A 72089-nucleotide genomic window follows, 5' to 3' on the forward strand; every position below is an offset into this window, starting at 1 on the left:
ATGAGGCTGACTCCACCAGGAACCACCACGTCGGCCCGCAATGAAACTCTCAATCCGGGGAATCAAGTCGTACTCCCTGGCTGCTCCACCATCAAGAGTGGTGAGGGCGGAGGCGCATGCAGTTCGGGCAGAGAAATGTGCCTTCCCACTTCTGGGAATAAAGGGATGGGAGGCTAGAAAGTCTTGCCTATCCAGTCTGTCCAGCCACGGGGCTGGGGGATAAATCAACTCCAGGCCCACAACCAAAGCAGCCAGGGAAAGCACAGTTACCTTGTCTGTTTTAGATCTGACAACATGATCTCAACAGCACAACAAACATGCCACCGCAGTGATGTCATGCACTGCCCGCGAGCACCGCATCAACATGCTGGGGGTCCACCGCATCAACATGCTGGACCCCCAGACATGAAATGCAGTGCTTGTGCCATCATCCGGGGACAGGAAACCACCGCATCCAGAAACGCCTTGAAATAGACACGACCTAGTTGCTCTTTTAGGAAATTGGCAACAATAAATACTGGTCTTAAGGACTGGACACAAAAAACACCATGCAAGGGAGAAAGCCAGCTCGATCGTCTACCACCGTGTATTACTTATAATCCAAAATAATTGTAAGTAGTGACAGCTGTGCATGCTGATGCTGCCAACTCATTGGCATTTCATTGGCCTGTTTATATACTCTTTCAGATTGGATTCTGAGGAAATTCCCATGATGGAAGTTTTCCACATAGCATTGAAGTTCCTCTCCCCAAAAGGGAACCTGTCTGACTGGATGGCAGACAACAACAAACAGATGCTAAAAAAATCCACACAGACAAGGAAATACTCCCAGAAAAACATTTAAAGATTCTTAAATTTAACTTTTAATTACTGTAATTTAATTATTTTAACTTAATTACTTTTAAATTAATTCATGATTAGAATGATCATTACAGGGTCCAAAAACTATTTTGTGCAAATTATTACCATAATGAGAAAGGCTGAAAGTTAAAAGTTTGACTTTGGTTTCAACCTGCATATTTGTTAATCAACACAGATAACCTGTCTGACTGGATGAAATGGAAAACACATGCTCAAAAAATCCACACAGACAAGGAAATACTTACTCTAGAAACACATTTAAATATTCTTAAAATTAACTTTTAATTATTCTGTTAATTCATATCGCATATTGTACATATCGCTGTCAATTTTACATTGTCGTTTTATTTGCACTGTCTGTATTTTGTACTGTCTGGAGCCAGCACCTAAGCTTTTTACTCATCATAGCACACATGCTGCTGATCATGTGACAATAAAAGTCCTTTGAATTCATGATTAGAATGATCATTACAGGGTCCAAAAACTATTTTGTGCAAATTATTACCATTATGAGAAAGGCTGAAAGTTAAAAGTTTGACTTTGGTTTCAACCTGCATATTTGTTAATCAACACAGATAACCTGTCTGACTGGATGAAATGGAAAAAACATGCTCAAAACATCCACACAGACAAGGAAATACTCTAGAAACACATTTAAAAATTCTTAAAATTAACTTTTAATCACTCTGTTAATTCATGATTAGAATGATCATTACAGGGTCCAACAACTATTTTATGCAAATTATTACCAAAATGAGAAAGGCTAAAAGTTCAAAAGCTCACTCAATTCATAAATAACACAGTAGAACACTTTCACTTTCTTATTGCAATGTCAGGTGATTTCAAGAATGTAAAACCTTTCAGATCACACAATATAAATAGACCTTTCATGGACACCATCATTCATTTGAGACTCACGACCGAACTTCCTACAGAGAAGGAAGACTTCAGAACTCAGGTATGATAACCTTATGTACATTATGTGGTGTATACAGACATACATGTAATTATTATTGTAATGGTATTCCAATTCAAAATACATTTTAATCAACATTCAAATTAGTGTTTATCTGTAATATAACATAATAAATAAACTATATATTCTCTAAAATCTAAATAATGGTTGCAATATTAGATAAAGCTTGTCACTTGATCTCTTAAAAAATGGCATATGAAATAAATCAACATGGGTTGTGGTTTTAGATTACACCCATAAAAACTGTACTGTTCAGTTGACAACCAAACATTCACACTCATGACTGCAATATGCTGGAGTTTTGCATATTTTAGAAAAAGAAAAAAAAAAATCTCTTCAAGGTGGCCATAGGCCAAAACCTCAAACAAACGGAAATGAAATATAGGTAACAAAATTACCTATATTATCAAAAAAAAAAAAAAAAAAAAAAAAAAAAATTATATATATATATATATATATATATATATATATATATATATATATATATATATATATATATATATATATATATGTAGGAAGCTTACCAGACTCCCTTAATAATTAAAAAGTCAAATCGATGTTGAAAATAAATACAGGCCACATGTGATAAAATTATGTAAATCACTGTAATTCGTACAAAAAATGTGCTGTCAGCTTTAGTGGATTTCAGTATTTGCAGTCTATGGTTAAAGTTATCGCGTAAAACACAAAACCACATACTCTTGGACCTTAGTGGATACCGTAGCTGCTTACAAGGAGCCGGAACAACAGAACAGAATGGTAGCAGACAAAAGCAGGAAACTTCAACAACAAGAAAGATGGTTCAATCAGGTATGGTGAATATTTTATTATAATTATTTACCATCCTAATATATACTTTCTAGAAAAAAGTGAGTGTTCACAGAGTTTTGTTGTTTTCAGTTTACATTTATTTTGACGTCTTTGTCATTTTGTAGTACTATTTAGGATATCATGCTAACAACAGTTTCCGGTTGGAGCTTCTTCTCAGGGGCCGTGCTTCGTACCTTGCTTAAATGATCTAAGATGATTTGGCAGATCCTGGATCTTTTAATCTTGATATCTGATCTCTGGCTAATTTGGTTCTTCAAACAAGTTTGTGAATCAGATTAAAATGTCTTGATGAGCTGATCTGAGATCGCTGCGTGTGTTGTTAAGGACTGATCTATCGATCCTTGAAATCATGATCAGCACTGCAACAACTGGCTGACGGCACAGCAGCGTAATGACATCATCTGATTAATATTCAATTATCCATGTGAGCAAAATTACATCAAATTAGCAGTAAACTGTTTGTTAAATAGGACACGCTATAACTTTGTACATATGTTGTGAGCTGCAGGCTTTACACTTTCACATGTCAAGTGTATTCATCATGTATTTCAATGCATATCAGTGTATTTAGTTCTACATTCAGAGAAGACTTTCTTTATTATAATATAGGCCTACTCAAGTTTTTTTTTCTTTTTTTTCAGTGAAGGGAACTGTATAAATTAATTTTGCATCAAAAAAACATTTTGATATTAGTAAAGGTGTCTGCAACTTTTGTGAAGCATCAAATCACTGTCATATTAACTGTCAAAACATGTTTATGACTGCATAAATTTATTATTTCTTTTAAACAAAGATTTTGTTTGTACTTTCATTTCGGGGGTGCAGATTACATAAGTTTTATTAATATATATATATATTATTAACTTTATATATGTATAGTTAAAAAATATTTACTATTTTCGACAGTAATATGATGGGGATTTGATGCTTCAACTTCTGTGCAGACACCTTTAAAAATATCAAAATGTTTTTATAATCTTCCAGTAATTCTTCACAGCGATTAAAAAAACGACTACAATAATACTACTATGGCTATTATAACAAGGAAAATCCGCTCTAACTGTAAAACTAAATTAATTGACACATGAGAGGGCCAAGCATGCAGACCACAACAAGGTGGAACGTTATTGCGTGTCATATTTAACAAACTGTTACTGCTAATTTGATGTAATTTTGCTCACATGGATAATTGAATATTAATCAGATGATGTCATTACGCAGCTGTGCCGTCAGCCAATCGCTGCATTGCTGATCATGATTTTAAGGATCGATAGGTCTGTCCTTCACAACACATGTAAAGATCTCAAATACTTCCATCCAGACATTTTAATCTGATTCACGAACTTGTTTGAAGAACCAAATTAACCAGAGTCAAGTCTGTCATCAAGAGTCAGTCATCAAGATGAACAGATCCAGGATCTGCCAAATCATCTTAGATCATTTAAGCGAGGTATGAAGAACAGACCTCCGGACTCCACACTTGTAAACACCCCCACTCCATTGGGTTCTTGCGACTCTCGGCTCCGCCCACACGCATCAGCTCTACTAAGCCGACCAATCACAGTGCTTGCAATATGCGTCGTTCCAATGTGTAGTTATTATTTTTGATGGGAATGTGACTGCGCAAAGGCTGCGCCAGACCATATGGGTGTGTTTGATACAGGAGTATATATAAGCCTTTAATCTGTAGATTGCTGCAAACTTTTTTAAAATTAATGTTACAATACTTGGTATTTGTCATGCTATTTCCAGATGAATGTCTACTGTCAGATTTGCTAAATCTGCATTTGTTGATGCACATAAAATGACTGGGCACTGTTACTCTTTTTGTGTTTTGTAGGACACCGACTTGTTGAGGATGTCAAGACATACATGACTGACATAGTCACAGGAGTTTACATCATCAGACATGTAGAAGTCAATGACCGACCCTCCATAATTTTCCTTTAAGATTTAATTTTCAAATAAGATTGTTTATTATAATATTTGAATGCAATATTTGAATGTTTTAACACCTTATGAGGAATGTTTTTAACTAGAATTTTTATTTATTTATGATTTACTGTAACATTTAAGATGTTTGTGCTTGTTTAAAACAGGCCAGTTATATTAATTAACCCTCTGGGGTCGAAGACAGCGTATACGCGTTGTGACCTGTGGTGTCATTAAACTGCTGAAATAAACTTAAATTACACTTTCAGTTTTGATCGTACAGATAAGATCAATACATCAATTGAATCTGTTATGTGTCTACTTTTTGTTGTGTACACTCACAACAACAACAAACGTGTGTGCTTTTGCAAAATAAGGAAAACAAACAGTGTAGGCATTCTGTCTTTTCTCTCTCCGTGAACTGCTTTTAGAAACGCGTCGGTAAAATGAGCTGAAACTCCACGAATACAAAACACACACATATAAGACATGTATTTCTAGAAAGCTTAAAGTGTCTACTTTTAAACGCAGCTCTGCATGTTGAAAACAAACATTGCTTGATAAAGTAATCGGTATGAAACCAACGCTATGTCTAGTTTCTCAGTTTGATCTCATTAGTTTTAATGCGACCACGCCCACGGGGCATTGTTATTACAAGCGTCTGAGGCGCGAGCAGACTGTGGTCAGAAAAACACGTCAATAAAATGAAAGGAAACTCGGCAAATAGTCAACAAAGATGATGATTTATGATATTTATATAAAGCTTGATATGTCTACTTTTGCATTAACCAATTTAAGTCGAAAACAAATGATTTCTTTTTATGTAATCAGTATAAAAGTAAGGACTGGTACGGATTCTTCTATATCGGCTCATTACAGCAGCATGGTCCCGCCTCTCAGTAAGCGCGCTTCATATGTAAATCCAGATGTGAATACAAAGGAGGTAAAGGACCAGTGGCAAAGAGAGCTAAAGTAGACAAGAAGTACTCCGAGTTTGCTCAGTAATGAGAGTTATGTTGGTCTGTGTCATGCCGACAAACTATTAGATGAAGATGTAGCCTTCAACGTCACAAAATGTTTAAAAACGCTACAAAAGTGGACCAAGTAATCTTGCGTCTGTGAGTCTCCGCTGATGTCAAGAAGAAGGCCAGCGATTACAATGAAATACTGCCTTTTTCCTGCGCTGCTCCCCATCACAAGATACCTGTCTGCAAGGTTACATTTCTAAGTGTCTCTTTTAAGTTCATTCTTTAAATAATTACTGTGAATACCGAATGAGAGGATGAGCACACATGGTGTTTTTCATCCGCTTTCTTTTGCTCACAGTAATTTTTGTTAACATGGATTAATTATCATTCTTTAAAATTACATTGCTCTAATATGAAATTACCAAAACTAACACAGAATCTTGTTATTATAACTCAAACTTTGTATATCCTATTCCATATATTATAATGTATTGTTTTTTAACCAATGTAAGATGTTTGACGATGTTAAAATAATATGTTGCATTTCGGCATGTTTTTTTTTACTTATTTATAAACTATTTATAGACATAAAGTCAAATAAAAATATCCTGGGTTTGAAGAATATTGTGTTCCTGGACTTCACCGAGCTTAATAGTGTAATATATAAGATTGTGAATGAACTTGACTGGTAATGTCTTAAATAGTAATGTCAAATAACCAACATTTGTCAAAATGGATAAATCTAATTTTGCAACAAAACTCTTCATTTACAAAAAAAAAAAAAAAAAATCATCAGTAGATCTGCTATGTGTAAGTTTAAAAGTTTGCCGAGTTTTAGAGAGTGCACTGACTCTCACAAGTGTATCTCCAGTTATTTTGTGTGATTAATATATTTTAAATAAACTGCAAACAAAAAAGTAAATAAACTTTCCTCTGATTCCTTCTTAAAACTCTTCCCTTCTCACTAGGGGTGTAACGATATTATAACCGAACCGAAATATCGCGATACACCAGCCACGATACGTATAGCGAAACTCTCGTGGCGTATCGCGGTACTCTCACTCCCCCTGCTGCCCATTGTTGAGGTTTACGTCACTTGTCTCTAACTAATTGAACCAATTTAAACACATCTTTATTATCACATTTAATTAAATTGTTTTAGTAATGATGAGGATTTGTTCTAAATATTATATTCTAAAGTTAGTATTTTAGTGCATGTCATGTCATGTGACTTGAGTGAGCATCACACTCGTTACTACTGGACGCAGGATGGCTGCTTCACATAGTACTGAGATTGCAAATCCCCCAGACACATTTAAGTCATCTGTGTGGAAACATTTTGGTTTTCCAGTGGAGTACAGGAATAGAATTTGTGTCGTAGACAAAGCGCACGCCTGTCTGTCTCAACTGTTTCACGAAACTTACTTGTAAGGAAAAACATTTAAAAAGTGTGGTAATTTCACAATGTGAGGGTGTAAGCAACAGAACTGCCAACAAAAGTGATTTAATGTACAATAGTAAAACCAGAATAATGCCCAAATATACAAAAAAAAGAAATATTTACACTAATAAAAATAATATAATAAAGTAGCAAATTCAAACAAAAGTATCAAACAAAAATTAGTTAAACTCGAGCAAGGGGGTGATAGTGAAGACAAACAAAATAAATAAATATAATAAAACAATTCTAACTCATGAATAACCCCTTATCTCGCTAAAACTGATGAAAAGAAAAAAAAGGTCTTCAGCGCCATGAGCCGCATTCTTCCCTATACTGAATAAAATAAACAAAGATGACCTTCACCTCTTACCTGATGTCTTTAACAATACATTTTCTACGTGTTTGCAAAATGGAAATCGTATGACATTTTCCCTATCCACCTTACACTAACGCCTGTTTCACACCGCAAGCGTCAGCGGCGCGTGAGCAGAGCGTGAGCAGCGCGTATGTCGAGCAGTAGCAGCACGCAGGCGTTTGCCTTTCACACCAGCTGCGTCTGCAGCGCGCAGCTCTTCGGCAGCTGCTGCTGAGATCAACCTATCTCTGTCTATTCTATCTAGGTACCCCTCTATATACAAATACACTTTTTAAACTTTTCATCTGTACCAAGGCCCCTCCTATGCTGTTTCATTAACCTGCAAATGTTTATTTTACAAATTTTATAGATCAAATAGTACTGTATGCTTCTAAAGCTAACTTATATGAGAAGTGTCTACAGTCAGAGGACAATCGCCTGTGATATCATGCCATTTGTTTTTTGATTATCAGGTTGCTGTAGACCTAGTTATAATCATATTTATACAATATAGTTATAATGATATTTATACATGATCAAACTAGTGTTAATTTCTCCGCTTCAGTGCTGTCCAGCGGCAGAATAACAGCTCGTTAATTCATGCTCGTGCAGATGATGAGACGGACAAAAGTAATTAATGCATGCCATTCTTTTACTTATTTTCGTGTTGTCAGATTCACAGTGCAAACAGCTCCCGGTAGGAATAATTCGAGTGAACATAAAACAAAGCAGATTAAAACTTTCTTGCTCTGCTAGCTGCACAGAACACAGCGAGCTCACATAATCCAGCATGCGTGTCGCACTACACTACCCACAATACACTTCGCTATGGACTACAAATCCCGTAAATATTCCATTTCCCCTCTCCTACAACACTAGTGTGTAACTTAAGCAAAACTGATAGTAAAATAGTTTTACATTTGGTTTTGTAGTTCGGGCCTAAATAAATGTTTGTTGCCGTTTTTAATCGTTTTAAGTTCATTTGAATGACTATATATAATCCATTTGACATTATTAACGCATTTATTGGGTAAAATTGTTAGTTTTTACTGTCATTCAATGTGTTTTGGTCATTATCAATGCACTGTCACTTTAATTGAGCGTGAGCAGCGCGTCAAAAATAGACCCAGCGCCGAAACTATCGCTGCACTGCTGCTTCGGCGACGCTCACGCCTCGCTCTGACGCGCTGCTGCTGCGTGCGGTATGAAAGCTCTAATCTGTTAACATGGACGCCGAAAACACACGCGCTGCTCACGCGCCGCTGACGCTTGCGGTGTGAAACAGGCGTAAGACTGAACTTGAGGAGATACAGCTATATTGTCGGGAAGGAGCGGAGCTAAAAAATAATATACAAATCAATTGAAATAAAAATTTACAAACCTCACAAAATTTCTTAAAGTGGGCAAAAGTAATGCAAAATAATTTTACCCAAACAAAAGTTATAAAAAAACAACGAAAATCATAATCATGTCAGAAAAATACACGAAAAACGAGATCAAAGGAAAAAGCGCTCTCTCTCCCGCTCTTCCTGAATTGCTTTTTACATTCCCGCGCTGTGTCGCCAAATGATGATAGATCGGTCTCCTGACCAATCAGCTGTCATGAAGGCGGACCTACAGAAATGACCGGCATAGAGTTAGCGGGAGAGAGAGAGAGAGATCGGGAGGCAAACATACAGCCGGCTACAACCCTAACATTAGTTTCAGACACAACTGCAATGTATTTTACTGGTGAATATGTCATGTAAAAACACTTTACAAACACAGTATATGTATATTTTTTCATTAATTTAAACGGAAACCTATCTATCTAAATGAAACCATATAATCAAAAATGAGCGTCTGTGTCTGCACAGAGATCAAGCCTCTCATCGGAGAATGTGGATATTATGGTGTTTTTGAAGAAGATCTTTCACTAGTCTACACTGCAGTTATTTATTTAATTTTAGTTTACTTAGTTAAGATGGCTGCACTAAAGAGAATAGTTTTTTTCTGACTAGTCTATATTGGAGGTATTTATTTAATTCTGGTTGTTTACTCTGGTATCCTGACTGTACTAAAAATGCGATGACAAAGTTAATAAAGAAAAAGTTAAGATGTTCTTTTTATTAAGTGAATTGTCTCTTAGCATTGCTGTTAACATGACATCAACCCTAACCCCACAGCAAACAGATACCGAACCGTACCGTACCGAACCGTGGCTCCAAAACCGTGAACCGAACCGAACCGTGCCTTTGGTGTATCGTTACACCCCTACTTCTCACATACCTGTCTGATGGCTCATTATGCAGGTCTTTGTCTTCTCAGGTGTGACTCACTGCATAGTAATGATAGTTCACGCCTTCTCGCATAAACCAATTTCACTCAAAAGGTAACTTAGAAATTTTAATTCATTATATTGTTTTCTGTGAGCAAGTGAACAAGATGATTCTCACATCATTTTGAAGCAAAAACACTAGACTACCAGATCCAGTTCTCAAAAGTCTTGTGCACTAATGTTCTCTGTGTGTTTCATGGCCTTGTTTCAGTGACTTCAAAATTGTAGTTTTTCACTAACCATGCATAAACGTTTCTTTCTCAAAAACACAAACACATACAAACATGCTGCTTAGGTATTATTGTAGCCCAGCTTGTGCTGTTTACAGTGTTATAATACTTTAGCCATTTATATGTTTTTAAGATACTGAAAACAACACAAATGTCAGTGCATGTCCACACTTCTCCAGAGCCCCAAAACACCCTCAGACCCCAGAGGGTTAAAATAATTGTTTCTAAAACTATGTTTGATTGTTTTCAACTTATTTACCAAATAAAGTAAAATATTAAATACAAAGTTTGTAAAAATGTGTTTATCCTAGACATTGCACATTTGTACAACATGTAACAAAGTGTAACAATTTCCTCAAGTAAAATATAAACTAAAGGAAAAATAAAGGCAATACTTAAACAACACAATGTAACTCCAAGTCAATCTCACTTCTGTGAAATGAAGCTGCCCATTAGGAATCAAATTGACAATAAATTTCACATGCTGTTGGAAATTAATGGCAATTAGCAAAACCTCCCAATTAAAGAGTGGTTCTGCAGGTAGTAACCACAGACCACTTCTCAGTTCCCCTTTATAAGTAACTTCGACTTTGACTGTGTTTTGGTCGCTTTTCCGCACAAGTGGCTCAAGTGGTGCAGCTCATCCAGGTTGGCACAGGAAAGTTTGCAGTGTCTGTCAGTGTAGTGTCCAGAGCATGGAGGTGCTACCAGGAGACAAACCAGTATATCAGGTGACTTGGAGGAGGCCGCAGGAGGGCTGCAAGCCAGCAGCAGGACCACTACCTCTGCCTTTCTGCCTGTTCAATTTTGAACCCTGCAAAATGACCTCCACCAGGCCACAACTGTGCATGTGTCTGCTCAAAGTCAGAAACAGACTGCATGAGAGTGGTATGAGGGCCCACTGTCCACAGGTGAGAGTTGTGCTTATAGCCCAATACTGTGCAGGACATTTGGCATTTGCCAGAGAACACCAACACTGGCAGATTCGCCACTGGTGCCCTGTGCTCTACACAGATGCCTGGAGTGTGTCAGTACATCCTGCAAGATGAAGGCATTGATGCTATGGACTAGCCCGCCTTTTTAATTTTGGATATGACTCCAAATCCAGACCTCCATAGGTTAATAAAGTGGATTTCCATTGGTAATTTTTGTGTGGTTTTGTTGTTAGCATATTAATTGGTGTAAAGTAGAAAGTTTTTAATTCGAATATTTTGTTCATTTATATGTTATTTTAGTGTTCCCTTTATTTTTTTTGAAAGTGTATATGGAACTGATATGCAAAAACAGACTTGAGTGGTTTGTATTTGCTCAAGAAATTTGGTTGTGTGTGTATATGCTCTTTTCATGTCATTTTATCCAAAAAATAGTGTAATTAAATCAAGCGTTAGACTCAATCACTGCAGTTATTATTTTGCACATTGTTCTTACAAGGTGAAATATGGTTAAGGAAATAACCTGTGGCGAGGCAGTGGCGCAGTAGGTAGTGCTGTCGCCTCACAGCAAGAAGGTCGCTGAGTCGAACCTTGGCTCAGTTGGCGTTTCTGTGTGGAGTTTGCATGTTCTCCCTGCCTTCGCGTGGGTGTGCTCCGGTTTCCCCCACAGTCCAAAGACGTGGTACAGGTGAATTGAGTAGGCTAAATTTTCCGTAGTATATGAGTGTGTGTGTGTGAATGTGTGTATGGATGTTTCCAAGAGATGGCTGGAAAGGCAATCGCTGCGTAAAAACTTGCTGGATAAGTTGGCGGTTCATTCTGCTGTGGCGACCCTGGATTAATAAAGGGATTAAGCCGACAAGAAAATGAATGAACGAGTGAAATAACCTGTTTTTCACTTTTTCAAAATAATAGGCCAAATCACAAGTACTCTCTGCGAACAGACAAGGTAACACATGGGTAATTAGTAAGGGGATAACATGAATTTTACAAGTAGTTTATTGTAAACTTTCAACATTTTTTCACCTGCTTTCACCTGGCCCTACTTTGATTCTACAAGATCTAGTCTGGAGGTGGACTTGTGATGTCATTATTGAAATCAATAAGTGCAGGCAATGTTTGTATTAAAGGGGCGGTCTAGAATGTAATTTTATGGCTTGTTTGTGTTTATAATATGCAAAGCAATGCAGACCCGTAGCCAGCCTGGTGAAAGGGGTGTTTTTTTCTCAAAAAGTGGACCCTTTTGCAGTTTTATGCCTCAGTTTCTATTTAACTGAGATTTAAATACTGCATTTTAGTGTTATTTCAAGCAGTACTTTTTTTGCAGGATTAGCTAGTCAGATGTCATCATAACAGCCGACAAAGGATTCTGTTTGAGCATATTGTATGTTAGACACCCCAGTGAGACAATGTGTGTAAGATAAAGTAGGAACTAGATTTTTCTTTAAAATATACATTAAAGTTAATTATTAAGCCATTTGGAGTCATTTTTAGCCACTGAAATTTATCTCTGCATCTGAAAAATCGCCAGACAGGAAGTGACGACGGTTGAGGGAGTTCGCGCAAATTACAGTATGAAGACAGTTGATCGCAGTGCACGTTTGGATGCCGAGATAAGATATTCTGAGAGACTCACACAAACGACAGACCACAGCCATACAATTATAAGCCTGTGGACAGACCAGCAGACAGAACAGCAGTCAGAGAAGAGTAATTGAACTGTATTGTGAGGAGAAACAGCAGGTTCATGGTGAGACCAGTGTTGGCTTACAGACAGATATGTAAGATCTTATCTGGCAATAGCAAAGCTAGTATTGATCATCTTTAAGTATTAATACTTACCAGTAACAGAAACTAATGAGCATTTAACAGAGTTATACCACATTGACCCTATTTATTAATGGCAGATAAGGGAATACAAAACACAAAAAACACTGAACGTCTGGAATAATGCAGAAACATGAAAACAAGGTACTGGAAAATCTATTTATTATACAAAAGGTTTTCAGAGCTTTTGTATTAAAATGAAAACAACATCAAATATTAAAACATTTAAAATAAGTTTTTAAATGTGTCTTTTTGTCATTTTTTTCATTGGGTATAAGTTAATCTGCATTGGATCCCATTTAGCCAACAATCCATAAAAAATACAAGTGCAGTTGTTACTGTATAAAAAATTTACAAAGATATGATCAACAGATCTGAACTGCATTTAAGGTTAAATAAACTTCAACCCTAATTCAAGTTCAAATTCTAATTCAACTCAAGTTCAGGTTTTATTTATATAGCACAAAATCATAGGCAGTGTTAATACCAGCATTTTTACTCTTTATATATGTGTAAGTATCTGTGTGAGTGTGTGTATACTGAAATGAAAATGTCATCTGACCCATCTAAAAGTAAACATAAAATTATTTTTCAGTAAGTTGGCCAACATTTTGGGTGCCGACAGCCTCATCCTTGTAAACCCGCTGGAAGGATCTTGTGCTGATTCACCTTTATTTAATCACCCTAATTAAACAATGTTAAAATCAGGATCCTCCCTTAGCTGTATTTCTTAGCTAGAGTTTAGTTAAAGGATCATCTTCAAAGAACGTACTTTGCAAAAGAATAAATTAGATTCATACTTTACCACACAGGGTAACTTAGATGGGTTCTGGAAAATGAAATCAATGTCCACTCCAGTGAAGAAAATTTATAAAATACACTTTTATTAATAAAAAAAAAATCCAGTGAAAAAGTAGAACAAACAAAAGACAAACAGAAAACAAAATCCTTACTTTATCCTCCGTTGAGGTTAAAGGGTAACCAACCTCAATGAACAGAAGTCAGGAAGCGCAAAGCTGGTCAGAAAATGCTCAGCTTTTATACTCTCAAAACTAGGTCATGCACATATCTTCAACTCATATATCAATGAGGGTTTGACACATACAACACAAGTATCCGCACACAGAGATGCATTTTGCCTAATACATCAATAGACTAGCTATAAATCACTACGGACCAACTGTATAGTGTGGTCTGACCACTCAGTTACGAATTTCAGTAATTAAGAAAACTTATAGGTCATGTCATATGAGAACAAATTTATAGCTGTTCCACAGACACATCTTAGAACATCAACACACAAACAATCATGGCACCAGTCGTTCCATTAGAACCAGCCATTACAATCTAGAAAGGAGAGCAAATTTAGTGGCCAGTTCTGCATTCTCGTCGAGCTTGTGATGACCTCCAGTATTCCTACATCAGACACTCAGTGAGGGCTGACGCATATATTCTGGGTAAATAATGCAAAAACTTTAAATCATGTTTATTAATAATTTATATTTTAAAATTCACCATATGATTTTTAATATAACATAATACAGAAAACCCAACCACATTTGCAGACCCCTGGATAGTGAACTGCAAACCATCTCACATATACAGTAGACTGTACCCATTATAAGTTGAGCATGTGAATACAATACAAGCTAGCAGCAGTACTATAGGCTACTCCAAAGTAAACACATCGCGTTGCTTCAAATTACCCAAATAATCATCAGGGCTGGCGCGTCCATAGAGGCGACCTAGGCGGCCGCCTAAGGCAGTAGAATAGAGAGGGCGGTGTCCCCGACACTACCCTCATCTCTCGCACCCTCAATTTTATCCTTGTTCAGGGCGGCGTCCGTGACACTACACTCACCACAGGCACCCTTAGTTATATCCGCGTCTAGGGTTGCAGAATAGATAGGGCGGCGTCCGCTACACCCTCATCACCCGCGCTCCCAGTTATATCCACGTCTAGGGCGGTAGAATTGAGAGGGCGGCGTCCGCAACACCCTCATCACCCACACTCTCAGTTATATCCGCGTCTAGGGCGGCAGAATAGAGAGGGCGGCGTCCGCAACACCATCATTACCTGGGCTCTCAGTTATATACGCGTCTAGAGCAGCAGAATAGAGAGGGCAGTGTCCGCGACAGCTCCTTCGCCCCCAATACTAACCCCCCCCCCTTTATTTTAGGTTTGTGAGCGGCGGGACTGTTCTTTGCCTAGAGTGGCAGTTCAGCTTGTTCCGGCCCTGATAATCATGCTTACGGACTTGAAAGTTGACAAACATAAACGTTCGAGGTTACAGAAGTAAACCTTCGTTCCCCGAGGAGGGGAACTTCAGTGCCATAGAGTGAATTGATTGAAATCCATGAAATGGGAGGATTCGGTTCAGAAGCCGCTTGTCTGAAAGAGTATTGAACGGGCCAATGAAAGCAATGAATTGGCATCGTAAGCTTGCACAGGTGTACTTCATTGCCAATTATCCTAGCATATAAGCACACCTGGAGCGAGCAAACGCCATCCTTTTAAGCTGAAGAGACTTTCAAACAGCTAAGGGACAGTCATTATGGCGACGGAGTATGGCACTTCCGTTCCCCTCCTCGGGGAACGAAGGGTTACTTCTGTAACCTCGAACGTTCCCCTTCGGTTGGGGAACTTCAGTGCCATAGAGTGGATTGATTGAAATCCACAAAATGGAGAAGTATGGAAAGCGCCATAATGACTGCACCTTACCAACGCCCCCACTGAGGGGATAGTCAAGAAAGCGTGACGCACCCACATCATGGGAGGCGCGGCCCTCCAACGTGTCCCTGGCCCTAATTTATCCTACTTCAACAGAAGTCTTATGGATTTAGATATATTTTTTGGGAAGTCGTGAGCATCTAGATAAATCTAGGAAAATACGACAGTATGTTGGGAAGCGTGCAATCCCGATAGGGAGGACGCTGCGGAGGCCATTCGTTACCCAAGGGGGGATAGATGGCAGAATTACATATGGACTAGCCCTAAAAAAGGGGGAGTACACATAGCAAAAGAGTGGTTAGCGGAGAGGGAAGACACGGGTCCGCCCAGGGGGGGAACTTAACCGTGGCGGAAAAAGCATATGGGATCGCCTAGTGGGGATCACGCATAGCAGGCACCTTTACCCAAAACGCGGGCTGACCAGCGGGCAGGCCTACAACGTAGTGGGCCAGCAAGTGACTCCTCCGCTGAGTCAGTGCTGGGGGCCACGGAGGAATCTGCAGGGCTCACCTGACGGGGAACTTTACTGACAGATAAAAAGGCGCACGTATCTCCGTGTTAGGTAGAATGGCGCAGCAAGCGTGTTTCAACACCCTACCAAATTGTTTCCTCAATCACCAAGGGTTACCTAATACCCTTGAGGAAACCGGCTCCACTCGCAGATTGTAAAACCTTGCAAATGTGTTGGGTGTCACCCAGCCCGCAGCTCTACAGATGTCTGTTAGAGAGGCGCCGCGTGCACGCGCTCGAGAGGATGCGAAGCTCCAAGTGGAGTGCGCACGCACTCTCGGGGGACGCGGCTCACCTCGGCTCTGATAGCGAAAGAAAGGCATCCACAATCTAGTGGGAACTTATTTGGGTACGGCACTTCCCTGCTGCCGACCGCCATAACAGACGAAGAGCTGCTCAGATGATCTAAACTCTGAGTGCGGTCCAGATAATACGCAAAACGCGAACTGGACAATAAAGAAGGGCTGGGTCTGCCTCCTCCGAGGGCAGCGCTTGCAGGCTCACTACCTCGTATTAAAACGGAGTGGTAGGAACCTTGGGCACATATCGCGGGGTGGGGGGTCTCAGGACGTCAGAGAAAGCCAGCCCAATTACAGGCATGAGTCACTGACCGAAAAATGCCTCAGGGTCCCCGACCCTCTAATCGATATCAACGTGACCAGCAGAGCTGTCTTCAAGGACAGAAAGATACTGAGTCGAGGATCGAAGGGATCTGACGCGGCTTGTGTAGCGAGGGCGAGATCCTAAGAGGGCATGAGAGGGGCGGGGTGGATTAATTCGCTTAGCGCCCCTGAGGAACCGGATGATGAGGTTATGCGTTCCCACGGTGCTGCCAGCCACCGCGTCATGAGAGCAGAGATGGCAGCCACGTAACCTTGAGTGTGGAGGGCGACAGCCTGCTCTCCAGCTTCTCTCTGCGTAAAGAAAGCACAATGCTGATCTGGCAAATTACGGGGGTCTTCTCTGCGAGAGACACACCATTCAGTGAATAGACTCCACTTCAGGGCATAGGCGCGCTCGGGGAGGGGGCTCTAGCCCGAGTGACGGTATTAGCCACCGCAATCGGAGGTTACCTAAGTCTTCCTCGCGTCTAAGGACCTCCAAAGATCGGCGAGGGTGCCAGATGGTGCCCTGTCCCTGAGAGAGTAGGTGCTCTCTCGAAGGGACTGCCAGGGGAGGGCTATCGCGAGGGAGAGCTCTGACATCCAGGTCCGGTTGAGCCAGAGGGGCGCAACCAGCAACCTGTTCCTCGTCCTCCCTGACCTTGCACAGTAACTGCGCGAGCAGGCTCACTGGGGGAAACGCGTATTTGCGCATACCCCGAGGCCAGCTGTAAGCCAGTGCATCCGTGCCGAGAGCACTCGGTCAGGGAAAGAACAACTGGCAATAAGCGATCTCGGGGGAAGCAACAGATCGATCTGGGCTTCCCCGAATCGCGCCCATATCAGCTGAACAGACTCGGGGTGGAGTCTCCATTCTCCAGGACGTAAGGCTGCCGTGAGAGCGCATCGGCTGCACGGTTGAGCTTGCCTGAATATGAATGGCGTGCAGCGATTTTAGCCGCGGATGACTCCAGAGGAGCAGACGGCGGGCGAGCTGAGACATGTGGCGAGAGCGCATACCCCCCATACGGCTGATATACGCCACTGCCGCCGTACTGTCCGTCCTGACCAGCACGTGTTGCCGCTCCAGCACCGGAAAAAAGAGAGAGCCCGAAGGGGAGGGCTTTGTATTGCCAAGCTCGACCTTCAAACGCAACCGCAGAAACTGACGGTGGCGAGGAAGAGTGGAGACATGGAAATGCGTGTCCATCAGGTCTAATGCTGCAGACCAACCCAGAGGACGAACGCACCGGAGGATGCGCTTCTGCGTGAGCGTTCTGAACGGCAGCTTGTGCAGACAGCGGTTCAAAACGCGCAGATCTAGGATTGGCCGTGACCCACCGCTCTTTTTGGGCACGATGAAGTGTGGGCTGTAAAACCCGCTCTCCATCTCGGCTGGAGGGAGCGGCTCGATTGCATCCTTCGCCAAGAGGACAGCAATCTCCTCTCGCAAGACAGGGGCGGACAGGGGGCTGACCCTGGTGAGACACACCCGTGACTTGGGGGGCCGTTTCGCGAACTGAATCGCATAGCCGAGTCTGATTGTGCGTAGGAGCCACCGCGAAGAGCTGACCCTTGCTAACCAGGCAGGCAGAGCTCTCGCTAATGGACTCATCGCTACAATCGCTGACGTACTAGCAGTGGGGCAGCGCGGAGTGAGTGTGCTGATCCGGGAAGCGCGCGGGTCCCACGGAAAAGCTGGAGGTAAGATATTTGCTCTCACTCCGCACCCGAGCTCCGGAGGGGAGGCTCGAGGGGTGGGAGAAAGGAGACCGTCCTCCCAGCGCTTGTGAGCCACTGGCGAAACGCACCGAATCTGCAAGCTAGAAAGCATAGCGTCCCAGACTGGCAGTTTTCGGGCTGTCACATTCGGGGAAGTGGAAAAGTGCCCTTTCATAATGTTTTCATGGCAGTAAAAAAGTGCTGTTGGAAATGGGGCCCCGCCCTCCAGCGGGAAAAGAGCAAGTTCCCTCTTCTCCAGATGGCCTGTCCCAGGGACGATTCGCGGTCCGTTGCCAGACTTAGCGGCGTTCTGGGCAGGGGGGCGGCCTGCTTCCGAGGTGCCCGACATGCTCGCTTCGCCAGAGGCGTGTGCGGGGGCGGAGCAGCTCTCGTAGGCGGGCGCCTTCGGCGAGGAGCAGGTATGAATGGCACGGCAGGTGGAGCGGGCTACGGACCGCCGATAAGACATCACCCATGTGCATGTGTGGATGGGAGACGAGGCGGACCCCGCCAAGAAGAGGCGCCGCGCGGATTGACCGCCATCGCGCACACAACCTGAGGAATTGCCACATACCCCCTGGCTGTTCCACCGTCAAGAGTGGTGAGGGTGGAGGGACACGCAGCACGAGCAGAAAAAAAAAGTGCTTTTCAAGACCGCGTGAGATAAACCATCTCCAACCCACGGCCGAAGCAGCCCGGGAAAGCACGGCTAACATGTCCGTTTCAGGATCCGTAGTGACAGCGCTCACCAGCCCGAAGGGGGCGAGCAGGTCTGGATCATCATCGGACAATGAAAGCCCACCCTCCGATGCCGCGGTGGACATCTGGTCTCCGGTGTCATCGGGCGTAAGGGCTACCATCTGTTAGACGGATCGCTTCCCCCGCCCGAAGCTGGGATGGAGCGCTTAGAGGAGCGGGAGGTCCGCGGGCCCATGGGCGACGGATTATCTCTCGCTGAAACCCTCAGATCTGCCCGAGTGCCCGCTGCAGAGCAGGGGACAACTGGGGTGGTTCGCCCTTTTGCAAAGGCTAGCCGCGATCTTTACTGCGCAACAGCCCCTAGGCATGTAACGCAGTGCCCGTGCCCATCATTCGAGGACAGGAAACCACCGCATCCAGAAACGCACAGTCGGAGCGCAGTCCTGAAAAGGACGTGCTGCACAACTGTGTTGCTCTTTCTGCGAAATTTGCAACTTTATACGCACCGCTCTGGAGGAGCGGACCCAAAGAACGCCAGGCAAGGGAGAAACCCAGCTCGACCGTCTGCCGCTGCGTGTACACACTCTGGACCGGGAGAATGCTCTCGTTCGCTCAGAATCGCTGGTCACAGCAGGAGGAACCCTCATCGACTCGATCAGAAGTCTCTGAAGCGAAAAGGATGGCGTTTGCTCGCTCCAGGTGTGCTTATATGCTAGGATAATTGGCAATGAAGTACACCTGTGCAAGCTTACGCTGCCAATTCATTGCTTTCATTGGCCCGTTCAACACTCTTTCAGACAAGCGGCTTCTGAACCGAATCCTCCCATTTCGTGGATTTCAATCAATCCACTCTATGGCACTGAAGTTCCCCAACCGAAGGGGAACGAAAAACGAGTTGTCTTACTGTGTACAGCTCTCGTTTTCATCTAGCTGCATCTCCGACTGATCCAGGAGTGTTTCTCGTTGTTTGCATCAGCTATAAGTCTTAACGGATTCATCCTATTTCACAAACCAAAATAGTGACAGGAAACTTGTGGACTTGATCTGTTGACAGGCTGGAGTTTGTGCAGTTCCCATAAATGCAATAATATACCACGATGATGATAAATTACACCAAAACTAGCAACCATTTCTGCTATTAGCTTCTCTGTCCCACTGTAAACAGCGCACGCCTGTCAGATAAGTCACTCTTCTGACGTCATCGGGGTGGTTAGAAAAAAAAAAGGACTTTCTGTAAATGGGAAAACAGACACATTTTCTTTAAAATTTCTGCCTTTGCACTTTGTGAAACATTTTAATATGGTATTTTATGGTATTATAGAGTATTTTGACAAACGATTCTAGCTTTTTTTGAAACCGTTTTTTAACCTACAATTTGCTCTTTAAACTTGAAGTCTTTCTCGATGGATTATTGTCATTAAGTTTGATGGCATAGCAGTTAAAGGGCACCTATGGTGAAAAATTTCTTTTATACTTTTCAAGCTGTTTGGACAGACATGTGTGTAAGTATAGTGTATAGACCATCATATTGAGGTGATATAAACACACCCAGTCCTTTTTTTTTTTTAATTTAACAACATATAAACGGTGGACCGATTGGAGCGGTTTTCAGATTGACCGCAACATTACGTAGGAGTGCGGTTCCCCCGCCCATCAATATTGATTGACATCTGCGTGCATTAACATGTCTCCATAGTAATGCATATACTCATATCGACAAGACTGGACGAGCGCAAAGCAACCGGGAATAAAAGGTCTGTACAGTTTGCTAGGGTAATCAATCATCATCAAACGTGATCAAGAATGAGTTTTACAAGTTTAACATGTTTTAAAACGTGTGCATGTGTGTAATGAAGTACAGCATATTCACTTCAGATTCACTTCATCACCACAGCCTGGTGTCTCTCTCACTGTCTCTCTGTGTGCATGTGTCTGCCTGCGACTCTACGCTATGTATGTGCATTTGTGTCTGCGCTACTTGTCTGTGCTGTGCTATGTGTGTGTGTGTGTTTGCCTGCGTCTTTACGCTATGTATGTGCGTTTGTGTCTGCGCTACTTGTCTGTGCTATGCTATGTGTGTGTGTGTTTGCCTGCGTCTCTACGCTATGTATGTGCGTTTGTGTGTGTGCTACTTGTTTGTGCTATGTGTGTGTGTGTGTGTGTGTGTGTGTCTGCCTGCGTCTCTACACTATGTATGTGCGTGTGTGTCTGCGCTAGCCTACTTGTCTGTGCTATGTGTGTGTGTGTGTGCCTGCGTCTCTATACGCTATGTATGTGCGTGTGTGTCTTGCTACGTGTCTGTGCTATGTGTGTGTGTCTGCGTGTGCGCTGTGTGTGCGTGAACTCGTTGCAACTCCACACAAAAAAATGCATCAAAAACTGATGGTAAAGTTCTTACTGTAGTATTTCTCACAAACGTAATGCAAGATCTACTTCCTGAGGCAGCCGAGGGTGTGTTGAGGCATGCTGCTGACAGGCACGTGGGATCGGTGGGCGGGGATGACTGTATGGGACAACTTCTGGTGAGGGGTGGGTCTTCCTAACCTCCCAAACCCCCCTGGCTACAGGCCTGAAAAGTTAGAACATGTTTTATGCTTATAGTAAAGTAGGTGCAGGTCAGATTTTCCCCAGGTCATAAATTATTTTGTTTTTATTATTTTTGTCTAAAAGAAATGATTATACCTATCCAGTTTCATCTGAAATGTAACCCAGATCACCTTCTGAGGTGGTTTGAGCGATTGGATTTATATCCGATCAGAATAAAACAAATTAAGCAACCAAACAGCCTCAAAAACACAAACGTGACAGGATCAGCGCCTTTTGCGGTAGAGTGACACCTGACGGCTGAGGACTCCGCTTGCCATTAAAGCCTGCGTCGGACAGTTCTTTTTCAAAAATAATGGTGAAAATAGGTAAAGGGAGGTCATGTACTAGACAAGTCAATAAATATACAGGATTAGCCCGGCTGGCTAATGCGGCCAGTTAGCCTAGAACCTTATGAATAGGGCAGATTTTCATCTGTTAGGAAGTAGGTAACTTTAACTTTAACCTGTTTGGAAGTCTTTTTGAACATATGTTTAATATTTTGCAATAATGACGCCGCTGCCTGCCTTTTCTGCTTTTCTAGCTCTTTTTGACCCATAGAGTTATTTAGTATGGATGACGCATCAAAGATTTAAATGTTACCACTCATTGGGAAATGTCATGTGACTCATGTCACCTTATTGTAGTTTTGAGGCTCCATGGGATTCAAATTGCTGGCCAGTTATTTAAAATGACACTTTATTACTATATATTAAATATAAATATATTATATTAATTATATAATATTACATTTACATTTAGTCATTTAGCAGACGCTTTTATCCAAAGCGACTTACAAATGAGGACAAGGAAGCAATTTACACAACTGTAAGAGCAACAATGAATAAGTGCTATAGGCAAGTTTCAGGTCTGTAAAGTCTAAGAAGGAAAGTATTAGTAGTATTAGTTTTTTTTTTTTTTGGGTACAGTTAGTGTGATATTCAGAGAGGCAATTGCAGATTAGTAAGTGAAGTGGAGACTAAATAGTTGATTTTTTAGTCTTTTTTTGAAAATAACGAGTGACTCTGCTGTTCTGATGCAGTTAGGGAGTTCATTCCACCAACTGGGCAGATTGAGCGTGAGCGTTCGCGAAAGTGATTTCTTCCCTCTTTGGGATGGAACCACGAGGCGACGTTCATTCACAGAACGCAAGTTTCTGGAGGGCACATAGATCTGCAGAAGTGAGAGCAGATAAGAAGGAGCAAAGCCAGAAGTCACTTTGTAGGCAAACATCAGAGCTTTGAATTTGATGCGAGCAGCAACTGGCAGCCAGTGCAAATGGATGAGTAGCGGAGTGACATGTGCTCTTTTAGGTTCATTGAAGACCACTCGTGCTGCGGCATTCTGGAGCAACTGAAGAGGTTTGATAGAGTTAGCTGGAAGCCCAGCTAGCAGAAAGTTGCAGTAGTCCAGTTTGGAGAGAACAAGAGCTTGAACAAGGAGTTGAGCTGCATGTTCAGATAAGAAGGGTCGGATCTTTCTGATGTTATAGAGTGCGAATCTGCACGATCGAGCAGTTCTAGAAATGTGGTCAGAGAAGTTTAGTTGGTCATCAATCGTTACTTCAAGGCTTTTCACCATTTTGGATGCAGTAATGGTTGCCCCATCCATCTGGATTGAAAAGTTATGATGTAGAGTCGGGTTGGCAGAAACTACAAGCATTTCCGTTTTTGCAAGGTTAAGCTGAAGATGATGATCTTTCATCCAGTGTGAAATATCCAACAGGCAGGCTGAGATGCGAGCTGGAACCGAGGGATCATCAGGATGAAAAGAGAGGTATAGCTGGGTATCATCAGCATAGCAGTGGTAGGAGAATCCATGTCTCTGGATGACTGGTCCTAGAGATGACGGGTAGATGGAGAAGAGAAGTGGCCCAAGAACAGAGCCTTGAGGTACCCCAGTGTTTAGATGCTGTAGGTTGGACACCTCCCCTCTAAGACACCCTGAATGACCTGTCAAAGAGGTAAGATCTGAACCATTGTATAACAGTGCCCGTGACGCCCAGTGACTCGAGCGTAGATAGCAGGATCTGGTGGTTGACAGTGTCAAAAGCAGCTGACAAGTCCAGCAAAATGAGGACTGATGATTTAGAGTCTGCTTTAGCCAGTCTGAGATCCTCCACGACCGAGAGCAGGGCAGTCTCAGTTGAGTGGCCTTTCTTAAAGCCGGATTGCTTGTTGTCCATGAGATTGTTTTGAGTAAGAAAGTCCAAGACTTGATTGAACACGACTTTCTCCAGAATCTTGGCCATGAATGGAAGCAGGGATACTGGTCTGTAGTTTCCAAGTAGCGTATGGTCCAGGTTGGGTTTCTTTAGCAGTGGGGTTACCCTAGCCTGCTTAAATGAAGTGGGGAATAAACCAGAGTCAAGAGATGTGTTGATTATGTGAGTCAGTGTTGGTATGACTGCAGGAGAGATGGCTTGCAAGAGATGAGAGGGAATGGGATCGAGTGGACAGGTGGTTGCATGGCTAGATAGTACGAGTTTGGACACCTCAGACTCAGAGAGCTGAGAAAAAGAGGTGAGTGTGTGTGGTGTTGGTGGTGTATCTTGGGTGTTTGTTGTAGGTGCAGCAAATTGAGCACTGATTTTTGCAGTTTTGGTGCAAAAGAATGTAGCAAAGTCATCAGTAGTAAGTGTGGAGGAGGATGCGGGTGGAGGAGGAGGATAGAGGAGGGAGGAAAATGTTTTAAAAGTAGGCGAGGATTATTGGCATTGTTGATTTTCAGAAGGTAATATGTCTGCTTTGCAGAAGTAACCTCAGCTGAGAAAGAGGACAGAAGAGTTTGGTATGTTAAGAGCTGTGCAGGATTTTTAGTTTTCTGCCAAATTCTCTCTTCAGCCCAAAGTTTTGAGCAATGCTCACGGAGAGCATCCGAGAGCCAGGGTGCAGAAGGACTGGCACGGGCTGGCCTGGATGCAAGAGGACATAATCGGTCTAGACATGATGCTAGTGTGCAGAGTGTATCAGTGGCACTGTTTGTATCAAGTGAGAGTTTGCAAGATGGAGGAAGAGAGTCTGAAACAATGGTGGATAGTCTATTGGGTGAGAGATCGTAGGTTTCTGCGAAAGGTAACCAGTGTTGGAGTGTGTGGCGGCTCAGGAGTAATGTGGATGTTGAGAGACAGAAGGAAATGATCCGATATTTGTAGTGGAGTTACTGTTGTTTGATCAGCGAAGCAGTGTCGTGTGTAAATAAGGTCTAGCTGATTACCTGATTTGTGGGTAGCAGAAGTTTTAGGTCAAAAGAGGCAAGCAGAGTCTGAAAGTCAGCAGCTTGCGGTTTCTCAACGTAAATGTTGAAGTCACCTAGCACCAACAAGGGAGTGTCAAAATTAGAAAAAGATGAGAGAAGAACATCCAGTTCATCTAAGAAGTGACCTAATTTACCTGGTGGGCAGTAGATGACAACCACATTTATGTAGAAGGGGTGGATAATGGTGACTGCATGGAATTCAAAGGAGCTGATTGTTGGCAGGGACGGTATCAGAGTAAATTTCCATTCTTTGGAAATTAGTAGTCCAGTCCCACCCCCTCTCCCTGTCTGACAAGGAGTGTGGGAAAAAGAGAAATTAGCAGAAAGAGTAGCATGTGTAGCAGTGTCCTCCGGCCTCAACCAGGTCTCAGTTAGAGCCATGAGATTATAATCAGAATATGTAGCTATGGAGGTAATAAAATCTGCCTTGTTAACAGCTGATTGACAATTCCAGAGGCCCACGGAGAGAGAGAGTTGTGAAATAGCAGATACATGTATAGAACGAAGGTTGTGAGGATTACGCCTGCAGCGTACCTCCCGTGTTTTGCGAGTGTTAGTAACAACAGGAATTAGAAAACACATAATAAAAGTGCACTGACAACAAAAAATAAGTAAAGATAAAGTAAAACAAGAAAGTAAAGTACTCAAGTGCTTTGTCGGTGTCTTTGCTCGGTGGAGTCGCGCAGGTAGAGTCGATGGCGAAGGTAGAGTCGATGGTCTTTACACTCGTCGGTCTTCACACGAGGCGGTCTTCACACGAGGCTTCACACGAGGGTGCTTATATAACCCCAAAGCACTAGCTGATTGAATTCAGCTGGACACGCCTTGAGAGTCAAAACAAGGGCTTAAACTGTGGCGGACGATGCAAAACCGTCTGCGTTCGCTACACAAGCTCTTATAGTAACCAAGGAAACAGTGGCTAAACACTTCTAGTATTATACACAACTGAAAGCAAGTTTAAATGTCCTACAACTTTACACAAACAGCTGGAAACAAGTCCTCAAACCATACACAACAACTGAAACAAGTCTCAAATGTACGTACAGGCTGCTGGTCTCGATGGTAAAGTGCTTCTCCATTTTTTGTAATTAAATTACATAAAATAATTTAAAGGACAAATTTGGGCGAAGCAGTGGCGCAGTAGGTAGTGCTGTCACCTCACAGCAAGAAGGTCTCTGGGTCGCTAGTTCGAGCCTCGGCTCAGTTGACGTTTCTGTGTGGAGTTTACATGTTCTCCCTGCGTTCGCGTGGGTGTCCTCTGTGTGCTCCGGTTTCGGTGGCCCAGCGGGACGCGGACATTTGAGTGGCGGTGCTCTGCGGATTTTGGAGGCCCAGCGGGACGCGGTCATTCGAGTGGTGGTGCTTAGCAGATTTCGGAGGCCCAGAGGGATGCAGACACTCAAGTGGCGGTGCTTGGCAGATTTTGGAGGCCCAGCGAGATGCTGACACTCGATTGGCGGTTTCAGAGGCTTTCAGAGGATTTCAGAGGCTTAGCGGGAAGCAGACATTGGAGTGGCGGTGCTCGGCGGATTTCGGAGGCCCAGTGGGAGGTGGAAAATTCCAGTGACAGTGCTCGGGAGACTTCAGATGCCCAGCAGGACGTGGAAAATTTGAGTGGCGCTGCTCAGAGGACTTTGGAGGCCCAGCGGGATGCGGACATTCGACTGGCAGTGCTTGACAGATTTTGGTGGCCCAAAGGGACGCTGACACTCAATTGGTAGTGCTCGGCAGATTTCTGAGGCCCAGAGGGACGCAGACTCTTGAGTGGCGGTACTCGATGAACTTCAGAGGCTTAGCTGGAAGAGGACATTGGAGTGGGGGTGCTCGGCAGGACGCTGACACTAAATTCAAGTGACGGTGCTCAGCAGACTCCGGAGGCCCAGCGGGACGTGAAAAATTTGAGAGGCGGTGCTCAGCGGACTTCTGAGGCCCAGTGGGATGCGGACATTCAAGTGGCTGTGCTTACCAGACTTCAGAGGCCCAGTGGGATGCGGACATTCGAGTGGCGGTGCTTGGCAGATTTCGTAGGCCCAACGGTATGCAGTCATTCAAGTGGCCGTGCTAACCGGACTTCAGAGGCCCAGCGGGATGCGGACATTCGAGTGGCGGTGCTCTGCAGATTTAAGAGGCCCAATGGGACGCAAACATTCGAGTGGCGGTGCTCGCCGGACTTCGGAGGCCCATTGGGACACGGACATTCGAGTGGCAGTGTTCAGCGGATTTCGTAGACCAAGCGGGGCACGGACATTCGAGTGTCGGTGCTTGGCGGGTTTTGGAGACCAAGCGGGATGCGGACATTCGAGTGGCAGTGCTCGCAGGATTTCGGAGACCAAGCAAGATGCGGACATTCTAGTGGTGGTGTTCGGCGACTTTGGAGGCCCAGCAGAACACGGACATCCAAGTGGCGGTGCCCAGCAGATTTCGGAGGCCCAGCGGGACACGGACATTCTAGTGGCACAAGCATTATTTATGCTTACCCTATACCTACAGAAAAGTACACTGTTATTTCACTGTACTTACGCGGTACTTTGCGGGTTGTAAAAGAAAGCGTTACCTGGTGTTTTTTATACTGTTGGAGTGAACGAGCTCCAGGTAAGGGTGATCGGCGTAATTGCATCCAGGTGACTTACATGCTCCTTTTCCAAGATGACGCTGATTATTCATTGGGTGGCTTGCCGCACTAAACAACACTTCTGTGCATATAGACAAACATATAGACAAACAACAAAATTTACATCAGCTTTGTATGACTAAAATACTTTTAATGAATCACCTGTCTAAAAGAAATACTTCAGCCATGGCGTGATCCTTCCCCCAGTGTTCAAAATCCAATATTAATTCAGGATTTTTAAAAGTTTTGATTCAGCATTTGCTTTTACCACTGATAAGCAGGGCTGAGACTGGTCAGTACTTGGATGGGAGACCACACGGTAACACTAGGGGCCCTATCATACACCCGGGACACAATGTGGAGCAAGACACGACGCAATAGTTGTTCCCCTTCGGTTGGGGAACTCCAGTACTATAAGTGGATTTGATGTTCTAAATCCACGTATAGGAGATTCGGTTCAGAAGCTACTTGTCTGAAAGAGTATTGAACGGGCCAATGAAAGCAATGAATTGGCAGCATAAGCTTGCACAGGTGTGCTGCATCGCCAATTAACTGAGCATATAAGCACACCTGGCGCCAGCAAACGATATCATTTTCGCTTCAGAGACTTTTCTGATCGAGCTTCATGAGGGTTCCTCTTGCTGATCTACAGCCACATCGAGCGAGCGAGTGTCTCCCGGTCCAGAGCGAGTCCACGCAGCGGCAGACGGTCGAGCTGGGTTTTCTCCCTTGCCTGGCGTCCCTTTGGGTCCGGTCCTCCAGAGCGGTGCGTATTGTTGCAGTTTTCTAAAAGAGCAACACAGTCGTGCAGCACGCCCTTTTCAGGATGGCGCTCCGGGTTTCCTGGCTCCGGATAATGGGCACGATCACTGCATTACATGTTTGGGGGTCCAGCATGTTAATGTGGTGCTCGGGGGCGGTTCATGTCGTCACTGCTATGCCATAATGGTCGCGCAGTTGAGATCGCAGCTAACTTTCGTAAGAGAGCGAGCCACCCCAGTCGCCTCCCCCTCTGGGCAAGCGAGCGCCGTCAAAACGGATCCTGAAGCGGACATGTTGGCCGTGCTTTCTCGGGCTGCTTCGGCCGTCGGGTTGGAGATGGTTCATCGCCCAGCCCCGCGGCCGGTCCGACTAGATGGGTGTTACGTAGAGGACCAAAAGGCGAAGCCTTTGAAGACTCTCGCCCCCTTCTTCTCGGAAGTGCACAGTAGGCTCACGCAGTCCTGGAGGGCACCTTTCTCTGCCCGCACTGCGTCCGCCTCCGCCCTCACCACCCTTGATGATGGGGCTGCCAGGGGGTATGAGGCAATCCCGCAGGTGGAGCGCGCCATTGCGGTCAATCTTTGTCCACGTGGCGCCCCTATTTTTCGCGGTCCGCCCCGTCCCCGTCCAAAGCCTGTAGGTTATCTGCCTCCCTCGGAGCTAGAGCTTACAAGGCTGCGGGCCAGGCAGCTTCAGCCTTGTACGCGATGGCCACCTACCAGCGCTACCAAGCGCAGGCACTGGCCGAGCTGCACGAGGGTGGGTCTAACCCAGGCTTGTTACACGAGCTGCACATCGCTACTGACTATGCTTTCCGGACTACTAAGTCCGCCGCGTGCGCACTGGGGAAGATAATGTCCACACTTGTGGTCCAGGAACGCCACCTCTGGCTAAACCTGGCAGATATGCACGATGTTGACAAAGTTCGCCCATATCCCAGGCTGGCCTGTTTGGCGACACCGTCGGTGAATTCACCCAGGAGTTCAAGGCGGTGAAGGAGCAGTCGGATGTGATGGGCAATGTCATCTATCGGCGGGACCGTAAGCCCGCTCAGGCTTACGGTCCCTTAGCCGGTAGCCCCTCCTGCCCAGGGTGCCGCTAAGTCCGGTAAACGGACCGCGATGCATCCCTGAGACAGGCCATCTGGAGAGGAGGAAACTTGCTCTTTCCCCGCTGGAGGGCGGGGCCCATTTTCTATCGGTACTTTTCAGTGCCACCAAAGTTTCGAACAAAGCATTTTTCCCCTTCCCCGGATGTCACAGCTCATGCCCTGCCAGTCTGGGACGCGCTGCCTCTCAGCTCGCAGGGTCTGCATACTCCGCCAGCGGCTCACAGGCACTGGGGGGACGGTCTCCCTTCTCCCAGCCCCCAAGCCCCCCCTTCAGAGTCAGGGTGCGGAGCCAGAGCGAATCGCTCTCCTCCAGCTCTTCTGTGGGATCCCCGCACTCCCCGGATCAGCACACCCGCTCCGTGCTGCCCCTCCGCGGGTACGTCAACGATTGCTGCGATGACGTCATTAGCGAGAGCTCTGCCTGCCTGGTTAGCGCGGGCCAGCCCCTCGCGGTGGCTCATATGCACGATCAGACTCGGCCACAAATTACAGTTCTCGAAACGGCCTCCCAAGTTCACGGGCGTGTATTTCACCAGGGTCAATCCCCTGTCCGCCCCTGTCTTGTGAGAGGAGATTGCTGCCCTCCTGGCGATCGAACCGGTACCTCCAGCCGAGATGGAGAGCGGGTTTTACAGCCTGTACTTTATCGTACCCAAAAAGAGCGGTGGGTCACGGCCAATCCTAGATCTGCGCATTTTGAACCGCTGCATTTTGAACCGCTGTCGTTCAGAATGCTTACGCAGAAGCGCATCCTCCGATGCGTCCGCCCTCAGGATTGGTTTGCAGCCATAGACCTGGAGGACGCGTATTTTTATGTCTCCATTCTTCCACGCCACCGCCAGTTTCTTCGGTTTGCGTTCGAAGGTTGAGCATGGCAGTACAAGGTCCTCCCCTTCGGGCTCTCTCTGTCTCTGCGGGTCTTCACCAAACTCGCGGAGGGTGCCCTAGCGCCCCTTCGGCTCGCGGGCATCCGTGTACTCAATTATCTCTACGATTGGCTGATTTTAGCCCACTCTCGGGAGCAGTTGACTGCGCACAGAGACGAGGTGCTCCGGCATCTTTGCCTATTAGGGTTGCAGGTCAACTGGGAAAAGAGCAAACTCGCCCCGGTGCAGAGGATCTCTTTTCTTGGGATGGAGCTGAACTCGGTCACCATGGTAGCGCGCCTCTCCGGAGAGCGCGCTCACCTGCTGCTGAACTGTCTAAGGGAGCTCGACAGCAAAATAGTGGTCCCACTGAAATTTTTTCAGAGGCTCCTGAGGCATATGGCTTCCGCTGCGGCTGTCACGCCGCTCGGACTGCTCCATATGAGACCACTTAAGCACTGGCTTCAAGATCGAGTTCCAAGACGTGCATGGCATGCGGGTGCACACCGAGTCTCTGTTACTGCGCTGTGTCGCCGCACCCTCAGCCCCTGGAACAACCCCTCATTCCTGCAGGCCGGTGTGCCTCTGGGACAGACGTCCAGTCATGTTGTTGTCTCAACAGATGCTTCCAGCACAGGCTGGGGAGCCGTGTGTTGCGGGCATGCAGTTGCGGGCCTGTGGGTAGGTGCCCAGCTGCATTGGCATATCAATCGCCTAGAGCTGTTGGCAGTGTTCCTTGCTCTCCGCCGTTTTTCTTCGGTGCTGGAGCAGCAACACGTGCTGGTCAGGATGGACTGTACGGCGGCGGCAGCGTTTATCAACCGCATGGGGGGTATGCGCTCTCGCCGCATGTCTCAGCTCACCCGCCGTCTGCTCCTCTGGAGTCGCAAGTATACGTTTCCCCCAGTGAGCCTGATCGCGCAGTTACTGTGCAAGGTCAGGGAGGACGAGGAGCAGGTTCTGTTAGTTGTGCCTCTCTGGCCCAACCGGACCTGGATATCAGAGCTCTCCCTCCTCGCGACGGCCCTCCCCTGACAGATCCCTTTGAGAGAGAACTTACTTTCTCAGGGACAAGGCACCGTCTGGCACCCTCGCCCTGATCTCTTGAACCTCCATGTGTGGTCCCTTGACGCGAGGAAGACTTAGGTAACCTGCCGTCTTCGATGGTTGATACCATCACTCAGGCTAGAGCCCCCTCCACGAGGCGCGCCTACGCCCTGAAGTGGAGTCTATTCACTGAATGGTGTGTCTCTCGCAGAGAAGACCCCCGATCTTGCCAGATCAGTGTTGTGCCCTCTTTCCATCAAGAGAAGCTGGATAGCAGGCTGTCGCCCTCCAATCTCAAGGTTTACGTTGCCGCCATCTCCGCTCACCATGACGCGGTGGCTGGCGGCACCATGGGAAAGCATAACCTCATCATCCGGTTCCTCAGAGGTGCTAGGCGAATTAATCCAACTCGCCCCCCTCTCATGCCCTCTTGGGATCTCGCCCTCGTTCTCTTGAGCCTGCGATCTGATCCCTTTGAGCCACTCAATTCAGTATCCTTAAGATTTCTGTCCCTGAAGACAGCTCTGCTGGTCGCGTTGGCCTCCATTAAGAGGGTCGGGGACCTGGAAGCATTTTCTGACTCGTGCCTGGAATTCGGGCCGGATTTTTCTCACGTTATCCTGAGACCCCGCCCGGGTTAGGTGCCCAAAGTTCCAACAACTCCCTTTAGAGATCAGGTAGTAACCCTGCAAGCGGCTGCCCCCGGAGGAGGCAGACCCAGCCCTTTCCCTACTTTGTCCAGTTCGCGCCCTGCGCATTTATGTGGACCGTACTCAGTACTTTAGATCTTCTGAGCAGCTCTTTGTCTGTTATGGCAGACGGCAGCAGGGAAGTGCCGTGTCCAAACAAAGATTATCCCACTGGATTGTGGAGGCCATTTCATGTGCTTATTTGAGCAGAGGTCAGCCGCGTCCCCCAGGACTGCGTGCGCACTCCACTCGGAGCGTTGCATCCTCTTGGGCAGGTGTACGCGGCGCCTCTTTAACAGACATTTGTAGAGCTGCGGGCTGGGCGACACCCAACATATTTGCAAGGTTTTACAATCTGTGAGTGGAGCCGGTTTCCTCAAGGGTGTTAGGCACCTTTGGTGATTGAGGAAACAACTCGGTGGGGTGTTGTGGCATGCTTGCGGTGCCTTTTTTCCCTAACACGGAAAGATGTGCACCCTCCTGTCTGTCAGTAAAGTTCCCCATTCGGTGAGCCCTGCAGATTCCTCCGAGGCCCCCAGCACTGACTCAGCGGAGGAGTCACTCGCTGGCCCACTACGTTAGGTCTGCCCGCTGGTCAGCCCGCATTTTGGGTATAGGTGCCTGCTATGTGCGATCCCCGCTAGTGATCCCCATATGCTTTTTCTGCCACGGTTAAGTCCCCCCCCTGGGTGGACCCATGCCTTCCCTATCCGCTAACAACCTTCTTATGCGCACTCCCCCTCCTTAGGGTTAGTCCATATGTAATTCCATTTGTCTCCCTATTGCGTGCGGATGGTCTCCGCAGCGTCCTCCCTACCGGGATTGCACGCTTTTCAACTTACTGTCATATTTTCCTAGAATTATCTAGACGCTAGCGACTCCCAAAAAAATATACCTATTCCGTAAAGCTTCTTTGAAGTGGGAATAAGTTAGGGCCAAGGGCACGTTGGAGGACCGCGCCTTCCAAGATTTGGGTGCGTTACGCTTGCCTGACTGCCCTCTCATCGGAGGCGTTGGTAAGGTGCAGTCATTATGGCGCTTTCAATGGACTCTCATACGTGGATTTGGAACATCAAATCCACTTATAGTACTGGAGTTCCCCAACCGATGGGGAACATTCGAGGTTACAGAAGTACTATACTTCGTCGCCATAATGACTGTCCCTTAGCTGTTAAAAGTTTGTAGTTTCATCTTGGCGCAAGAGTCGTTTTGTTGTTTCGCGCAATACTGTTTAAATAGCAAATGCATTTGCGCTCATATGTGTGCCCATAGGCGCATTGTTATTATGAGAAACGTTCGAGGTTACTAAAGTAACCCTTCGTTCCCCGAGGAGGGGAACGGAAGCACTATAAGTGGATTTGATTGTAAAATCCACGCATTGGGAGGTTCGGTTCAGAAGCTACTCGTCTGAAAGAGTATTGAACGGGCCAATTAAGAATGAATTGGCAGCGCAAGCCTGCGCAGGTGAGCGGCATAAGCAATCAACTGAGTATATAAGCTCACCTGGCGCCAGCAGACGCTATCCTTTTTAAGCTGAAGAGACTTTCAACAGCTAAGGGACAGTCATTATGGCGACGGAGTATAGTGCTTCCGTTCCCCTCCTCGGGGAACGAAGGGTTACTTTAGTAACCTCGAACGTTCCCCTTCGGGGGGAACTTCAGCACTATAAGTGGATTTGATTGTAAAATCCACGCATTGGGAGCCCATTGAAAGCGCCATAATGACTGCACCTTACCAACACCCCCGATGAGGAGATAGTCAAGCAAGCGTGACGCACCCACATCATGGGGGGCGCGGTCCTCCAACGTGTCCCTGGCCCTAATTTATCCTACTTCAACAGAAGTTTTACGGATTTATATATATTTTTTTGGGAAGTCGTGAGCATCTAGATAATTCTAGGAAAATACGACAGTACGTTGGGAAGCGTGCAATCCCGATAGGGAGGACGCTGCGGAGGCCATCCGTTACCCAAGGGGGGATAGATGGCAGAATTTACATATGGACTAGCCCTAAAAAGGGGGAGTACGCATAGCAAAAGAGTGGTTAGCGGGGAGGGAAGACACGGGTCCGCCCAGGGGGGGGACTTAACCGTGGCGGAATAAGCATATGGGATCGCCTAGTGGGGATCACGCATAGCAGGCACCTTTACCCAAAACGCGGGCTGACCAGCGGGCAGACCTACAACGTAGTGGGCCAGCAAGTGACTCCTCCGCTGAGTCAGTGCTGGGGGCCACGGAGGAATCTGCAGGGCTCACCTGACGGGGAACTTTACTGACAGATAAAAAGGCGCACGTATCTCCGTGTTAGGGAAAATGGCGCAGCAAGCGTGTTTCAACACCCTACCAAATTGTTTCCTCAATCACCAAGGGTTACCTAATACCCTTGAGGAAACCGGCTCCACTCGCAGATTGTAAAACCTTGCAAATGTGTTGGGTGTCACCCAGCCCGCAGCTCTACAGATGTCTGTTAGAGGGGCGCCGCGTGCGCGCGCTCGAGAGGATGCGAAGCTCCGAGTGGAGTGCGCACGCGCTCTCGGGGGACGCGGCTCATCTCGGCTCTGATAGTGAAAGAAAGGCATCCACAATCTAGTGGGAACTTATTTCGGTACGGCACTTCCCTGCTGCCGACCACTATAACAGACGAAGAGCTGCTCAGATGATCTAAACTCTGAGTGCGGTCCGGATAATACGCAAAACGCGAACTGGACAATAAGAAGGGCTGGGTCTGCCTCCTCCGAGGGCAGCGCTTGCAGGCTCACTACCTCGTATTAAAACGGAGTGGTAGGAACCTTGGGCACATATCGCGGGCGGGGTCTCAGGACGTGAGAGAAGCCAGCCCAATTACAGGCACGAGTCACTGACCGAAAAATGCCTCCGGGTCCCCGACCCTCTAATCGATATCAACGCGACCAGCAGAGCTGTCTTCAGGGACAGAAAGATACTGAGTCGAGGATCGAAGGGATCTGACGCGGCTTGTGTAGCGAGGGCGAGATCCTAAGAGGGCATGAGAGGGGGCGGGGTGGATTAATTCGCTTAACGCCCCTGAGGAACCGGATGATGAGGTTATGCGTTCCCACGGTGCTGCCAGCCACCGCGTTATGAGAGCGGAGATGGCAGCCACGTAACCTTGAGTGTGGAGGGCGACAGCCTGCTCTCCAACTTCTCTCGGCGTAAAGAAAGCACAACGCTGATCTGGCAAATTACGGGGGTCTTCTCAGCGAGAGACACACCATTCAGTGAATAGACTCCACGTCAGGGCATAGGCGCGCTCGGGGAGGGGGCTCTAGCCCGAGTGACGGTATTAGTCACCGCAATCCGAGGTTACCTAAGTCTTCCTCGTGTCTAAAAATCTCTTCAAAGATCGGCGAGGGTGCCAGGTGGTGCCCTGTCCCTGAGAGAGTAGGTGCTCTCTCGAAGGGACTGCCAGGGGAGGGCTATCGCGAGGGAGAGCTCTGACATCCAGGTCCGGTTGAGCCAGAGGGGCGCAACCAGCAACCTGTTCCTCGTCCTCCCTGCCTTGCACAGTAACTGCGCGAGCAGGCTCACTGGGGGAAACGCGTATTTGCGCGTGCCCCGAGGCCAGCTGTAAGCCAGTGCATCCGTGCCGAGAGGGAAAGAACAACTGGCAATGAGCGATCTCGGGGGAAGCAACAGATCGATCTGGGCTTCCCCGAATCGCGCCCATATCAGCTGAACAGACTCGGGGTGGAGTCTCCATTCTCCAGGACGCAAGGCTGCCGTGAGAGCGCATCGGCTGCACGGTTGAGCTTGCCTGAATATGAATGGCGTGCAGCGATTTCAGCCGCGGATGACTCCAAAGGAGCAGACGGCGGGCGAGCTGAGACATGCGGCGAGAGCGCATACCCCCTATACGGCTGATATACGCCACCGCCGCCGTACTGTCCGTCCTGACCAGCACGTGTTGCCGCTCCAGCACCGGAAAAAAACGGTGGAGAGCGAGGAACACTGCCAACAGCTCCAGGCGATATGCCAATGCAACTGGGTACCTTTCCACAGGTCCGCAGCCGCATGCCCGCAACGCACAGCCCCCCAGCCCGTGTTGGAAGTGTCTGCTGAAACGACAACAAGACTGGACGCCTGTTCTAGAGACACCCAGGCCTGTAGGAACGAGGGGTCGCTCCAAGGGCTGAGGGCGCGGCGACACAGCGCAGTAACAGAGACTCGGTGTGCGCGCGCGTGCCATGCGCGTCTGGGGACTCGATCGTGAAGCCAGTGCTGAAGTGGTCTCATATAGAATAATCCGAGCGGCATGAAGCGGCTGCGGATGCCATATGCCCCAGGAGCCTCTGAAATAGTTTCAGTGGGACCACTATTTTACTGTCGAGCTCTCTCAGACAGTACAGCATCAGCTGAGCGCGCTCTCCGGAGAGGCGCGCTGCCATGGTGACCGAGTCCAGCTCCAGCCCGAGAGAAGAGATCCTCTGCACGGGGGCGAGTTTGCTCTTTTCTCGGTTGACCTGAAACCCCCACAGGTGGAAGTGCCAGAGCACTTTGTCTCTGTGCATAATCAACTGCTCCGAGAGAGGGCAAAAATCAGCCAGTCGTAAAGAAATTGAGTATGCAGATGCCCGCGAGCCGAAGGGGCGCTGAGGCACCCTCCGCGGGCTTGGTGAGGACCCACGGAGACAGAGAGAGCCCGAAGGGGAGGGCTTTGTATTGCCAAGCTCGACCTTCAAACGCAAACCGCAGAAACTGTCGGTGGCGAGGAAGAGTGGAGACATGGAAATACGCGTCCATCAGGTCTAATGCTGCAGACCAACCCAGAGGACGAACGCACCGGAGGATGCGCTTCTGCGTGAGCATTCTGAACGGCAGCTTGTGCAGGCAGCGGTTCAAAACGCGCAGATCTAGGATTGGCCGTGACCCACCGCTCTTTTTGGGCACGATGAAGCGTGGGCTGTAAAACCCGCTCTCCATCTCGGCTGGAGGGAGCGGCTCGATTGCATCCTTCGCCAGGAGGACAGCAATCTCCTCTCGCAAGACAGGGGCGGACAGGGGGCTGACCCTGGTGAATACACACCCGTGACTTGGGGGGCCGTTTCGCGAACTGAATCGCATAGCCGAGTCTGATTGTGCGTATGAGCCACCGCGAAGAGCTGGCCCGCGCTAACCAGGCAGGCAGAGCTCTCGCTAATGGACTCATCGCTACAATCGCTGACGTACCAGCAGTGGGGCAGCGCGGAGTGGGTGTGCTGATCCGGGAAGCTCGCGGGTCCCACGGAAAAGCTGGAGGTGAGATATTTGCTCTCACTCCAAACCCGAGCTCCGGAGGGGACGCTCGAGGGGTGGGAGAAAGGAGACCGTCCTCCCAGCGCTCGTGAGCCACTGGCGAAACGCACCGAATCTGCAAGCTAGAAAGCATAGCGTCCCAGACTGGCAGATTTCGGGCTGTCACATCTGGGGAAGTGAAAAGTGCCCTATAATGTTTTCATGGCAGTAAAAAGTGCCGTTGGAAATGGGGCCCCGCCCTCCAGCGGGGAAAGAGCAAGTTCCCTCTTCTCAGGTGGCCTGTCCCAGGGGCGCTTCGCGGTCCGTTGCCGGACTTAGTGGCGTTCTGGGCAGGGGGGCTGCCTGCTTCCGAGGTGCCCGACGCGCTCGCTTCGCCGGAGGCGTGTGCGGGGGCGGAGCAGCTCTCGTAGGCGGGCGCCTTCGGCGAGGAGCAGGTATGAATGGCACGGCGGGCGGAGCGGGCTACGGACCGCCGATAAGACATCACCCACCAACTGCTCTCTCACCGCCTTGAATTCCTGGGTGAATTCACAGACAGTGTCGCCGAACCTGGCTGGGGATATGGGGAAGTCAAGAAAGCGGACTTTGTCGACTTTGCGCATATCAGCCAGGGGTGGCGCTCCTGGAGCACTAATGTGGACATCGTCCTCCCCAACGCACACGCAGCGGACTCAGTAGTCCGAAGAGCTAAGTCGGCGGCGGTGCGAAGCTCGTAAGCCTGGGTTGGACCCACCCTCATGCTGCTCGGCCAGCGCCTGCGCTTGGTAGCGCTGGTAGGTGGCTATCGCATGCAAGGCGGAAGCAGCCTGGCCCGCAGCTATGTAAGCTCTAGCTCAGAGGGAGGTAGATAACTTACAGGCTTTGGATGGGAGACGAGGCAGACCCCGCCAAGAAGAGGCGCCGCGCGGATTTACCGCCATCGCGCACTCAACCTGAGGAATCGCCACATACCCCCTGGCTGTTTCACCGTCAAGAGTGGTTAGGGTGGAGGAACACGCAGCACGAGCAGAAAAAAGTGCTTTACAAGACCGCGTGAGCCTACTGTGCACCTCCGGGAAGAAGGAAACGCCCCTCTAGTCGGTCTGGCCGCGGAGCTGGGGGATAAACCATCTCCAACCCACGGCCGAAGCAGCCCGGGAAAGCACGGCTAACATGTCCGTTTCAGGATCCGTAGTGACAGCGCTCACCAGCTCGAAGGGGGCGAGCGGGTCTGGATCATCATCGGACAATGAAAGCCCACCCTCCGATGCCGCGGTGGACATCTGGTCTCCGGTGTCATCGGGCGTAAGGGCTACCATCCGTTAGACGGATCGCTTCCCCCGCCCGAAGCTTGGATAGAGCGCTTAGAGGAGCGGGAGGTCCGCGGGCCCGTGGGCGACGGATTATCTCTCGCTGAAACCCTCAGATCTGCCCGAGTTCCCGCTGCAGAGCAGGGGACAACTGGGGTGGTTCGCCCTTTTGCAAAGGCTAACCGCGATCTTGCGCAACAGTCATGGCATCGCAATGACGACATGAACTGCCCGCGAGCAGCGCATTAACATGCTGGACCCCCAGACATGTAACGCAGTGCCCGCGCCCATCATCCGAGGACAGGAAACCACCGCATCCAGAAACGCACAGTCGGAGCGCCGTCCTGATAAGGACGTGCTGCACGACTGTGTTGCTCTTTCTGTGAAGTTTGCAACTTTATACGCACCGCTCTGGAGGACCGGACCCAAAGAACGCCAGGCAAGGGAGAAACCCAGCTCGACCGTCTGCCACTGCGTGTACACACTCTGGACCGGGAGAATGCTCTCGTTCGCTCAGAATCGCTGGTCACAGCAGGAGGAACCCTCATCGACTCGATCAGAAAGTCTCTGAAGCGAAAAGGATAGCGTCTGCTGGCGCCAGGTGAGCTTATATACTCAGTTGATTGCTTATGCTGCTCACCTGCGCAGGCTTGCGCTGCCAATTCATTCTTAATTGGCCCGTTCAATACTCTTTCAGACGAGTAGCTTCTGAACCGAACCTCCCAATGCGTGGATTTTACAATCAAATCCACTTATAGTGCTGAAGTTCCCCCCGAAGGGGAACTACAATATATTTTTCAATAGACCAAAACAAAGCCGATCTATTGTCCAGCGCAGAGAGAGTTAGTTATACACCTCACCTACACACTGCTTAATACACACAAGATGCAAAGCAATACGTAAATATCTGTACAAATGAAAAATAATTAAAATATTAAGAATATATAGGATATAATAGGAATATATATAGGAGGTAAATATAAAGGATTAAAATATTACAAAACATATTACTTTCTAGCCTACATAAATATAAAAACCACTTCCTTCATGCCTTCTTCATCTCTGGGGGCTTTTTCAGTTTATTTATAACAATTTGCTTATAATGTTATTATTATTAGCAGTATTATCATATGCATTTTTATATTTGTTATATTTGTTAGACCATATGGGGCACAGCATGTGTATTAGGATATAGGTTTTATATAGGTTTTTATTTATTCGTATGCTGGAAATTTGAACTGAATTTAGAAATAGTTTAGACACAAATATTTGTGCTTAACAAACTAAATTAATTATTTATAGGCTAATAGATGTCTGTGCATAAAGGTTTCCCTATCCACGAGAGCAAAAGTTGATAATTTATCTCATTCTCGCGCTGCAGATGCTCTGTTTAACTGTTTTTTTGCCAGTGAAATGCTCAGGTTTTCCACTTCCACTTATTTTATGTCATTTAAATAGCAAATGCGCTTATGGCGCGATGCAATTGACTCTTAAAGGGAATGGGAGATGAGACTCTGATTGGTTTATTCTCAAAACACACCTATAACTCATTAAACAAATAAGCTCAACCCTTTTAGATCATGTGCAACGCTGTAAAACGGATTTTTTTTCCGGCCTTATATTAGCAATAGTGGATTCTGACACACCCTGAAAGCATTTGCGCCCCGCTCTTTGCACTTTGCGCATGAACCGTCAAAATAGAGCCCTAGGTTGTTGTTGAAAGTGGAGTTAGTGAGGCCAACAGGGGGCGCTCAACCTGTGGTCTGTGTGAGTTCTAATGCCCCAGTAAAAGTGAAGGGGACACTATACTGTCAGTGAGTATCGTCATTCGGATGAGACATTAAACCGAGGTCCTGACTCTCTGTGGTCATAAAAAATCCCATGGCACTTCTCATAAAGAATAGGGGCCAAATTCCTTCCATTGGCCCTTAACCATCATGGCCTTCCAATCATCCATATTCACTGAATTGGCGCCATCACTGTCTTTCCACTTCATGTATATCTGGTGTTTGGTGAGCGCACTGGCGCCGTTGTCCTGTGGCTGCTGTCACATCATCCAAGTGGATACTGCACACTGGTGGTGATTGTGAAGCACTGATTGTGATTGTGAAGCACTTTGGGTATATGGCCATATATGATAAATCTGCTATAAAAATACACATCACATTACATTTCAGAATTATCAACGCAACAGTTTTTAATTGGATGAACATTTTTTTTTGTCTTATTAAAGTCACTGTAGAACTCATCACCATGATAAGTAGCCAGAAGACAGCTTCTGATTATATTATCTGACATACTTTTGGCAAGACCACATACCTCTTTAATATTATTTTTTGTGATCTCTGACGTAGTTGAACATCATTTGCTCCTACTTGAATATAAAAATCTTACTGAACTTAAATTTAGATTTAGCCAGCACTTTTCAACCTGAATCACGCCATTTCTGGTCTTGCGTAAAGAGTATAATTGCTGTATTGTTTACTGTAAGTCAGATTGGCCTGCAAACACAGCTTGAGTGTGAAGCCCTTCTGCCAAGGAACTGAAAACTATCTTCAGTAAATTCTTAATTTTTATTGCATGTCCAATTCTTAAGTCTTCTCTTCATCTGACACACCAGACTTTTTATTTACTTTTCATCTCCATCCTGAGAGGGAGAGAGAGACAAAGACAGAATGTAGGGCCCACAAAGAGAGCTGAACAGCAGGGGAGCCAAAGACGTGACACTCCCAAAAAGCCAAAGAGAGGCAAGGCAAGGCAAGGCAAGTTTATATAGCACATTTCATACACAGTGGCAATTCAAAGTGCTTTACATAAACAGGAATAAAAAAAGACAAGTTTAGGACATAAAATGCAGACAATAAAAATGATTAAAAACAGATAAAAACATTTTAAAATGTGTTAAAATAGGTTATAAAAGCATGAAAAAGAAAAAACATAATCGTATGATCTGACTGACGTAGCACAGTGCTCACACAGTAAAGGCACAGCTAAACAGATGTGTTTTCAGTCTTGATTTGAATGTTCCTAATGTTGGTGCACATCTGATCATTTCTGGAAGCTGATTCCAGCAGCGAGGGGCATAGTGGCTAAAAGCCGATTCACCCTGCTTTGACTGAACTCTTGGAATTTCTAGTTTATATGACCCTAAAGATCTGAGTGATCTGTTAGGTTTGTATTCAGTGAGCATATCTGTGATGTATTGAGGTACTAGGCCATTTAGTGATTTATAGACCAGTAATAATACTTTAAAGTCTATTCTGAAGGTAACTGGCAGCCAGTGTATAGACCTGAGGACAGGTGTGATGTGCTCTGATTTTCTGGTTCTGGTCAGAATTCTGGCTGCAGCATTCTGGATGAGCTGCAACTGTCTGACTGTCTTTTTGGGAAGGCCAGTGAGGAGTCCATTACAGTAATCCACCCTGCTGCTGATAAAAGCATGAACAAGTTTCTCTAAGTCTTCACTGGAAACAAAGCATCTGATTCTTGCAATGTTTTTGAGATGATAGTATGCTGATTTACTGACTGCTTTGACATGACTGTTGAAACTCAGATCTGACTCCAGAGTCACACCAAGATTCTTGACCTTATTTTTTGTTGTTTGACCCTTAAAGCCAAGGCACACATTCACCTTGAGAACCTAATCTCTGTTCCCAAACGCAATGACTTCAGTTTTCTCTTTGTTTAACTGAAGAAAATTTTGGCACATCCAATTGTTAATTTCATCAATGCATTGGCAGAGGGTGTCGATGGGGCTGTAGTCATTAGGCAGTAAGGCTAGGTAGATCTGAGTGTCATCAGCATAGTTGTGGTAGGAGATTTGGTTCTTTCTCATTATTTGGCTCAGGGGGAGCATGTAAAGGTTGAAGCATGTTACGACCATAACCCACATTCCCCGATGAGGGGAATGGAGATGTTGGCTGTTTCTCAATTCCATGAATGCAGAATGTACTTGTGTTCTTGTGGAGACCTTTCTTGCCAGGTGTCCTCGGAAGAATGAACTTGGTCGGAAGACCACAAGAACAAAGAACGCATCCTGTGAGAAATGAGATGCTGCGTTCTTACTGATGGTCACATGACCTTCACACATTTTTAATGGAAAATTATTTAAACATTTCAGCATTCATACAGGGATTCATTGTTTTTACCTTTTTCAAAATATATTTTGCATAAAAACATTTTAAATAGATTGCAAAATATAAATAAAACAGATTTTAATATGAATTTCAGCAAACAAACACCCTTGATATGTATATTCTTATATTAAGATGTCCGTGGTAATGTTTATATTCACTGTTTCATTTATGGAAACTCCTGAGGTAAATAAGTGATATCTCTGAAGATAAAATGCTGTGCTTCTCACCTCCAGTTGCAATGACTTCTGGAACTTCCAGAGCAAGTTCAGTGCTCAAATTCGCATCGATGCGTCCTCGATATCAAGAACACATCCGGGAAGTTTCACGCGTCCTATGTTCTTGCGGCTTGAAAACGTTACACAAGAACACGAGGACGCAAGGCCGCTGAAGAATGCATATTGAAAAACAGCAATAGTAATAAAATGGGCCAGTAAATGGCAATGAATTGGCATAGTGCAGTTTCTCACAGGTGCTGCTAGTCTAATCGAGAGGGGTCTGGATGCAGACCTGATGCAGTGCAATCTATCATGCATTTGATGAAATGTTTGCCTAGCAAAGCATGAGTGTACCAACATCAGCAAAAGCTCAACCTTACAATGTCCCCAGGGGTCCATTCTTTGTAGTTTGCTTAAATGATCTAAGATGATTTGGCAGATCCTGGATCTTTTCATCTTGATAACTGATCTCTAACTAATTTGGTTCTTTATAAAAGTTCGCGAATCAGATTAAAGTGTTTGGATGAGCTGATCTGAGATCCCTGTGTTGTGTTGTTAAGGACTGATCTATCAATCCTCAAAATCATGATCAGCAATGCAATGATTGGCTGACGGCACAGCAGCATAATGACATCATCTGATTAATATTCAATAATCCATGTGAGCAAAAATACATTAAATTCATAATAAACGGTTTGTTAAATATGACACGTAATAACTTTACACCTTTGTTGTGGGCTGCATGCTTGGCCCTTTCATGTGTCAAAGAGTATTTAGCAATTTATTTAGTTTTACAGTTAGAAAAGATTTTCTTTACTATAGTTGCCATAGTAGTATTATAGTAGCTGGGATTTTAATCAGTGTAAAGATATGGATGTTTACAAAAGTATTTTGATATTGATAAAGGTGTCTGCACAGAAGTTGAAGCATCAAATCACCGTCATATTACTGTCAAAACATGTTTATGACTGCATAAATGTATTATTGTTTTTTTTTAAGTCATATATGGCACATGCCTATTATCATACACAAAATGTCCTAAAGCAATCTAAAAAGTTTATACCAATAAATGTTTTCTTTGTACTTTTATTTCGTACTATTATATATATATATATAGTTAAAAATATATATTTACTATTTTTCCAAGTGTAAATAACTACTACTTTAAGAAAATATCAGAATTTAGAACATTTCAGTATTTCCTTTGCTTGAACTGACCCGATCTAATCCTGTTTATATGAAATGAGCCTGCTCCCAAGCAGGTTTGAGTTACCAGAAATGTTGCTATGACAACAACTCTCGGATCAATTTTGGAGAACGAAACAATCCTGGTTTGTGTTAAAACGTCTATAACCAAATCCAGCTAACTGAGTAATCCACATTTAAAGAACCGACCCCTGGCCATTAAATACCAAAATATGGAAATATTTGAAATTTGGGAAATCGTAAGAGTCTTTGTTCTAGCTAATGGTAAACTAGGGATTTCAGAGCTAGGACAATATGAAACTGCTGGTGTAAAGAAGAAGGACACTGCGAAGGCCACCTGCTACTCAAACAGTGACGGTTCCGAGGGGGGCCACAGGGGCCGGTGCACTCCTGTCAACAACTTGGCCCCCTCTGTCCCCCTAAATTTGGAAGGGTATTTTTGTGTCTCAACTTAAACACCACAGAGAAGCGAGACCAGCCATCAGTGGCAGACGAAGATATGACTAAGGCCCCATCTTGTGCACTTTTTCTGCTTTCCTTGACTTTTGACCCTGACAGTACTGCATGCATCAGTTTACCACATTCGTCAGCCAACAAAGGGAGAACATGCAAACTCTACACAGAAACGCCAACTGACCCACCCGAGGGTTGATCACGAACTGAAGACTGGAAAGAGATGGTGGAGAAGCAGACTGAAGAGCGGTGGGTGGGGTTGTTGGTGGTTGTCGCAAACTACCAAGGCAATCCAAAAAGATGAGGACCAGGGGGTGTGAGGATGAAGTTCTGGGAGTTTTCCGGGAAACAGAACAAAATGGGAGATGGGTATGTGTGACCTGATGGGGCACACATCTCCTGGTTTGGGAAAATGGAATGTCAATCAGTTTTTTGACACCAAGCTCTGTTTCCTCCTGATTGGCTGGAACTATCCACCAACTGGGAGGAAACTGGCTCTACCCCAAGATGATAAAATTTCCTGGATGCAATAGGTGCTACCCAGCCCACAGCTTTAAAGATGGTTAGAGTGTCGCTGTGTGCTAATGCCGAAGAGGAGGTAACTTTCTTTAAGTGTACTCTCACTCCCGGGGGACACAGTTCGTCCGAGCTCTGGTAAACGAGGGGAATGGCATCTATTCCAAAAATGCCTCAGAATCCCTGACCCTTTAAAATTACAGTGATGGTGCTCTAGCCTGAATGATGGTGTTACAGGAGTGCATACTGCCCATGTGATTTATATACACAACCACAGCCATACTGTCCATCCTAACAAGCGTGTGTTTTTATTCCAGCACCAGTCGGAACCAGGGGAGAGCAAGGAACACTTCAAATAGCTCCAGACAATTGATTTGCCAACGCAACTGGAAACTGAAAAAGTTCAAACTATGCAGATAGGATTGGTTATAATCCACCACTGTTTTGAGTATAAAGAAGGATGGACTGTAAAACCTGCTCTCAATCTTGGATGTAAGAACCAGGTTAATTGCATCCTTTGCCAGAATGACAGCAATCTCTTCCTAAAAGACAGGGCAGCAGCTGTGTTGAAATACATACCTGTAAGTTTAGGAGGCCATATGTTGAATTTGAATCGCATAGCCGAGTCTAACTGTCCAGATGAGCCATTAAGATAGACTGGCCAGTCAATGCACGTGGCGAATGTGACGTCATCACTTTGTTTCGGAGGTTTGCTTTCAGTACGCGTGAGGCGCGACATGATTTCAGCTGGTGTTGTGAACAGATTTCAGGTGAACAGTTCGAGCGGCACCACGGTTGATTTGATTTGAATATGAATCACTTATAGATTTTGTCTGGAACAGGTACACCTGCACAGACATCTTAACAATCCGTTTATGCGTGATCATCATAGAGATAACCAGATGAACAATAATTCTTGGCTACAAATTGCATTAGCCATGGAAAGGAGGAAAGTGTTTTGTTAAAAAGTTTGGAAAAACCTGAGGGATAAGTTTGTTAAAACAAAAAAAAGATGCCATGGCAAAAGTTAGCTTACCCAATTCAGCTAAAGTGCATGTTTTTGGACTTGTGGGGTACAACCCAGCACCCAGTGAAAGCCTACGCAAACTCCATACAGAAACATCAACTGACCCAGCCGAGGCTCGAACTATAGTGACCTTCTTGCAGTGAGGCGAGAGCGCTACTCACTGCACCACCCAGTCACCCAACTTTGTAATCATTGTAATAAATTATAAAAAAAAAAATGTTTAAAGATCTTCAAGAATAATAATGATATGACATAGTTCTGGAAACTTCCTACTTCTCTGTTTATTAGTCTAACTCTACTGTATGTTTCTTTTGACCGCCCCCTGTCGTTTAAAAGAATATCACAACGGCGAATACGTCAAGTATAAAAGCCTTGTCTGTTTAGTAGGGTGTGCGCGCAGTCAGCGGAGGTGCACAAGGCAGCGCTAGGCGAAACTATAAATCAGCCTTAAGATGTTTGTTTGTTTTTTACTGTACTTCAATGGTGCATCTAACCTGTCTTCAGTACTGTTCAATTTAAAAATATATATATTTTACCACAAATTTTGTGATTTTGAATTTTCTCTCACGTGTTTTGATATTGGTCTTAAATTTAACACTTAATGGTCTTAAAGAGGTCTTAAAAAGTCTTAAATTTGACATTATGATATATGCAGACACCCTGTTATAAGACTTCAGTCTATAATCTGAAAAAAAAAACACTATGGTAAGAAGACATATACCTTAATTTGTGTGATATTTAATTTATTTGTTAATATGTTTAGGCACTAGGCAGTGTTTTTCTGTGGTTTCTGATGGTTTGTTCATGCGATTAGGTAATTAGCAAAGGTTCTTCATAATTTGCAAGTGTTTTTTTTTCTAGTTAAATTGTCTATTGATCGTACAGATAAGAGGGGCATAATTTGAAATTATAGTCTATTTGTATTTGAGTATATTTCTGTTGTCTTTATACTCACAATAGCAAAACATTGTTTTTGTAAAATAATTGCGGAGCGCTACTGATAAAATAATCATAACAAGAACATGTAAATCCATCATCATTGTAATGCAGACTGTATTCATTCATTAGGGATAAGTTAATACTGTTTATAAAGTTACAAAAGTGTTTTTATAAAACACAACTTTTATTTTTATAATTTTTTGTAAGGTTGTTGGTTTTGGGCCCGGCTAAGTCCTTTGGCAATTCTTTGTGGAGTTTGCCTGTTCTCCTCATGTTGGCATGGATTTCCTCTGGGTGCTCTGGTTTTGATTCATATGTAAACCACACCTGACAGTTCAGTTAATGCTGTTTACACAGTTTCAAAAGTGTTTAAAGTATCTTTAAATGTGTTATGTAAAATGTGTTTTACTGCCTGGATCTTGACTGATTCAGCAATAATGGATATTTCCACCAATACCACCAGCTAAAAAAGTTATTTGTACTCTGAGTAGTTTTTATGAAGAGTAATTTGTACTTTTTCATGAGTACTTTTTAACACCAGTACTTTTACTTGTAACTGAGTGTAATTTCAGCAATGTAACAGTACTAGTAATTGAGCACAAATTTTTAGTACTCGTTCCACCACTGATGATAATATATTTCTCATTCTCCTGAAAGCCTCTCACAGATGTAGTCTCCTATGAGTTTTTTTTATTTTCATATGCAATCCATGCTTTACATATTCAGTAATTCTTCAACAACGTCCTCATAGTGTTGCTCCTGCACATTCCTCTGCAGGCTACCTCATCATTTTACACACATACCACAATTTAAGCCTGGCTAAGTTTTTTTCAATTGTGAAGTTTATATACTAATTTGGAGAGGATCACATGCTTATGATTGACTGCGGCTGGTCTCACGTTAGCTAATGCATGATTCACCTATCAGATGATTCCTAACTTATTATAAATAGCCAGAACATCTTATCTTAGCTCTCTTCATCTTAAAGAATACCCCCTTTCACCCCAACTCCTTCACCTTTCCTTGACAGGGTGACAGTGGTTAGCACTGTTGCCTCACTCCAAGAATGTCACTGGTTCAAGTTCTTTACCTGGCCAGTTGACACTTCTGTGTAGAGTTTACATGTTCTCCCGGTGCTTTCATGGGTTTCCTCAGGGGCTCTCTGGTTTTCTCCCACAGGCCAATGACAAGTGACATATGTAAATTGACCAAACCAAGTCAGCACCATAGATGAGTTATTAATCAGCAGTAAATTTCTCATAGCAATCCCTAATCTGCCATTCACCATAAACAAGTAAGGACAAGTAGGGTTTCTTGAGATCTAACTGACCTCAAACTCCCCTCTCCCCTGCAAACAGGAGGAAGCTTTGGGCTCGAGGATCTTTTAAGCTCAGGGCTCGCTCCCAGGACTGCATGCCAAACACGCTTTATAATCAATCATCAGCTAAGTGTGAACTCTTGAAACATGTTTAACTATCTTTAACTTGCATGTTTACTGCACACTACTGCATAATTTAAGAGAATAAAAAAATCTTCATGTGTCTCCTGACTATTGACAATGTGTCAGAGTCACAATGTTGAAGCTCCCGTTCTGAAGGGAAATATTAGTTTAAAATCTACTTTTGTCTTCTCCCTGACCAAGTGACCAAAACCAAATACTGAGAAATTCAAACTGACCAATTCACAGTTTAGAGCTTCATCGATAATTAAACATACTGTAAACTCACCAAAGTACACACATTGCCGCCAGATCATAATATTTATAAGCACTTCTACAACTTTGGAATTTGCCAGGGCCCTTTGGGTAAAAAAGACATGGTTTTCAGTTGAAACAAATGCAAACAATAATTTACATATTTTCAAATACATGACATCTCCTTAAGCCTGCTTTGTTCAAATGTATTTTACAGGCCAAATAAACTGACCATTTGCTTTCAGAAAGCCCCAACAAGGCCTAATTAAGCAGATGAAATGACAAAAGAAACTAACTACATTTACTTTTAAAGAGAAAAACATGGACAAGAATAATTTCAGATCTGACAAATATTAGCAATAGACTGAAAAAATGATAACATCAAAACATCCACATTGACTGACTGAGACTTGCAGTTGTTCATCAGATAACTTGTTACTGACAACTGACATAGTATGATCAAAACTTGGGAATGTTGGGATGGGAAATTTGACCAGGTCAGAAACAAGTTCAAGCTAGAATTACAGAAGGACTTTGGCAAATTCATATTAATTTAATCACAAAAGTTTAAAATTGATTGACTATAATATTTATTTTTTAATTGAAAATACATAAAATGTTTTTTTCTTCTTCAACAGAAATACGTTGGAACAAAATTAAGCCCAGATTGAAAAATGAATGAAAAAATGAAACATCTCTTAGAAAGACTTGAACTTAAAGGCAGGGGCTACAAACTGAGACCTGCAAACTTTCTTCAAATAAGTGAACATTCATTACAGTCCTATCAATGTTGTGTTGAAAAGGATGCTGTTCAGGCTTTCATTCAAAAACTACTGATGATGAACTACAAAGCAAGATACAATGAAACCAACAAGGAAGATCCAATACAAAGAAGAGACCAGGAAAATGATGTTGATCTTTTTGAAGAAATGGCTAAACTAGACATTGGAACAAGTCAGTCTGAGCAAATTCACCCAATGGATGTTCAAATGGCTGTGTTTTATTGTGCTGATGGTTGTCTAAGGCAGATTATTGTAACTAAACTGTCCCAGTGTCAGTTCGCTCTGCCTCTGCTTGTTCCTGATCCAGAAACTCAACAGATTGAGTTTCCTCTCTGGACATTCAGACAAATCAACAAGAGCTGGAAGATCAGAAACACCAACAATGAAACCATTAGTCAAACAAGCAACAACAATGATACCATTTGTCAAGCAAATGCCAACAATGAAACCACTGATCAATTAAACACCAACAATGAAAACATCATTCAAAAAAATGCCAACAATAAAACTATCAGCCAAAGCCAGCTGATTTATCAGGCAAAAACTCCAATGGTGTTTTTCTTTAGATTTGGCTCTGTGTCTTCATCCAAGTCTCAGCTGATGAACAGTCTGATCAATGACAGACACAACACGTTCTTCCACAGGAACTGCCCAGGCAGCAGCAGATCCAGAGTCCTGATGGATGGAGTGGTGGAGATCGCCTGGTTCTGCCCTTCTGGATCAGATGATGATAAATTCAGTGACTGTGTGGCCTTCTGTAATTTACATGGAGATGCAGGAGACCACGAGAAACAGTGGAGGATCCTCACTGAGATGGCCTCAGTCAATGTGCTTCTTCTTCCACATCTGTACAAGAATGACATAAACGCAGAAAAAATTCAAAAATTGTTTAAGACCACAAAGCCACTCATTTGTCTATTTAATGAAGATACTTGTAGTCTATTAGAGATGAAGAAAGGGAAATACAAGATTGGTCTGAAAGACAGAAATCAGTCAGATGTCTCTAGAGACATCAGAAGAGCTATAAATGATAGTCTCTCAGAACCATCTCCCACTTTCAGACTTGAAGATGTGTCCAAACACTCAGACATCAGAGTAGATGAGGAAGATGATGAAGACTGCAGGAGAGGAAGAGCAGCAGCACAGCAGATGATCAGTTTACTGGAGGACAAAAAACTGACAGAAATCAAAGAATCATTTCTGCCTCATCAGGGAAAACTGTGGCATCAGTGGAGTCAGAAGAACAAAGAAATGCATCGAAATTATATAAAAATCGAAATTAATAGAATAACAATGAATGAAATGCGTAAACAGCAATATGAATTTGACATCAGTGAATTCATAAAGTTATTTATTAAAGAATTAGACATGAGAAGAGAAAAACAGGAACATGTTTTTCGGAGGATTTTTTTTCTCAACTGGATTAAAATCTACCTGGATAACTTATCATCAGCTAACCATATGGCTCTGCATCACAAATATAATGAGAAATGGACAGAAATTTTAAAACTGAAAGAGAATCATAATAACCATGAGCAAGTTAAATCTGAACAAGAACAGCTTGAGAAAATATCAGAAGATCTTCAAGCTGCAACCTTTGGTCTGGAGCACATCATGAGGGAGATCGGTCAGATCTATGAATCATGTTCATCTGTGAAGGAGAGCAAGAAAGATCTGCCGGTTCACTTCTCTTCTCTCCCGAGTCTCGCAGCAGAGATGATGATCTCTGGGTTTCCACTGGAGCTGATGGATGGAGATGCTGCTCATGTTCCTCTGGTCTGGATCTCTGCTGTGTTTGATCAACTCGTCCAGAAGCTGGGAGACCAGACCAGAGTCTTTGTGCTGTCAGTTTTAGGAATTCAGAGCTCTGGGAAATCCACCATGCTGAACGCCATGTTTGGACTCCAGTTTGCCGTCAGTGCTGGCAGGTGCACCAGAGGAGCTTTCATGCAGCTGGTCAAAGTGTCTGAGGAGATGAAAACACAGATGAACTGTGACTATATTCTGGTTGTTGATACTGAGGGTCTTCGTGCTCTAGAACTGGCTGGAAGATCAACAAGACATCATGATAATGAATTGGCCACATTTGTCTTTGGTCTTGCAAATCTGACACTGATCAACATCTCTGGCGAAAACCTATCTGAGATGCAGGATGTTCTTCAGATTGTTGTTCAGGCCTTCATGAGGATGAAAAAGGTCAGACTTAATCCCAGTTGTGTGTTTGTGCATCAGAATGTTCCAGATACCACAGCTGGAGAGAAAAATAAACAGGCAAGGAGACGACTGCTGGAAAAACTAGATGAGATAACAAAACTTGTTGCTAAAGATGAAGAGTCAGATGCTCAGTGCTTCAGTGATGTTGTTGAATTTGACATAGAGAATGATGTGAAGTATTTTGCTCAGCTCTGGGAGGGCAGTCCACCAATGGCTCCACCAAACCCAAATTACAGTGAAAATATTCAAGAACTAAAGAAAACTATTGTGTTTCGTGAATCAAAGTCAGATACAATGATGCTAGAAAACCTAAAAGTCTGTATTAAGGATCTTTGGGAGGCTTTATTAAATGAACAGTTTGTCTTCAGCTTCAGGAATTCTCTGGAATTTTCAGCCTACAGAAACCTGGAGACTGAATACAGCAACTGGTCCTGGAGTCTCCGCAGAGCCATGATGGAAACTATGAACAAACTTATAAACAAAATAGAAAATGAAGCAGTTCATGAGGTCGATGAAACTGATCTTCACAGAGAACTGAAGGAGACAAGTAAAAAAGTGCAAAAATCAATGTCTGAATTCTTTGAGAAAGACAAATATAAAAAAATTATGATTCAGTGGAAAACATCATTTGAAATCAAAATCAAAGAGCTTCAGGAGAACATTGTGAGGGAAACAAAGAGCAAATTAAACGAGGTTCTTTGTTTTCGGGACCTGAAGAAAAATATCGATGCTCAGAGGACACATCATGAAAACACTCTCTATGAAAAGAGCAAAAAACTAGCTTTGAAAGTCAAAAGTGGAGCAAATGATGAAGAATCACTGAAGAAAGAGTTTGATAAGTTTTGGAAACAGACTGTAAAGAAGAACAAATCAGACATTTCTGCAAATATTGACATAATGGGAGATGTGAAAGAAATTCTGAATGACATCCATCACGTACATATTTCAGCAGACAATCAAGAGGACAGTGAATACAACAACATTTTTTCTGTGCCAAATTATTCTGATTATATTACTGGCAAATGTTCCACCAAAAGTGGGATTAGAAAGGGAATAGAAAATGATGCATTTGGAACTTTGTCTCCAGAAGAAGATAGCCAAATACGAACATTTGTCAATGATGTTGCTGAACAGACAGACACATGTATACAGTCATTTAACATTTCAAAGATAGGCTACAAAAAAGAATTCATTAAAAAACTCACAAATAATACAGAGACAAGAGTTAGAGTACTTCAGGCAGGAACAATGAAATATGAATTTAAAAAAAAATTCTTTACAGATTTGGTAGTTTCTCTATGTAAAAGAGCAAATACCATCATCAATGAACAGCATCAGAAATTCAGGGAGGCCAATGATCCTATAATATATATTCAGAAAAAGAGAGAGTACTACTTTAATATTTTTCAAAAATACTGTCATGGAGCAACATCAGCTGTTATTATTGGTGAGATCATCTGTCAGAAACTGAAAGAGCCCATTGAGCAGAGCGTCTACAAAAAATCTGCCAGAGATTTAGCAGATGAAATGAAAATAAAACTTGAATCACTGAATGGAAACAGATCAAATCTGGAGAAACACATCCTGAAGACACTGGCAGAAGAGCAGGACTTTGACAAATACATGAACTACATTCATCATCCCAGAGATCACTTCAAGAGTTTCATCAGACATGAAGTCAGTCGCTACATCAGAGATAAGTTCAGCATCAGTGTTTTACCCAAGATGAAGGAGAACATTAAACTCCTGCAGCAGAAGATCATGAACGCAGCACATCAATCTACTGAACATGTTCAAGTCAACAGTGGAGATGTTGGTTTGTGGTTGAAGAGTTTCACACAGCAGCTCTCAGATCAGCTGATCTTCTCTGAAAAAGACCTCAGTGGAGTCAAACATGATGATGTTGATGATTTCAGACTCCTAGAAGATGTGATCAGACAAGAGCTTCCTGCTGTAATGTCAGACATCAGCAGCAGATTCAACACAGACACATTTCCAGAAAAGCTGGACTATAAGTTCAGGCCAGATGAGCTTCTGATTGATCACTTCTGTCAGTGCTGTTGGGTTCAGTGTCCGTTCTGTGGAGCAATCTGCACAAACACCATAGAAAACCATGATGGAGATCACAGTGTTGCTATGCATCGTATCATTGGAATCAATGGCTGGTTTTACAAAACAGCAACAAACCTGTCAGTAAATATCTGCACATCAGCAGTAGCCAGTGATCAGTCTTTTTATCCCACTGCCTCAGCTAAAACAGTCCATTGGAGAGAATACAGAAGAGCAGGAGGAGTTTATGCAGACTGGAGCATCACTCCTGATCTCTCTGAACTGCCCTACTGGAAGTGGTTTGTGTGCAGATTCCAGAAAGAAATAGAAAAATACTACAGTAAAACATTTGAAGGACATGGTAAGATACCAGATGAGTGGAGAAAATACACCACTCCATACTAAGTATTTATCCCACATTACATTTAACTAATGTACACCTAAAAAAGGGCTCTGGGTACAAAAGGTAAAGAAGGTATATAATAAGCCCTGAATGGTTGTCAATATCAAATGTTTTGAAATTTGTGACTTAGGATTGTGAATTATGCAATTGTTTTGTAAGGATGGCTGTATCTCTCCATAATATTAAACCCTGAAAACTGTTATGGAACTCCACACGAGACAAGACCACGAGAATGGTCAGGCAATAAAACAATAAACTTTCTAATTTAAGAAGAAGATCAGCTAGGAAACCAGTTGTTCAGATTGTCTCGGTCATGCATCCTGAGTCCTCTCTTTGCCCTGGACTTTACCTTCTCCACCAGAGCAGCTCACTCACATTCCACACAGAATGTCTACATTTTTAATATGCTGTATCATGTGGCTTTATATTCATGCTTGGTGTCATTTTAAATGTCTTTGTTTGATTGGTAAAATGGTCCTAATTTTAATGTAATATTTTCCAATTTCTCTTATATTAGTTCATTTGGGTTTTGACTTTGATAAGATCTTTGCCAAATGCTCCACTCCAGGGAAAATTGTCTTTACATCAACTTATGACCAGGCAAGAGTCTTGGTGAAGGTTTTATCGTCTTGAATCTATGATGATTTGAGTATTTAGGCAAAGGGTGCAAAAGTGTTTGTGGGATCCTGTAGACAGGATACCCCATTGCAGTTTGTGAGTCTCTGATCTCTGCATCAGGACTTATATGCTGCAATGTATTTCTACATGGTCAGGTATTCATCTCTAACTCTGAAATGTATCTTTGGGTAATTGATGTTGTACAATCTCGATTGACTTATTTTGTTTAATTATATGGATTGGAATATGTTTGCCTGACAAATAAATGCAAGATTGTTTTACTCTAATATCTCCTGAAATCATTTAAATCTAGTAGATTGTTTAGGCTGATGGTTCCACAGTCTACAACCAGGATTAGTCATACATTCAGGCTCAATGGATGGAGCATGGGCACAGCATTAGAGACCTGGGGCCTGTTTCAGTAAGGAGGTTCAAACAACTCAGAGTTTAAACTTGAACTTGAAAACTTTTGAACTTGAAAAGTTTTCGGTTTGAGAACAGCTGATCTGAGTTGGGTCAATCAACTTTGAGTAGAGCAACTCAGAGTTGGGCGCACACCGTGACTTTTTAAAAAGGCATTATCAATGCAGCACAGATCTTACGAGTGACCATGGCAACATCTTAAAAAAAAAGAGATCACCATTTCTTTCTCCAGCTGAACTTCATGTGATCATGCAATGTTATAGCAAATATGAGCGTATATACTTAAAAAGAAGCAACCATCCGTGAAACAGAGACAGTTAGCATGGGAAAACAGCTGCTAAGTTAAATGAGTAATTTTACATTTAAAATATTTAAGTATAATAAAATAAGTAATTGTGTGATGTTTATAATTCTTTTCTAAACTTTTATACACGTTTATCAATTTTAATGGATTTAACAGTGCACTTGTGTCTGCCTTTTTTACTGATCAAGTAATAAAGTTTAATATAACATTTAGAAGGTAAGCAGTACTAAAAATAATTTTTAGAAGGAATAATAATCCCAATAATTACAGTACATTTCGAAGGTCAATGAATTTAAGCTAATTATTTATTGTTCTGTGTGTATCTAAAAGGTAGGCAATATCTATGTTTCCATCCAAATATATTACATAAATTTATGTGCAAAACTGGAATATAAAAGATGTGAATAAAGCAGCGTTTCCATCCAATGAGTCAAGGAGAACAAAATCGTCACTTCCTGATAAACTGGCACCAAATATCGACAGTAAAAACAGAATTTACTGTGATAGAAGAAGCTGCGTCAATTATTTATTTATAAGTGTACTTGCGCCTCAGAAGACAATGAACATGTGGGGGCGTGAAGCCATGAGACTGCTGGTTTGACTATTCACACACATTTTCATCATCAAAAGATTACCTTTTTTTAATGTACATACTGTAATTTGTTCAGTAAAAGTGTTTCCATCATATTTGTGCATATTTTCTATCGAATAAAAGTTTATCCTGCTCAATTAAGCGTGTGTTTTTATGCATATTTTCAAAAGTTAAGTGCATCATGATGTTTCCATCAATCGTTTTTATGCACATCTCCAAAATGAGCATTAAAATAGGTGGGTGGAAATGCAAGGCTAAGGCGAGAATTACCACTTCATCTTTAAAAAAGGGGAGGAGACCGACAGAAACTCTGAGTTTAGAGAATAAAACCTGCTCCTGACCAGGTTAGATTCACAGAGTAAGTTACCACGGTAACTGACTCTGAGTTAAAGTTACCTTTCTTTTAGAAACAGGCTTGACTTTCCCTGATTTCTCAAGTTTAACGAACCTGCCATTTTGAAACGGAAAACCCAGAGTTTCTCTCATTTCAGGGTTAAAATACTCTGAGTTTTCACTTAACCTCCTTTCTGAAACAGGCCCCTGATGATTCCTGACAATCACTGGCTTAGTATGATATAATCTAAGGGCTAAATCAACCTTTTTTTAAGTATGTGCAAGCATGGGGCGGCCTATTATTACTTAAAAGAAATGAGCTTATCTGCTAAAAATCGGAACTGGCGAGGACGTGTCCGTGAACAGATGAAACTGGCCAGCATACTGACTCTGTCACGATCATACATAAACGACGTGGATCCCAAAAGCAAGTAAACAGTCTTTATTGAAGATTTCACAAAAACAGGAAAAAAGGTAAAAAGGCTGGGGGTGCAGTTAATCCGTGAAGTCAATGAAGAGGAGAAGGATGGATCAGCAGCGGCGATTACAGACGTCAGCAGAGAGGATCAAACATGTAGTTAGATGTAAACCGGAAGCATCGAGTGACTGCACAAGGGAAACAAGCAGCCCACTCACCACCAGCAAAAAACCAACAAGGAGAGCCTGACAGGAACACAAAAGACCGTGAACAAACAACGAACTGACAAGGTGAGACAGGAACGCTGAACATATATAGGCACACAAAATGTGCTACACCTGCAGCGCGCTGATTATCAGTTGAGCGGTGCTTCGCAATAGTTCCGGTAACAATGATCATGTGACCGCTCAGCTGATGACATGAAAACAAACACCCACTGACAGGAACGCGACTCCCACACAAACACAGAGAGAGAAGCACACATACTTAGAAACACATACCATAATAATGAACTGTCACACAACGCAGACACTTCAAATAAAGAGCAGATAGTGACAGACTCTATGCGACTTCGGGTAAACGATGAACCATTGATTGAGAATAAGGATTTATTAGGTTAATCTAAATTAGACCTAAACACAACCTATAAGCTTGAATTAAATGAATCTAAATCTAAAATTATTATAATTGGAGTCAGATTAATATTCGGAGCTGGGAACAAATTAAAATAAATTATAACGAATAAAAGTATTTCTTTTCACATGTGCTAAAAGGCTTACATGCAATAAACCTTCACCCATGCTGTTAGTTCATCATAGGACTAATAGATGGACCCTTAAAGTTTAATATTAGACGTTTAACAAAATTGGCAAATTTTTTAATTTTTGTTTGTTTTTATTTTGTATGTATCTCGAAAAGAACTAATAGAATTGAGTTTTATTTTGAACACAAAAGGTATTTTAAAGCAAACTAAAAACCTGTAATTATTGTTACCCTTCGGGTGGGGAACTCCAATGCTATTGGTGGATTTGATTCTAGGAAAATCCACGAATGGGAGGATTCGGTTCAGAAGCCAATTGTCTGAAAGAGTATGGAACGGGCCAATGAATGCCAATGAATTGGCAGCGTAAGCTTGCGCACATGTGCTTCATTGCCAAATATCTCCGCATATAAGCATAGGTGGAGGAAGCATTCGCTATCCTTTTCGCTTCAGAGACTTTCTGATCGAGTCGATGAGGGTTCCTCTTGTTGAGTACAGCGATATCCGAGCAAACGAGTGTCTCCCGGTCCAGAATGGGTATACGCTGCGGCAGACGGTTGAGCTGGGATTCTCCCATGCCTGGCGTTCTTTGGGTCCGGTCCTCCAGAGTGGTGCGTATAATTTGCATTTCTTTCCTAAAAGAGCAACACAGTCGTGCAACACGTCCTTTTCAGGATGGCGCTCCAACTGTGCGTTTCTGGATGCGGGGGTTTCTTGTCTCCGGATAATGGGCACGATCACTGCATTACATGTTTGGGGGTCCAGCATGTTAATGTGGTGCTCGCGGGCGGTCCATGTCGTCACTGCGATGCCATGACCGTTTTGCAGCTAACCCAGGCTTGTTACACGAGCTGCGCACCGCGAGCGACTATGCTCTTCGAACTACTAAGTCCGCTGGTGTGCGCTGGGGAGGACAATGTCCACACTAGTGGTCCAGGAACACCACCTCTGACTAAACCTGGCTGATATGCTCGAAATCGACAAAGTTTGCTTTCTTGACTTTCCCATATCCCATGCTGGCCTATTCGGCGAAACCGTCGGTGGGTTCACCCAGGAATTCAAGGTGGTGAGAGAGCAATCGGACGCGATGGGCAATGTCATCTATCGGCGGGACCATAAGCCCGCTCCGCCCGCCGAGCCGACCACATCTGCTGCTCCTCGCATCGAGCACCTCGGAAGCAGGCAGCCCCCCCTGCCCAGGGCGCTGTTAAGTCCGGTAAACGGACCACGAAGCATGCTTGAGACAGGCCATCCGGAGAAGAGGAAATTTGCTCTTTCCCTGCTGGAGGGCGGGGCCCCTATACCAACGGTACTTTTTAGTGCCACGAAAACATCAATGAAAGAGCACTTTTCCGCTTCCCCGGATGTGACAACACGAACCCTGCCAGTACGGGACACGCTGCTTCCCAGCTCGCAGGCTCTGTGTGCTTCGCCAGTGGCGCACGAGCACTGGGGCGAGGGTCTCCTTTCCCCCAACCCTAGAGCCCTCTCTCCGGAGTTAGGGTGCGGAGCCAGAGCAAATCGCTCTCCTCCAGCTCTTCCACGGGACCCTCGCGCTTGCCGGATCAGCACACCCACTCCACGCTGCCCCACCGCTGGTACGTCAGCGATTGTAGCGATGAGTCCATTAGCAAGGGCTCTGCCTGCTTGGTTAGCGCGGGCCAGCCCCTCGCGGTGGCTCATACGCACAATCAGACTCGGTTATGCGATCCAGTTCGCAAAACGCCCCCCTAAGTTCACGGGTGTGTATTTCACCAGGGTCAGCCCCCTGTCCGTCCCTGTCTTGCGAGAGGAGATTGCGAGCCGGTCCCTCCAGCCAGATGGAGAGCGGGTTTTACAGCCCACACTTCATTGTACCCAAAAAGAGCGGTGGGTCACGGCCAATCCTAGATCTGCGCGTTCTGAACCGCTGTCTGCACAAGCTGTCGTTCAGAATGCTTACGCAGAGACGCATCCTCCGATGCGTTCGTCCTCAGGATTGGTTTGCAGCTATTGACCTGAAGGACGCGTACTTCCATGTCTCCATTCTCCCACGCCACCGTCAGGTTTGCGTTTGAAGGTCAAGCGTGGCAATACAAGGTCCTCCCCTTCGGGCTCTCTCTGTCTCCGCGGGTCTTCACCAAGCTCGCGGAGGGTGCCTTAGCGCCCCTTTGGCTCGCGGGCATCCGCATACTCAATTATCTCGACTACTGGCTGATTTAAGCCCACTCGCGGGAGCAATTGATTATGCACAGAGATAAAGTGCTCCGGCACTTCCACCTGTTGGGGCTTCAGATCAACCGTGTAAAGAGCAAACTCGCCCCTGTGCAGAGGATCTCTTTTCTCAGGATGGAGCTGGACTTGGTCACCATGGTAGCGTGCCTCTCCGGAGAGCGCACTCGCCTGTTGCTGAACTGTCTGAGAGAGCTCGACAGCAAAGTAGTGGTCCCACTGAAATATTTTCAGAGGCTCCTGGGGCATATGGCATCCGCAGCCGCCGTCACGGCACTCGGATTACTCCATTTGAGACCACTCCAGCACTGGCTTCGCGATCGAGTCCCAAGCACGTGGGCACACACAGAGTCTCTGTCACTGCGCTGTGTCGCCGTGCCCTCAGCCCATGGAACGACCCCTCATTCCTACAGGCCGGTGTGCTTCTAGGACAGGCGTCCAGTCATGTTGTTGTCTCAACAGATGCTTCCAAAACGGGCTGGGGGGCCGTGTGTCGCGGGCATGCGGCTGCGGGCCTGTGGGTAGGTGCCCAGTTGCATTGGCATATTAATCGCCTAGAGCTGTTGGCAGTGTTCCTCGCTCTCCACCATTTTTTTCTGGTGCTGGAGCGGCAACACGTGCTGGTCAGGGTGGACAGTACGGCGGCGGCGGCTTATATCAACCATATGGGGGGGTATGTGCACTCGCCGCATGTCTCAGCTCGACCGCTGTCTGCTCCTCTGAAGTCACCCACAGCTGAAATCGCTGCGCGCCATTCATGTTCCAGGCAAGCTCAACCGTGCAGCCAATGTGCTCTCACGGCAGCAGATACGCTTTGGAGAATGGAGACTCCACCCTGAGTCTATTCAGCTGATATGGGCGCGATTCGAGAGTTACTTACTTTAGTAACCAGAGTGATTTCCAGAGTAGGAAAAACAAATACTATGGATGCAAATGGTATACAAATAAAGCTTTAAATACAGCTTTATTTAGAATGTATTCTTTTGTGTTCAACAGAAGAAAAAAGCTCAATCAGGTTTGTGACAAGTAAAGGGAGAGTAAACGATGACATACTTTTCACTTTTGAGTAAACTATCTCTTTAAAACAGTGATAAATACTTTTCAACTGGTTTAACTCAGTTGCACCTGGTTCGAGCCCCAGCTGGGTTAGTTGCCATTTCTATGTGGAGTTCGCCTGTTCGTGTGGGCATGCGCTATAGGTGCATTGAATTAACTGAGTATGAGTGTTTCCCAGTGTTGGGTTGGCGCTGGAAGTGCATCCGCTGCATAAAACATATGCTGGATAATTTGGTGGTTCATTCCGCTGTAGCAACCCCAGATTAATAAAGGGACTAAGCCAAAAAGAAAATAAATGAACACTTAAAGTCTGAGATTACGTGTTCTCGTATAAACAACTAGATATTATAGCAATAATAAAACAACTTGTAAATACTAAACATGTAAAATGGTCTGTTTTAAGTCCAGAACAATTTCTGCATACAGCTTAACAATTTAAATGATTAATTGGTGTATAATAGAATGAACAATATAGAACAAAAGCTCAGAATAATCAGATTCATTCTAAATGGAACTCAAACAGAATTCGGAAACATGTTCTGGGTCAGGTCTGATCACCCATCAGCACCTACAGTTACTCTCACCTAAACCAACTATCATAGACATTGTTAATGTGTGTGTTTCATTCTGAAGGAGGAAGTTGTAATTGTCCGTCATTGTTGGTCAGACAAATTAGCAAGTCAGCTCTGGCTTTGCTCAACCTTCAGTGCAGGAATTCCCTTCATTCACATCATTCCTGAAGTCCCAACTGACATACAGTGTGCATTAAAATTTTAAATATCACTTTCTGAAGTGATTTAGTAGTGAAAAAAATCATGGCTGCCATATTGAAGCATTGCTCCAAACTGAAGCGCTCAAAACTAGTCACTTCAAACAGTCCTTTTCATTAAAAAAAGTGATGGACACTTTAGGCCATGATCCTTTGAGCAGGGAGGTTGTTTGGTGTCATATACTGTACTCAATTTGGAAGGGCTCATCCCTATGCTCTAATGCCTTCAGAGATTCCCTCTGAAGGCATTAGGGCATGGGGATGAGCCCTTCCGAATGAATCCTAGTGTTACTGTCGCTGTGCTTGTAGGAGCTACTAAATGGTGGTGTTTGGTGAAGGTCATATGATATTTAAACCCTTATGGTTTTGTTTGTGAATAGGTGAACTGGTGGCGGAAAAACATGGTTTTTACCTCCTTCTTCATTGTTACAAAAAGATTTGTAAAAAGACTTTTATTAAATCAAAAGATGCATGGACAATGATTTTATTTTTAACTTATAATTGAAGAATATCTAAACACCCCTTCCAAATGGCAAGGAATCTACTAGTGTCGAGATGTAAATGTGATTTGGCCTGTGAGTGTAATTTTATAATAACCCCCAGAGTTTACCCATTTTAAAACTTAACCCATCAGTGAAGTTTACTTTGTAAAATAATTTTAAGAAGATCACGTGCTTATGATTGATCACTGCTGGTCCCACATTAACAAATGCATGATTCACCAATAGACTCTATGCACGAACTCTGCTGACGTGTTTCCGGTAGAATCTGAGTCAGGCTCTCTACTTCCCCATAGCACATTCTACAGCGAAAATCTAATAACGTCAAAACCTAAACGCATTGGAGCATGGCAAAGAAGGGAGATTTACACTTAAATCGATGAGGATCCTGTGCTAGTGGAGGCCCAGTATCAGGCACATCATTACTGTTTAGTTCCACAACCCACGGCAGATGATTAATGCACCAGATCATGCTGACAGTCTCCTTGAAGAGGTGGAGTGACTGAGGAGATTGCTTCAATGCTGCTTTTGGTTTTGTTATACGGCTCTAAAAGTACGATTGGAAACATTATGTAGTAGAATTTAGCCCAGATGAAAGAAGTAACAAGTTGTAAATGTATGTTGCATTAAATAATATTACGTTTTCAACCATAATATAATAAATTGTATAATACTGTATATATTATTTAATGGGACTGAGCCGAAAAGAAAATGAATGAATGAATGTTGTAGTAGTAACAACTTTCTGTTAATGAATGCAACAGCATACTGTAGGTATACTTTATTGTCCCTCAAGGAGAATTTTTCTGTGGACTCGCACAGCACTTCAGCAGGTTCTGACACTATGACAATTAGAAATAAGCCAACATGCAAAAGAATTACATACATTATCGATCAGTCTTCAACAGTCTGATTGACACTGGAATAAAAGAATTCTTAAGTCTGTTAGGCTTCCAGTGGAGGGTTCTATATTTTCTACCAGAAGGTAAAAGATCATAAAATAGAAAGAGTGTTTGAGATGGGTTACTTAAAATTCTTTTAGCTTCATTCAGAGTGCATTGCTCGAAGAGTGTTTGTATACTAGTAAAAGTTTCAGATCCTATTAGTTTTGTAGTAGTTCTGATAATATAAAAAATGTTTGATTACTGATTTACAGAAAGATTGCCATACCATATAGATAGACTATACCTAATAACACTTTCAAATACAGCTGATAAAATAAGTACATGATTTTTTTATCAACACCATAAAACCATAACCTTCGTAGAAAATACAGTGTTTGGTGAAGCTTTTTAGTGTTTAGTTTACCTTTAAAAAGTTTTCATTACACCACTCAACAAATGAATCAATTTCAGAGAAATAAACAGAAACAGGATCTTGTTTGTTCAGCAAACTTAAAATTACTGTACATCTGAGTTTTTAAAAATAAGATTATGTGAGTGCCTGCTTGAGCACTCATTAGTATATAGAGTAAATAGAAGTGATGAGCTCACACAACCCTGAGGGTTACCAGGGGCCTGTTTCAGAAAGGAGGTTAAGTGAAAACTCAGAGTATTTTAACCCTGAAATGAGAGAAACTCTGGGTTTTCCGTTTCAAAATGGCAGGTTTGTTAAACTCGAGAAATCAGGGTAAGTCAAGCCTGTTTCTAAAAGAAAGGTAACTTTAACTCAGAGTCAGTTACTGTGGTAACTTACTCTGTGAATCTAACCTGGTCAGAAGCAGGTTTTATTCTCTAAACTCAGAGTTTCTGTCGGTCTCCTCCCCTTTTTTAAAGATGAAGCGTATTTCTCGCCTTAGCCTTACGTCTCCGCACACCTATTTTAGAGCTCATTTTGGAGATGTGCATAAAAACGATTGATGGAAACGTCATGATTCACATAACTTTTGAAAAAACGCATAATAAAACATGTGCATTACTAAGTAGGTTAAACTTTTATTTGATAAGAAAAGATGCACATGAACTATGAAGGAAACACTTAACAAATTACAGTATGTGCATTAAAAAAAGGTTATTAGAGATGATGATGAAAATGTGTGTGAATGGACAAACCAGCAGGCAGAGCACACTGCAACACATCTTAAATGGTGTTTTAGTCATTCTAAAATGCCTTAAATGTTTCAGTATTAGTGCATATGATTAATTACCTCCGAGTGTATGGAGCGTGTCAAGATCTCCGCAACTCATGGCTTCAAACGCCCCCACGTGTTCATTGTGTGTCAGCATTGTCTTCTGAGGTGCAAGTACATTTATTAAATAAAAAAATAATTGACCCAGCTTCTTCTACCAGAGTAAATTCTGTTTTTACTGTTGATATTTGGCGCAAGTTAATCAGGAAGTAACAATTTTGTTCTCTTTGACTTGTTGGATCTAAACGCTGCTTTATTCACATCTTTTAGGCGTTATTCCAGTTTTGCACAAATTTATGTTATAGGCTATATTTTGATGGAAATATAGCTATTGCCTACATTTTTGTCACACACAGAACAAAGTCACGTATGAGAATGGCTTGTCCTTTTTTCATAAATAATTAGCTTAACCTTCGACATGTATTAATGGGATTATTATTCTTTCTAAAAAGTATTTTTAGCACTGCTTACCTTCTAAATGTTATATTAACCTCTATCACTTGATCAATAAAAAGGCAGACACACAAGTGTACTGTTAAATCTATTAAAACTGATAAACGTGTATAAAAGTTTATTATACTTAAATATTTAAAGAGCCTACTTTAAATTAAAAATGACGCATTAGCTTGAGCAGCTGTTTTCCCATGCTAACTGTCTCTGTTTCACGGATGGTTGCTTCTTTTTAAATATATACGCTCATATTTGCTATAACTTTGCATGAGCAGATCAAATTCAGCCGGAGAAAGAAATGCTGATCTCTTTTTTTAAGATGTTGCCATAGTCACTCGTAATATCTGCGCTCCATTGATAATGTCTTTTTATAGTCACGATGTGCGCGCTTAACTCTGAGTTGCTCTACTTAAAGTTGATTGACCCAACTCAGATCAGCTGTTCTGAAACCGAAAACTCTTTTAATCTCTCGGTAAATCAACTCAGAGTTCAAGTTTAAACTCCGAGTTGTTTGAACCTCCTTACTGAAACAGACCCCAGAACTACTAGATTTGACTTGGGACAAACTATTATTTACTTTGACTGCCTAAGTTTGATGCGTTAAAAAGGAGTGATACCATTCAAAAAATGTACAGTTTCAGCTAGTATCAGCTATCATGAACTTCAATAAATTGCAGTATAGTTTAAATATATACATTAAGGGTTTAACGATACGCGTATCAAACCGAACGATTCAGACTAATATCTAAAAAGATAAAAGAGAATAAGTGTACAAAATATAATGTTTTCAGTGCAACAACACTTAACAAGTCATCCTAAATGACGTGACATGCTTCCTTCCCTGCCCACCTCCAAATAAACACTACCCCAGTCAGGCACACGTTGCTCTAGCTCACAAAATGGCTAGTAACATTATTGTATTTCTCTCATAACCAACAGCGGGTCAGGGGTTTGGGAGCACTCTGGTTCCCCTTCGGGGGGAACTTTAGCACTATAAGTGGATTTGATGTTCTAAATCCATGTATGGGAGATTCGGTTCAAAAGCTACTCGTCTGAAAGAGTATTGAACGGGCCAATGAAAGCAATGAATTGGCAGCGTAAGCCTGCGCAGGTGTGCTGCATCGCCAATTAACTGAGCATATAAGCACACCTGGCCAGCAGACGCTATCCTTTTCGCTTCAGAGACTTTTCTGATTGAGTTCATGAGGGTTCCTCCTGCTGATCTACAGCCACTTCGAGCGAACGAGGGTCTCCCGGTCCAGAGCGAGTCCACGCAGCGGCAGACGGTTAAGCTGGGTTTCTCCCTTGCCTGGCGTCCCTTTGGGTCCGGTCCTCCAAGAGCGGTGCGTATTGCTGCAAAGCATTCTAAAAGAGCAACACAGTCGTGCAGCACGTCCTTTTCAGGATGGCGCTCCGACTGTGCGTTTCTGGATGCGGGGGTTTCCTGGCTCCAGATGATGGGCACGATCACTGCATTACATGTTTGGGGGTCCAGCATGTTAATGTGGTGCTCGCAGGCGGTTCATGTCGTCGCTGCGATGCCATGACCGTCGTGCAGTTGAGATCGTGGTTAGCTTTCGTAAGAGAGCGAGACACCCCAGTCGCTTCCTGCTCTAAAGGCTGGTGCTCGGGTAGATCTGAGGGCTCCAGCGAGAGATAATCCGCCGCCTAAGGGCTCGCGGACCTCTCGCTCCTCCAAGCGCTCCATCCAAGCTTCGGGTACTGGGAGTGATCCGTCTAATCAGATGGTAGCTCTCACGCTCGCTGACACCGGAGATCAGATGTCCTCCGCGGCATTGGAGGGTGGGCTTTCATTGTCCGATGATGACCCTCTGGGCAAGCGAGCGCCGTCAAAACGGATCCTGAAGCGGACATGTTGGCCGTGCTTTCTCGGACTGCTTCGGCCGTCGGGTTGGAGATGGTTCATCCTCCAGCCCCACGGCCGGACCGACTAGATGGGTGTTACGTAGAGGACCAAAAGGCGAAGCCTTTGAAGCCTCTCGTCCCCTTCTTCCCGGAACTGCACAGTAGGCTCTGCCCGCACTGCGTCCGCCTCCGCCCTCACCACCCTTGATGGTGGAGCTGCCAGGGGGTATGAGGCAATCCCGCAGGTGGAGCGCGCCATTGCGGTCAATCTTTGTCCGCGTGGCGCCCCCACTTTGCGCGGTCCGCCCCGTCTCCCGTCCAAAGCCTGTAGCTTATCTGCCTCCCTCGGAGCTAGAGCTTACAAGGCTGCGGGCCAGGTAGCTTCTGCCTTGCACGCGATGGCCACCTACCAGCGCTACCAAGCGCAGATGCTGGCCGAGCTGCACGAGGGTGGGTCTAACCCAGGCTTGTTACACGAGCTGCGCACGGCGACTGACTATGCTCTCCGGACCACTAAGTCCGTCGCGTGCGCACTGGGGAAGACAATGTCCACACTTGTGGTCCAGGAACGCCACCTCTGGCTAAACCTGGCAGATTTGCACGACGTTGACAAAGTTCGCTTTCTTGACTCAACCCATAACCCAGGCTGGCCTGTTCGGCGACACCATCGTTGAATTCACCCAGGAGTTCAAGGCGGTGAAGGAGCAGTCGGATGCGATGGGCAATGTCATCGCAATGTCATCTATCGGCGGGGCCGTAAGCCCGCTCCATCCCCTGCTGAGCCATCCACCTGCGCTGCTCCTCGCCGGGGGCGCCCGCCAACGGCTGATGCCCCGCGCGTCGAGCACGCCGGAAGCCGGCAGAATCTCCTGCCCAGGGCGCCGCTAAGTCCGGTAAACGGACTGCGAAACGTCCCTGAGACAGGCCATCCGGAGAAGAGGAGACTTGCTCTTTCCCCGCTGGAGGGCGTGGCCCATATTCCAACGGTACTTTTCAGTGCCACCAAAGTTTCGAACAAAGAGCAGTTTTCCCCTTCCCCGGATGCGACAGCTCAAGCCCTGCCAGTCTGGGACGCGCCGCCTCTCAGCTCGGAGTGTCTGCATGCTCCGCCAGTGGCTCCCGGGCGCTGGGGGGACGGTTTCCCTTCTCCCAGCCCCCAAGCCCCCTCTCCGGAGTCAGGGTGCGGAGCCAGAGCGAATCGCTTTCCTCCAGCTCTTCTGTAAGACCCTCGCGCTCCCCGGATCAGCACACCTGCTCCGCGCTGCCCCTCCGTGGGTACGTCAACGATTGCTGCGATGACGTCATTAGCGAGGGCTCTGCCTGCCTGGTTAGCGCGGGCCAGTCCCTCGCGGTGGCTCATACGCACGATCAGACTCGGCTACGAACTACAGTTCTCGAAACGGCCTCCCAAGTTCACGGGCGTGTATTTCACCAGGGTAAATCCCCTGTCCGCCCCTGTCTTGCGAGAGGAGATTGCTGCCCTCCTGGCGAAGGGTGCAATCGAGCCGGTACCTCCAGCCGAGATGGAGAGCGGGTTTTACAGCCCACACTTCATCGTGCCCAAAAAGAGCGGTGGGTCACGGTCAATCCTAGATTTGCGCGTTTTGAACCGCTGCCTTCACAAGCTGCCGTTCAGAATGCTTACGCAGAAGCCCATCCTCCGATGCGTCCGCCCTCAGAATTGGTTTGCAGCCATAGACCTGAAGGACGCGTATTTTCATGTCTCCATTCTTCCACGCCACCGTCAGTTTCTGCGGTTTGCGTTCGAAGGTCGAGCGTGGCAGTACAAGGTCCTCCCCTTCAGGCTCTTTCTGTCTCCGCGGGTCTTCACCAAACTCGCGGAGGGTGCCCTAGCGCCCCTGCGGCTTGCGGGCATCCGCGTACTCAATTATCTCAACGATTGGCTGATTTTAGCCCACTCTCGGGAGCAATTGACTGCGCACAGAGACGAGGTGCTCCGGCATATCCGCCTATTGGGGTTGCAGGTCAACTGGGAAAAGAGCAAACTCGCCCCGGTGCAGAGGATCTCTTTTCTCGGAATGGAGCTGGACTCGGTCACCATGGTAGCGCGTCTCTCCGGAGAGCGCGCTCGCCTGCTGCTGAACTGTCTGAGGGAGCTCGAAAGAGGCTCCTGGGGCATATGACTTCCGCTGCGGCCGTCACGCCGCTCAGATTGCTCCATATGAGACCACTTCAGCACTGGCTTCAAGATCGAGTTCCAAGACACGCATGGCATGCGGGCACACACCGAGTCTCTGTTACTGCGCAGTGTCACCGCACCCTCAGCCCCTGGAACGACCCCTCATTCCTGCAGGCCGGTGTGCCTCTGGGACAGTCGTCCAGTCATGTTGTTGTCTCAACAGATGCTTCCAGCACAGGCTGGGGAGCTGTGTGTCGTGGGCATGCAGCTGCAGGCCTGTGGGTAGGTGCCCAGCTGCATTGGCATATCAATCGCCTAGAGCTGTTGGCAGTGTTCCTTGCTCTCCGCCGTTTTTCTCCGGTGCTGGAGCAGCAACACGTACGGCGACGGCAGCGTATATCAACCGCATGGGAGGTATGCGCTCTCGCCGCATGTCTCAGCTCGCCCGCCGTCTGCTCCTCTGGAGTCACCCGCGACTGAGGTCGCTGCGCGCCATTCACATCCCAGGTATGCTCAATCGTGCAACAAATGTGCTCTCACGGCAGCAGATTCACTCTGGAGAATGGAGACTCCACCCCGAGTCTGTCCAGCTGATATGGGCGTGATTCGGGGAGGCCCAGATCGATCTGTTTGCTTCCCCCGAGAACGCTCATTGCTAATTGTTTTATTCCCTGACCGAGGGCTCTCTCTGCACGGATGCACTGGCCCACAGCTGGCCTCGGGGCATACGCAAGTATGCGTTTCCCCCAGTGAGCCTGATCGCGCAGTTACTGTGCAAGGTCAGGGAGGACGAGGGGCAGGTTCTGTTAGTTGCGCCCCTCTGGCCCAACCGGACCTGGATATCAGAGCTCTCCCTCCTCGCGACGGCCCTCCCATGGCAGATCCCTTTGAGAGAGGACCTACTTTCTCAGGGACGAGGCACCATCTGGCACCCTCGCCCCGATCTCTTGAACCTCCATGTGTGGTCCATAGACGCGAGGAAGACTTAGGTAACCTGCTGCCCGCGGTGGTCGATACCATGGCTCAGGCTAGAGCCCCCTCTACGAGGCGCGCCTACGCCCTTAAGTGGAGTCTATTCACTGAATGGTGTGTCTCTCGCAGAGAAGACCCCCGATCCTGCCAGATCAGTGTTGTGCTCTCTTTCCTCAAGAGAAGCTGGATAGCAGGCTGCCGCCCTCCACTCACAAGGTTTACGTTGCCGCCATCTCCGCTCACCATGACGCGGTGGCTGGCGGCACCGTGGGAAAGCATAACCTCATCATCCGGTTCTTCAGAGGCGCTAGGCGAATTAATCCAACTCGCCCCCCTCTCATACCCTCTTGGGATCTCGCCCTCGTTCTCACGAGCCTGTGATTTGATCCCTTTGAGCCACTCAATACAGTATCCTTAAGATTTTTGTCCCTGAAGACAGCTCTGCTGGTCGCGTTGGCCTCTATTAAGAGGGTCGGGGACCTGGAGGCATTTTCGGTCAGTGACTCGTGCCTGGAATTCGGGCCGGATTTTTCTCACGTTATCCTGAGACCCCGCCCGGGTTATGTGCCCAAAGTTCCTACGACTCCCTTTAGAGATCAGGTAGTAACCCTGCAAGCGCTGCCCCCGGAGGAGGCAGACCCAGCCCTTTCCTTACTTTGTCCAGTTTGCGCCCTGCGCATTTATGTGGACCGTACTCAGATCTTTAGATCTTCTGAGCAGCTCTTTGTCTATTATGGCGGACGGCAGCAGGGAAGTGCCGTGTCCAAACAACGATTATCCCACTGGATTGTGGAGGCCATTTCATGTGCTTATTTGAGTAGAGGTCAGCCGCGTCCCCCAGGACTGAGTGCTCACTCCACTCGGAGCGTTGCATCCTCTTGGGCGTGTGTATGCGGCGCCTCTTTAACAGACATTTGTAGAGCTGCGGGCTGGGCGACACCCAACACATTTGCAAGGTTTTATAATCTGCGAGTGGAGCCGGTTTCCTCAAGGGTGTTAGGGACCTTTGGTGATTGAGGAAACAACTCGGTGGGGTGTTGTAGCATGCTTGCGGTGCCTTTTTTCCCTAACACGGAGAGATGTGCACCCTCCTGTCTGTCAGTAAAGTTCCCCATTCGGTGAGCCCTGCAGATTCCTCTGAGGCCCCCAGCACTGATTCAGCGGAGGAGTCACTTGCTGGCCCACTACGTTAGGTCTGCCCGCTGGTCAGCCCACATTTTTGGGTACAGGTGCCTGCTATGGCCGATCCCCGCTGGTGATCCCCATATGCTTTTTCGCCACGGTTAAGTTTCCCCCCCTGGGTGGACCCGTGCTTTCCCTATCCGCTAACCAACTTCTTATGCGCACTCCCCCTTCTCAGGGTTAGTCCATATGTAATTCCATTTGTTCCCAATTGGGTGCGGATGGTCTCCGCAGCGTCCTCCCTACTGGGTGGTACGCTTCCCAACGTACTGTCGTATATTCCTAGAATTATCTAGACACTAGCGACTCCTAAAAAAATATACCTATTCCGTAAAGCTTCTTTTGAAGTGGGGATAAGTTAGGGCCAAGGGCACGTTGGAGGACCGCGCCTCTCATGATCTGGGTGCGTCACGCTTGCCTGACTGCCCTCTCATGGTGGGTGTTGGTAAGGTGCAGTCATTATGGCGCTTTTAATGGCTCCCATACGTGGATTTAGAACATCAAATCCACTTATAGTGCTGAAGTTCCCCCCGAAGGGGAACGTTCGAGGTTACTAAAGTAACCCTTCGATTCACCATTTGCGATGTCAGTTTGAGGATTTGATTTATCATTTGCGATGTCAGTTTGAGGATTTGATTTATCATTTGCGATGTCAGTTTGAGGATTTGATTTATCATTTGCGATGTCAGTTTGAGGATTTGATTTATCATTTGAGGAGTCGGTTTGAGGATTTGATTCACCATTTGCAAAGTCCGTTTGAGCATTTGATTTATCATTTGCAGAGTCAGTTTGAGGATTTGATTTATCATTTGCAATGTCGGTTGGAGCATTTGATTTATAGTTTGAGCATTTGATTTATCATTTGATCTTTAAAGCATTTGAATTTTCATTTTAATTTTGTTAGGAAAAAACTTCCATAAGTAAGTGCTGTGCAGGTAAACCTCACTCCTCTGACCTCTAAAAGTGCTCTAATGACAGACGCTAGAGGGCAAGGTTTTTGGCCTCCTTGTTAGAGAAACCAACTCCCATGCGGAAGGTTGCTGGATTGATACCAGCTTGGAGCAGGCTGGGTGGTGTAGGACTGGCGGGGTTACACCACAAAGGATTAAGGAAGTTTTAAAAGCAAAATTGGGTCCAACCCGATTCTAGTAAGGTGTACATAATAAAGTGACCGGTAAGTGTAGGCTATTTATTACAAATTTTACTCACATTCATCCAATGTTGTTATTTTTATGTATATTTTATAGTATTTTTCTGTTTGCTGTCATATATTCTTAGGTCATTTAATCTTTGTATTTAGAAGTTTTACCTACACCAAGTCACAGACAAGGTAGA

At 45.0% G+C, this 72089-nt stretch overlaps 1 protein-coding gene across 1 annotated transcript; it reads left to right on the forward strand.

Annotated features, from left to right (window-relative positions):
* Positions 1-1758: 1758 nt before the first annotated feature.
* LOC147845416 (interferon-induced very large GTPase 1-like) lies at positions 1759-54159 on the forward strand. The gene is made up of 2 exons (XM_087243487.1): positions 1759-1819; positions 49223-54159. The coding sequence occupies exon 2, from the start codon at positions 49259-49261 to the stop codon at positions 54032-54034; it is 4776 nt and encodes a 1591-aa protein (XP_087099613.1). The 5' UTR covers positions 1759-1819; positions 49223-49258; the 3' UTR covers positions 54035-54159.
* Positions 54160-72089: the final 17930 nt, after the last annotated feature.

This window comes from Danio rerio, chromosome 3, assembly GCF_052040795.2.
Source record: "Danio rerio strain M-AB ecotype USA chromosome 3, GRCz13ab, whole genome shotgun sequence".
NCBI classification, from domain to species: Eukaryota; Metazoa; Chordata; class Actinopteri; order Cypriniformes; family Danionidae; genus Danio; species Danio rerio.

What these genes read in the sequence shown, in the direction of transcription:
- LOC147845416 (XM_087243487.1), top strand. Translation starts at nt 49,259, where the DNA reads ATGAATGAAAAAATGAAACATCTCTTAGAAAGACTTGAACTTAAAGGC.